General features: G+C 34.3%; 3 protein-coding genes, 1 long non-coding RNA gene and 1 pseudogene across 4 annotated transcripts in view; 2 read left to right on the top strand and 3 right to left on the bottom strand.

Annotated features, from left to right (window-relative positions):
• The window catches only part of LOC137001669 (uncharacterized), a 7752-nt gene extending 7557 nt beyond the window's left edge, over positions 1–195 (top strand). The window contains exon 7 of the mRNA XM_067360774.1: positions 1–195. This exon is cut by the window's left edge and continues 107 nt beyond it. Within this exon, the coding sequence (XP_067216875.1) occupies positions 1–195 (195 nt within the window).
• A 15606-nt stretch (positions 196–15801) lies between these two features.
• LOC137001668 (uncharacterized) lies at positions 15802–16833 on the bottom strand. Its single transcript, XM_067360773.1, has one exon. It carries the CDS (start codon positions 16831–16833, stop codon positions 15802–15804), a length of 1032 nt encoding a protein of 343 aa, XP_067216874.1.
• A 24688-nt stretch (positions 16834–41521) lies between these two features.
• LOC137001452 (uncharacterized) lies at positions 41522–42767 on the bottom strand. The gene has a single exon (XM_067360330.1). It carries the CDS (start codon positions 42694–42696, stop codon positions 41659–41661), a length of 1038 nt encoding a protein of 345 aa, XP_067216431.1. The 5' UTR covers positions 42697–42767; the 3' UTR covers positions 41522–41658.
• A 212-nt stretch (positions 42768–42979) lies between these two features.
• On the bottom strand, positions 42980–52268 carry LOC105668052 (uncharacterized; annotated as a pseudogene).
• Positions 52269–55622: 3354 nt separating this feature from the next.
• On the top strand, positions 55623–63996 carry LOC137001460 (uncharacterized). Its single transcript, XR_010891469.1, has 2 exons — positions 55623–63678; positions 63762–63996. It is a non-coding gene; the product is annotated as an uncharacterized lncRNA (long non-coding RNA).
• The last annotated feature ends 8093 nt before the right edge of the window (positions 63997–72089 follow it).

The following is a 72089-nucleotide window of genomic DNA, read 5'->3' as shown; positions in this document are numbered from 1 at the left end:
AATGAAATTAATGAAGATTCAGGATCAGAAGAAAGATCCGAAGAAGAGATAAGCGATGAAAGTTATGAAACATCTGACGATGCTATGCCAGAGATATGGCAAAGACGAGTATCACAACGGACAAATAAAGGAGTGCCACCACCTAGATTGACATACAAAGTGCAAACGAATTCAGTTCAGGAGCCAGAATCGTGACATAAGATGTTAGAACTACCGTTACAGGAACGAGAACGGTGGATCAAGGCCGCTAAAGAAGAGATGAAATCACTGAATGATCATCAAGTATGGGAGCTGACTGACCTTCCACCAGGGAAGAAGGTAACCACCTGTAAGTGGGTTTTTAAAGTCAAATTGGACGGTGAAGGTCGAGTTTACGCATACAAGGCTTGACTAGTGGCTATAGGATTTTCTCAAGCATACGGAGAAGACTACGATGAAACATTCGCACCTGTAGTTAAACACGAAACTATCCGTATCTTGCTGTGTATAGCAGCTCAAAGGAGATTACACGTGCGTCATTTAGACGTGAAAAGCGCGTATTTAAATAGAGAGCTTGAAAAGATTTTTTTAGAGCAGCCACTAGGTTTTCGAAAGAGTGGACAAGAATCTAAAGTCCTGAGACTGCGAAAGAGCCTTTATGGTCTAAAGCAATCAGCACGAGCTTGGAACAAAAGGGCTACGGAAGCACTAGCGCAGATCGGTTTCAAACCAGGAAAGGCAGAACATTGCTTGTATACCAGAAAAGAAGAAGACGGAAATACGACTTACTTACTGCTTTATGTTGATAATCTACTGGTAGCCGGTACATCTACGAAGGTGACTGAAAAAGTAAGCAGAGATCTTCAAGGGTACTTCGATATCAAGGATTTAGGAGACGCTAATCATTATCTTGGAGTGCAGATAAAACGCAATGCGGATGGATCGTTCTTATTGAACCAGAAGGGGAAGATCGCCAAAATATTGAAAGAATATGGCCTATTGGAGCCAAAACCCGTGGCCACGCCGATGGAAACTGGATTCCTAAACTCTGGATTGGATGAAAGCACGAAATTGCCGAATAATAATAAATACAGAAAAGCCATCGGATCATTATTGTATATTGCCACGGTGTCCAGACCGGACATTGCCGCGGCTGTGAATATTCTATGTCGCCAAGTGGAGAAACCTACGAAACGAGACTGGGAAGCCGTCAAACGAGTGATGCGATATCTAGCATCCACAATAAATAAAAATTTACAGTTGTCTTCAACAGGTACGACGAAACTGGAATGTTTCGTGGACGCCGATTGGGCCGGAGACAAAACTGACCGGAAGTCGACTAGCGGGTACGTTTTTCGTCTAGGAGAAGGAACGGTGGCTTGGTCAAGCCGTAAACAAACATCGGTAGCTATTTCGTCAACGGAAGCCGAATATGTCGCGGCATCATACGCAAGTAAGGAATTACTGTGGTTTAGACAATTATTGAAAGACATGAATGTTCCAGAAAAAGATCCTACAAAAATCAATGAAGACAACCAGGGATATATCCGTTCTCGGGATATATCCGTCAACTCGGATCAATGTGGGGCACGGACCAAACATATAGATATTTGTCACCACCAAATCCGAGAATTGAGGGAGCAGAAGATCATAGATGTATGCTACTGTCCAACGGAAGCAATGATCGCTGATATACTAACGAAGCCGTTAGCAAAGGAACGCTTCCAGGAACTAGCTGATCAATTGGGGATCAGATAATTTCGAACTGTCAACGCGAGAAGGGGTGTTGGGATAGATGGCGCTTAAGTCAGTTCTTCATTCTTATGATTGGGTGCTATTCGCTATTGGATGGAATTTTCTCGATCGCTTACTGAACTCATTATTATTAGACACCGACTATTGTAGCGCTCGTTTTTATAAATATTGTCTCTTGCATTTTATTGTGGCAAATTCTGTGATTTTCTATTCCACCTCCACATATCCCATCAAATATCTAGGCATAATTATTGATGATAGATTGCAATTTAAAGATCATTGTGATTATGTGTTAAAGAAGATAGGAAAAAAGACAAGTTTTTTAAATAGAATAGGTAATCATATATTGATATATGCTAGATGCATAATATATAAAACAATAGTGGCGCCTCACTTTGAATATTGTGCGACGCTATTAATTGATATGGGAGGCATACAGCTCAGTAAAATGCAGAAAGCGCAAAATCGGGCCATGAGAGTCATATTACAATGTGACAGATATACCAAAGTCGAACGTATGCTGCAAGCGTTGCAATTTCTGTCCATAAGGCAGAGGCTATATTATAATATATGTATATTTATTTTTAAGATTTTAAAAAATATGCTACCGGAACAATTAAGAAATGAATTAGAAATAATAGGAAATAGGAATGAAAGACAAACACGACAGGCAGGGAATATTACAATAAAATTCCGTAGAACAAAAAATGCATAAAAGAGTATGTTTTACGATGGAGCAAAAATGTATAACGCCCTACCAGCTGAAATTAAACAATGTGTAGGAATGATAACGTTTAAGAGAATGTTAAAAGAATACATTATAAGTAATGTAAATTAAACTTGTATTATACAAATCGTATGTATTATTATCAAATAGCTGAGAAAGTTAATAAAGATCAATCAATCAATCAATCAATCCCTCTCCCTCTCCCTCTCCCTCTCTCTCTCTCTCTCTCTCTCTCTCTCTTTATGCATATGTATGTTAGGTATATGTAATAATATGGTTTAAAAAAATGCAAATGTATACATGCAAAGATATCTATTTGCGTTAAGTTAAAAATTAAAAAATTAAGTTCATGAAAATTGAATTTGCAATATTAAATAGTTTGAGTTAATTTGAGTTAATTTCTTTCTAAGATTTCTTTTTAGATTTTATTATGTACGTATTATTTATTATATACGTATATCAGTAGTATTAATATAGTTTCAATAGCGTTATGTTAATTTGATATTAAAACAAGTATATTAAACAAATATATAAGTAATATATATAGTATACATATAATACAAAAATATATGTATTGTTGTGGGTCCAAAGAACCACAACCAATTATTAATAATAAAATATATATATATTAATAAAATATAAGAAGATATCTATTACATATCAGATTAAGATATCTAATATTCAGTTTTCGGCTCATGCGAGACACCGGATGAATCGCGCAGCGAAAACTAAAACCTAATTCACTTTTACGCGAAAATGCTGACGAACGATCGAATTTCGTCAGCAAGTTAGATCGTTAAAACTGCAATCAAGTGCAGTTTCGCGCATATAAAATCGCCGTCGCGAGATCACGACGGCGGGTCGAAAACTATCAGTCACAAGAAACGGACGTATGTCCGTTGGGACCACAAATCTAGAAGAACGCGAATTATAACAATTCGCTAAAAGCGAATAAGAGTAACTTGGGGCTCCGTGATACTACACTAAGGCAAGGATTCCTGACGGAACCTAGATTACCGAGAAGTAAGAGAATTTGTAATAAAACAAGAAACCAATAAATATATGGGAGATTGTTTTTATTAAGAAAAACGAAAAGAAGGATTATTTCCGGATTCCCGGCCTAACTCCTTGGCAGATCCCGAACCGTGCCCTATTACCAAGGGCACAACAAAATTCTGGTGGCAGCGGTGGGATCTGCCTCTCCTTCGGGACCAGGAACCCGGAACGTCTAGAGCCTGAAACAAAAAAAAAAAATTTAAGTGAGTGAAAATTAGTCGGCGGACAAGTTTCAATACGGAGATTATTGAAACGAGAAGACCCCGACCAACGCAGCAGTAAGCAGCCGAAAATTGAGTGCAAAATAGTCGGCGGACAAGTTTCAATACGGAGATTATTGAAACGAGAAGACCCCGACCAACGCAACGGTAAGCAGAGTAGCAGCGCAACAGCAGACTATCCAGAGCCAAGCAGTGCCGAGCGGAGTCAGCGAAATAGGAGCCAGCCGCAGAAAGCAGCCGAGTGACCTACACCTACAGCCTACGATCTACAGCCGGACAGCAAACCGCAACTAAGGACGAGGCAACATGCGAGCGATCATACTACTACTACTGTAAGTCCGAACCATTATATAAAATATAAAAAACGCGTGAATGTACAAAAGCGAAAGCGACCCCGGTCCCATACGAAATAGGTCGTGGCTATTAAGCAACCAAGCGCGACACGCAATCCGCACAGCGTTAAACCCGATACGCATTATCGAAGACGCAACTCGCGACATAAGCGATAACGTACGCCGTACATTACAATACACAAACTCGGACGGTGATACCGACGACGAATTAGATGCAAACGTAGAAACTAAACGAGATTACACTTTCGAAGATATCGATTCGAGTTTAATTCCCGCTCTTAACGATACCGTGATAGAAGTAAAAACTAAAAAGACTAGACCTTACATTAGTAAAACACCAAACCGCGTGTCAGATTACAGCGAGTTTGAGCTAACATCATACGATAGTAGCATATTTGATCCGGACGAAATCCGTGAAAGAAGAAACGAAAAAATGTCTCAAAGAAGGAAAAGTGAGGCAGACATAGAAATAGAAAACGAAATATCCGCGTTAATGGAGCAAAATACAAGAGAAAACGAAGCCAGCGGACTTCGAACGGGAACACGCCCAAAAAATAAAAATCAGATTTCAGCACTAGAAGAAACAGTGCACGAAATGCGCGAACAGATCGCGACAATATTTGAGTATCTTCATGCGCATCATCACGAATGAAATCCGCGACAAGAACGCGAAACCGACATTTCGTACGGTCGAACTACTGAAGACATACGAAACAGACAATCCACTGACGCACAACGCTACATGACATCAAAAAACGCGATAAATTTAATACCTATTTTTGACGGTACGTCACGAACGAACTTAAAATCATTTCTAAGCGCTTGTACATGTGCAATGAAGTATGTAAAGCCCGAGTTCGAAGACGAGCTACTCGACGTCATAATGTCGACTAAACTGCAAGGCAGAGCGTTAATGAATTTTGAGATCAAAGATATCAGATCGTTTGAACAGTTAAAAAACGAACTGGAAAGCTTTTACTACCCTAAGAAAAATCCTGCATCGATTCAAATTGAATTTAATCATTTGAAACAACGACCCGGAGAAAGTGCAGTAGAATATGGGGCTCGAGCAGACCATTTAGCGATGCAGCTATACGAATCTCTAACAGACAGTCCAGGAAAGACACCGCAAGATAAACGCACTATATTAGATACAGTTAAACAGCAAGCGCTACAAAACTTTGTGTACGGACTGCGCGAGGATATACGAATGATAATACGCGCGCAACAATATGCAACCCTGCAAGAAGCCATCGAAGGAGCCAAAGCAGAGGAAAAATTAAAGAGACCACGTGATTCCGCGTACAACGCGAATAAAAGTTTTAATAATCCTAAGGCAATTCAATGCCATAAATGCGGCAAGCAAGGACATTACGGTCGCGATTGCCGAACAAGCCGCTACGGTAATCAATTCACTTTGCCTGAACCGAGCGGATCAAGATTTAATACGCTGGATAAACATTGTAATTATTGCAAGAAATCCGGACATAACCGTACCGAATGTTGGATATTAAACGGAAAACCGGAATATACTAAAAATAAGAAAATAAATGAAGAATCAAACATGCAAAATCTCATAAATAAAACTAATAAACATCGCGAGACTGAGAACGACGATGCAGAAAGGAAAACAATTAAAGCAACAGCTAAGACAGTACGAGAGCATAAGGTACTAACAGCTGATAAATCATGCACACACTGAGCTCGATCTGATTTCACTACCCATGAATGAAGTGATAGACGATAAAATAAATATGTTGATCGACACAGGAGCTACCATGAGTCTAATAAAATTGAATAAATTGAAAGATGAAACCATAATATACGATAAAAAGATAACAATCATTGGCGCAACAGGGCACAAAGCGGATACTATAGGCGTAATGCAAGCAACTATTCCGTTAAAAACAAGAGATGTTAAACATGAACTAACCGTGATAAAAGACGACTTTCCTATCGAATATGACAGAATTCTCGGAGCCGACTTCCTACAAAAATATCAAGCATCTTGGGACTATACTATTAAAAAACTACGCATCGATAAAAATTTATTTACGCTTTTTCCATGCAAAAAATTTACTTTAGAAGCTAGAAGCGAAACTATTATAACAGCCATAACTAAAAAAAACACAGCAGGAATAATCCAAGCAGTGGAAACTAGACCAGGAATATTTATCGGAAATTGCCTAGTCGAGCCAAAAAATAATAGTTGCCCGATTAGCATAATAAATACTACCGAAACTAAAATAGAAATGCAAGCTCCAGTAGTAGAAATTGAAGAAGTAAAGACAGAAGAAAATGCCGAGATATTAATAACTCAGACTTATATACCGAAGGAAATTCCCTTGTCACGCATGCATCGAATTAAAGAGGCGCTTCGTTTCGATCACTTAAATAACGAAGAACAAAAAACCCTACTTAAAATCTGCGAAGATTTCGATGATGTATTCCATTTGGACGGAGAACCCCTGACCAGCACCGAGGCACTGCAACACGAGATCGTAACTCGAGCTGGTACGGCACCCGCGAATACGCGACCGTATAGATTACCGGAGAAGCATAAGGCCGAAGTGAATAGACAGGTACAGGAAATGTTAAGAAACGATATCGTACGTCCAAGCTCGAGTCAATGGAACGCACCACTTTTGGTGGTACCGAAGAAAACAGACGTTTCGGGAAAACCTAAAATGCGAGTCGTGGTCGATTTCCGAAAATTAAACGACCTAACAGTCGGAGACTCTTTTCCACTGCCAAATATAACAGATATTTTGGACCAACTAGGGAATTCGAAATATTTTACAACGTTAGATCTGGCATCGGGCTATCATCAAATACCCATGGCAGACAGAGATAAGCAAAAAACGGCTTTTTCAACGCCCTACGGGCATTATGAATTTAATCGGATGCCGTTCAGGCTAAAGAATGCCCCGGCAACGTTTCAAAGATTAATGAATACTATTCTGGCGGGCATACAAGAAATACGGTGTCTGGTCTATTTAGACGACATCGTGATATACGGCGCTAGTTTAGAAGACCACAACCGGCGACTATTAGAAGTATTACAAAAAATACGCAACAATAATCTGAAATTACAGCCGGACAAGTGTGAATTTCTTAGAAAAGAAGTGGCATATTTAGGACACATAATTACCGAACACGGAATTATGCCTGACCCTGGAAAAATCCAGGCAGTAAAGAATTTCCCTACGCCAAAACGAGTCAAGGATGTGCAATCATTCATAGGACTGGCGGGCTATTATAGACGGTTTATCGAAAATTTTTCGAAAATAGTCAAACCACTCACAAAATTAGTTAAAAAGGGAATAAAATTCGAGTGGACACAAGAGCAGCAAGGAGATTTTGACAATCTAAAAGAGAAACTAATTACCGCTCCCGTCTTGCAGTACCCAAATTTCAACGATGAATTTATACTGACTACCGACGCATCGGATTTCGCGATAGGAGGTATCTTGTCACAAGGAATGATAGGACAAGACCGACCAATAGCTTATGCTAGCAGAATTCTTTCTCGTGCAGAACAAAATTATAACATGACGGAAAAAGAATTACTCGCGATTGTGTGGGCGGTCAAATATTTTCGACCGTACCTATACGGGACCAAATTTAAAATTGTCACCGACCATAAACCGCTAATTTGGTTGTTTAACGTGACCAATCCAAGATCTCGTCTAATTAGATGAAGACTGAAATTGGAAGAGTACGACTATGAAATCGTACACAAAGCCGGAAAATACAATACAAATGCTGACGCACTAAGTCGCAACGTCGCTCACGCTATACATATAATCGACAAGGAGAAAAAGAGTGACGAAGAGAAAGAAGAGAGAGATAGCGAAAAAGAGATAAAAAGGTACACAGAGGAAAAGAAACAACAAATATTATATGAGTATCACGATGCACCTATAGGAGGGCATCAAGGAAAAGAAAGAACAATCAATCGCATACGCTTAAAACATAATTGGAAGGGACTAACCAAAGATGTCGAAAATTACATAGTCAAATGTGGCCTATGCCAGAAAAATAAATTATCACGACGAACAAAGGCACCGTTAATAATCGCTGATACGCCAAAGAAACCTTTTGAAAAATGCGCTCTTGATATAGTAGGACCACTAACGATTACTGATAACGGAAATAAATACATCTTAACTTTTCAAGATAATCTGACTAAATTTAGTAAAGCTATACCAATTATTAATCAAGAAGCTAACACAATAGCTAAAGAATTCGTGACGAAGATAATATTGGAATACGGAATACGAAAAAATTTTAACAGATCAAGGTACCAACTTTGTAAGCGAAATATTCAAAAACGTGTGCAAATTGCTAAAAATAGAAAAAATACAAACAACTGCATACCATCCGGAAAGTAACGGAGCACTCGAACGATCACATAGAACGTTAGCAGAATATTTACGACATTATATTAACTCCGATCAAACAGATTGGGATGAATGGATACCTTACGCGATGTTCACGTATAATACAACACCGCACACCGCGACAGCCTATACTCCGTACGAATTAATATACGGACATCAAGCAACGCTTTCAACAGCATTAACCTATCCACCGAAAACTAGCTATACGTACGATAATTACGCCGCGGAACTAAGAGAAAAATTAAGAGCCGCACACCAAGTGGCAAAAGAAAATTTAAAGGTGAAAAAGATTATAGCTAAAGACTATTATGATAAAAAGACTCAAGTAAGCACATTTAAAGCAGGTGATAAAATATTATTATACGATAAAACACTAAGACAAGGACGCTCGAAAAAACTTGACGCGTTATGGACAGGACCTTACATAGTAATTGAGAAAAAATCAAGCGTTAACTACATCATAAAAAAGGGGCGAAAAACAATGCTTCTGCATGCAAACCGCATTAAACATTTTATTGAAAATTAAATCACACTTACCACATTATGGAGAATCAGGATAATCCTCATTCTCGCTGGTCTCCTCCTGGAGCCAAAAAATCCTGTTCAGGGTGCAAGTCGCCTCGAGTATGGCCAACATTGCACGTCGCCACTCTAAACACCCCACACGACGACGACAATGCCCATCAAATCGTCGAAACTGCCTCGACACCGCACTACGCAACCTTCCGATAAGTTCAAAGGTAAGGGCCGATCTTTCGCAGCGAATATGATATCGCTTCACCAAACCCTGAACGTAAGCAGGAACTACGTCCTCCAATAACTCCGCCGTGGTTAGCTCACGCACAATTACTACTCGCCGGCCGGTCGTAGGCCGCACAACAATAATCAAATTTTTAAAAGAAGGATACATCATTAGACACGATCTAACAAGAACTGACGCTCAGTAGCACTCGCGCAAATCACAAGACCCTTTCAAAGGATGAAATGCAGAACACGCACATATAAAAAATTATCTTAACACCCTACACTACTGATATAATATAACACGTAGCATAAAACTTCCAGGTACGCTATACTGGAGGATAAACTAATCAAGGTGAGAACTGAAACGATATCCCCAGTCAAGATAGAATACTTCTCACAAGAACCAGGGCTATATTACAAACAAATAGGAGAACTGAATCTCATTGAAACAAAATGGAAACTAGTAATAAAATTAGATATTACGGCAATAAATATAAGATTTAAACGTATTAAGGAAAAAATACAAGATACGGATGAAATTTGTAATGAAATTAATAATAAATCCACAGAACAACCAAGCCGAAACATGAAGTTAATAATCAAAAAGAACATTAATCAATTGACGGAATCGATAAAACAAATAAATACCATTTATAAAAAACCTTATTGACACACCAACAAACGACGCGGATTAATTAACGGGATAGGTAGTATCGCTAAAACTCTATTTGGAACCATGGACGCAGATGACGAGAAAAATATTAATGAACAATTACATTTGATAAAGAATAACGAATAAATAACACAACACGCCGCGAAAACGCAAATAAAAATATTAAACACAACGCTTACACACATAAATAAGCTAGAAGATACACTAGAACATAATAACGAATTATTAAAAAACGCTACAAAAAATATTTACAATCGAATCTCAGATGAAATTAAACGAGAAGATATATTAGAATACTTTCTAATAATAAATGCAATTCTAACTGATCTACAACGAGATATTCAAGATATTATTGACTTTCTGACACAAATACAAAACGGAATATTAAATCCAAAAATAACACCAATAGAAAAAATAATTTCTGAATTAAAAGAAGCGACGCCTCATTTGCCTCAAGGAACACAATTTCCCTTTGGACTTAAAATAGAAGAATGGAATACCATCAAAAAATTAATTACCACAAGCGCATACTATGACAATACAAATATTTATACTATACTACAATTCCCTTTGATAACGTTTCCTAAATACAAAATAATAAAAATAATTCCTTTACCTATACATGACCATGACAATATTTTCGTTTTCACTGAAAAAAATCAACATATAATCGCGATAAGTACAGACGGACCGACATACATGACTATAACAAAAGAAAACTTAAATAAATGTATCAATGTACACAATACATATTTATGCAAACCCTATAGTCCTATTTATATTGTAAACACAAATTCTCTTTGCGAAATACAAACGTACTCACACATAACAAAAAATACGGATAATTGCGATAAGCGTTATATTAAGAGTAATCAAACTTTATGGATAGCATTAAGAACACCAAATACATGGTTGTACTCTACACTTAAGGAACAACAAATATATATACATTGTAAAAATAATAAAGAAACTGTTGTAGTAATTAAGCGAACAGGAAAAATAACGTTAAAAGAAAACTGTAAGGTAATTGCAATAGATATGACAATAAAAACAAAAAACGTTGAGCAAATCGCGAATATACAAACTTATTTACCAAATTTTAATTTAACATTTAGCAAAGATCAGAATACACAAAATAAGAAAAGTTCATTGCAAGGACTAAAATTCAAAAAATTATACAAGATCCGAAAGAATTAATGGACCTCAGTAATAAACTTGAGGAAATAAATAAAGATGTTAACGACAATCTAAAAAATCCATTCGCAGAACAAGCATTTGTCTATCCTATGACAACAAGTAGCATAGCTGTTGTAATTGCCATAATACTTGCGATTATATTAGGAATAAAACTATGGAAAGAGCGAAGACCATTTTAGAATAAATAAATGGAGCCTTAAGGTTACGAAAACTCGTATCTTCTCGTTTTCTTTTCTCAACGGTGGGGGGGGGGAGGGTGTTGTAGGTCCAAAGAACCACAACCAATTATTAATAATAAAATATATATATATTAATAAAATATAAGAAGATATCTATTACATATCAGATTAAGATATCTAATATTCAGTTTCCGGCTCGTGCGAGACACCGGATGAATCGCGCAGCAAAAACTAAAACCTAATTCACTTTTACGCGAAAATGCTGACGAACGATCGAATTTCGTCAGCAAGTTAGATCGTTAAAACTGCAATCAAGTGCAATCACGACGGCGGGTCGAAAACTATCAGTCACAAGAAACGGACGTATGTCCGTTGGGACCACAAATCTAGAAGAACGCGAATTATAACAATTCGCTAAAAGCGAATAAGAGTAACTTGGGGCTCCGTGATACTACACTAAGGCAAGGATTCCTGACGGAACCTAGATTACCGAGAAGTAAGAGAATTTGTAATAAAACAAGAAACCAATAAATATATGGGAGATTGTTTTTATTAAGAAAAACGAAAAGAAGGATTATTTCCGGATTCCCGGCCTCCTTGGCAGATCCCGAACCGTGCCCTATCACCAAGGGCACAACAGTATCATGTGCCAGTTATAACAATAATTATAATATTATTAACATTGTATAAAATTATTAATGGTGCATACGTATGTAATAATTAAAAATAAATAATTAAAAAAAATAAATTTATTTTTTACTTCTTATTTTGAGAAGGGTTCAACTGCCTACATTCCCATTTGCCAACAGCTTCGTTTGCCCACAACATTTTGCCGACAGCTTCAATTGCCGACATTCCCAATTGCCTACAAGCATTATTGCGCACATTTAAAAATTAAAAATACAAACGTACGTTTGCACACAAAACATTATTGCACACATTCACATTGCATACATGACATTATTGCGCACATACACATTGTACACATGACATTATTGCGCACATACACATTGCACACATAATATTATTGTGCACATTTAAAAATAAAAAATACAAACGTATGTTTACACACAAGACATTATTGCACACATACACATTGCGCACATGACATTATTGCGCTTTGTGTAGAAACTCGTAAACCCATGTTGAACCTCGTTTTGTTTGAAATTTCACGCGTAGGCGGCGGAGGACTTCGCCCCTACGGGGCGAAGCCTCTCCTCCGCGTAAAACAAATAACAATCCTACTCACTTGTTAGGTTAGGTTATACCTAACAAAGTAAACCTAACAAGGTTAACCAAGGTTCACAAACAAAGGTGTAAACCCATGTTGAACCTCGTTTTGCATGGAAAGAATATGCGCAATTGTACGAGAGCCTTCGTTCTCCCGTAGCAGAAAGAAAATATTTATTTGTTCTGGTTCATTATTGCTTATTCGCGGCTACGCGGTTCGCGCTAGGAAATGATTAATTCGCCTTGTGGGTTTCACAACTCTTTATTGAAATTCACTCTCGGCGATCAGTCTTTACATCGAATTCATTCGCGCTCGCGTTACAAGTTCTTTTTCGCGTTACACTCGCATTGCACGTCCGTGCTCGCCGCTCTCTCATCTCGGACTCTGGCTGTGCATGCAGCTACCGGCACGTAGTCGACGCTAGCCGCCGAAAAGCTGCCTATCAGCGATCGATACCGCGAGCTTGGTAACAAGCTGCCAATCGCATTAGGCGTTAGAAAAATACGACAACTTGTTTTTCGGCGATTTCTTATACGGACGCGAACTAACCGCTTGAAGGCCGCTTCGCTCGGAATAAACAAACAGCGGCGAAATAAAGGCCAACGATTCTCGAAGCTTCGAACGAACGAATTCTCGCTTTCTTATTAGTAATCCTAAACATACCGCCCGCCTCGCATGCAGAACGGATGCAAAATTTTCTCAACTTAATGAGAGCAGAAAACGTGCCAATACTTGATCGATACGGCGATATTTAGAATTAACTTAGAGTGATACTTAGAACTAACAATGACTTATAACTACGAAACAGCCGAATCACTCCTCGTGCTTTACAGGCAGCCGACAGAGTTGAGTGATCAGTCGCTTAAAGGTCGAACGCGCTGTCCGAATCGTAACAACTCGCACGAATCCGTCAGCTCTAGGATGAGTCTGTTGGATTCTAGTGAACTCCCATTTGCTCGGAAGGAGCAATGGGCTCTTGATGAGCACAAATTCACCGATCTGAACATTAGGCGTAGATTTCGTCCACTTGCCTTTCTGTTGAAGAGAGTGCAAATAATCTTGCGACCACGCACGCCAGATTTGCTCTTGCATGGCACGTACGAGTTGCCATCTTGATAATCTACTCGAATCTAGCGCAAGTACTGATTCCTCCGGAATCGCAACGAGCGGTCGGCTTATCAAAAAATGGCCCGGCGTAAGCGCGGACAAGTCGCTCGAGTCATCGCTTAGAGCCGCGATTGGACGCGAGTTTAAGCACGCTTCGATCAGACAGAGAAGCGTCGCGAATTCAGTCTGGGAGAGAGTACGTGCTCCCGCGATTCTACGTAGATGCGTTTTGAAGCTTTTAACGCCAGCTTCCCAAAGACCGCAGATGAGACGCGGCGGCTGATATGAAATGCCAGTCAACTCCGTCCTTGATGAGGACATCTCGGAGTGCAGGCTCCTTGACAAGAGCGTCGAAATGGCGCTTTAACTCATGATCAGCTCCACGAAAGTTTGTTCCATTGTCGCTATACAGCCTCTTCGGCAATCTCCTTCTGCTGCAGAACCTTTTAAAGGCGACAAGAAAACCAGCCATGGAATAATCCTCAACAAGCTCAAGGTGAATGGCTTTGGTAACTAGACAGATGAACAACGCGATGTATGACTTGCGCGCCTTGTGTCCTCGACCGACGAAGGGAGTAACGAGAAAGGGACCTGCATAGTCCACTCCGGTATGCGAGAAAGGAGGAGATGGATTGACCTGAGAGGAGGAAAGGTTCTCCATGAGCTGAGATGAGAGTCGTGCCGAGTGACGAGCACAGAGTACGCATTGGCGTATGTGGCTCTTTACGGCGCTACGGCCACCCAGTAGCCAATAACATTGGCGCAGCATGCGAAGCACCAGTTGTACGCCCCCATGAAGCGTATCCTTATGAATTCTGTCAATGAGCAATGCGGAGACTGGACCTCGCGGCAGAATGATTGGATGCTGTTCATCGTAACCAAGCGCTGAATTCTTTAACCGCCCGCCAAAACGGAGTAAAAAATCTTCCCCAATGAATGGGCTTAGTGCTTTCAACGGGCTTGATTGAGATACTGAAGAACCCTTTTTCAGTGACTTCAGTTCAGAAGCGAATGATCTTTGCTGAACGTATTGAAGCCAGAATAGTTCGGCTTTAAGAAACTCGTCGGAGTTTAACATTACAAAGAGGAAGGACCGAGCTTCTTCCTTTTGTCTCGAACGCACGACGAATCTGTGTACGTACGCAGTAACACGAATTAATTTGTTCCAACTGGAACATCTATGGTAAATCCCACTCGTCATTGCCTTCCACGTGAAGGGCGACTAACTTGTGGGTCTCTGCTAGTACAATTTGCGCAACGTCAGGTCCAACTGAACTGGAAACATCATGGATCGGCCATGATGTTAAAGGTTGACGAAGCCACGAGGGCCCCGTCCACCACAACGGATGAGAAAGTAACTCGGAGGCCGATAACCCATGCGAAGCGCAATCTGGATTGTCTTTCGACGGTACGTGATTCCAGCGCCCCGCAGGCAAGTTACTTTGAATCTCAGACACTCGATTGGCCACGTAGGTGGTCCAGTTTGAGGCATGTTGGCGCACCCACACCAAAGTGATTGAGGAATCTGTCCAGCCGTAGACAGGCGTTGACGGTATTCGCAGGGAACCAAGAGTCCACTTGATGAGTCGACTTAGAAGTACGACGGCGTTGAGTTCTAGTCGCGGAATGCTAACCGTCTTGACGGGAGTAACTTTGGTTTTTGCAACGAGTAAAGCTGATTTGAAAGCTTGACATTGAGTGAAAAACTCGAAGATATACAACAGCGGCGTAAGCGCGACTAGAAGCGTCCGCAAACCCGTGTATTTCGTAGGCCAGATCAGATGGATGTTGACCAGTCCATCGCGGTATCCGGATCTCATTCAAGCTTTCTAGTTCCGCGACGTAGTCGCTCCAGCGCTGGAGTAACGTGTCGGGAAGAGGTGCATCCCAATCGCAACGGAGAAGCCACAGTTCCTGCAGCAATATTTTTGCAACAATGACGACAGGCGCGGCCCAACCAAGTGGGTCGTACAGTCTAGCAACAAACGACAGGATTGAACGTTTTGAGGGCGTGTCCGGAGCAGCAAAATTAACAATGAATCTGAAGGCGTCTTCGAGAGGAAGTCACGAAAGACCGAGAACTTTAAGAGACTCGTCTTTTAGTATGAGATGGTCGGTCACCTCGGGTTGGTCAGCCGAGAGATCTCGAAGAAGATCGCTTGAATTAGACGCCCACTTACGAAGCTGAAATCCCCCTTTTTTTCATAAGCTCGACGAGCTGAGAACGAGCATTGGCGAGGGATCTGACGTCGTCAGCCCCAAACAACGCGTCATCCACGTAAATGGAATCTTGAAGAATTGAAACTGCAGACGGGTCTGCATTACCTTCGTCAAAAGCAAGCTGCTTCAAAACGCGCATTGCTAGGTACGGAGCCGGCGCGAGACCGTACGTAACGGTAAGAAGTCGAAAGTGTAGGGTTGACGAGTCATCCGACGGACGCCAAAGAATGCGCTGAAAGTCCGCATCGAGCGGATGTATTTGTATTTGACGGAACATCTTTGCGATGTCCGCCGTGTAAACGTAGCACCACTGGCGCCATCGTAACAGGACAGCAGGAAGATCCTGTTGTAATTTCGGTCCGATCAACAAATGATCGTTCAATGAAGAGCCGTTTCGTGTTTTGCACGATGCATTGAACACGACTCTTAATTTAGTAGTGCAGCTAGCTTCGTGTAAGACAGGATGATGCGGTATGTAAACCGGAATAAAATCGGTCCTGTCCGTGCTAGCAACAGATATGTGCCCGAGAGAGCGATATTCACCGAGAAAATCGCGATATTGAGAACGAATCTCGGCACGAGATTGCAGTCTTTTTTCAAGTTTATTGTAACACGAAAGAGCAATAGACAATGAGTCTCCGATATCGATCGGCGGAGTATATTTAAATGGTAATCTAACTACATATCGTCCATCTTGGGAGCGACTATGAGTGTCATCGAAATGATGTTCGCATCTCTCTTCCTCCTCGATGAGAGGGGGCGACAGAGAGATCTCCTCATCCTCCCAGAATCTCTGGAGCAACGAGTTAACATCTTGCGTAAGAACGCAATTTAATACAGAAGCTTCTTCAGAAGCTAATTCTCGATTCCCGGTAGGACCGGACAGGATCCAACCGAGAACGGTTGATTGTGCGGTCGGCGTACTGTGCGGACCTTGACGCACATCGTTCTTCAAGAGAGAACCATAAATGTCGGCACCGATCAACATATGAATGCGGTGATGACTAGAAGGATCAGGATCGGCAAGAGACAATCCTCGCAGATGAAGCCACGACTCGACAGACTGAATTCGCGATGCAGCGTAAGAAGTAATGCGTTGAAAGACGTAGGCTGTCACGGGAAACGCAGGTTTAGACAGCGCGCACGGCGTTAAAGTCAAGGGTACGCGTGATTTTGCCGAACCCGTAAACCGTTTACCGAAACACTTGATCTGTAGATCGGCTCGCTAACGCTTTGTACGCAGCGCTTGACAAAGGGACTCACAAAGACACGAAGCTGAATGTTGATCCCTGATCTAACATCGCACGAACTTTAAAGCATCGGCCTTCAGAAGTGTGAAGGTCGATCCACGCAGTAGCCAACAGAATATTAGGCATCGCCTTATATACAGGGTGTTTCATTTTAATCTAGCCAGGCAAATATTTCAAACGCTGTTGAGTTTAGAGAAAAATGTTTCAGACAACAGTTGTAGGGTTTAGAGGGGGACACAAGATGGTGGGCTTGAGTTTTTGATGACAGTAAAATTGAAGGTCATATAAAGGTCAACTTTGTGTTTTTAAATAAAATGTAGTATTTTTTATTAGATATTCTAAAAGAACATAAAATTTTGCATTAAAATTGTCTGACACGTTTTTCATAAAAATCCATAATTTTTGAGGACATTTAGCAATTAAAGAAAAAATGTTTGTTTTTCGTAAAGAGAATCATGCATCAATTTGTACATGTTCATGAACATTTCTCGTTCTTAGAGTTACCCGGAATCAACGGCGTGGACGTGACGAAAATCTGATTCTATCGGGGTGCTTGATTTACGTGAGTCCCCTTGCCTCTCACTTTCGGGGTTGCTAAATTTGCTAAATTTCCTCAAAAATTATGAATTTTCATAAAAAACGCGTCAGACAATTTTAATGCAGAATTTTATGTTCTTTCAGAATATGCAATGGAAAATACTACATTTCATTTAAAAAAACAAAGTTGACCTTCATATGACCTTCAATTTTACCTTCATCAAAAACTCAAGCCCACCATCTTGTGTGCCCCTCCAAACTCTACAACTTTTGTCTGAAACATTTTTCTCTAAACTCAACAGCGTTTGAAATATTCGCCTTGCTAGATTAAAATAAAACACCTTGTATACTATATAATAGTAATCAATGTTGATTAAATTTTTTCTTTATATCAATATATTTGCATAAATATTTAGAATACTAAAAATAATTTAGTAGAATATTCAGTGAATGTTCTTTACATGGTATTAAACATCTTCTCTGAATATTCCTGGAATACAATAAAGAATATTTTTTCAACCTATCTAGAATATTAAAATTGGTCTCATTAGAACGTTCTATGAAGATTTAAAGAACATCTTTTAATACATTAAAAGAATATTCTAATATTTGTAACAAATATTTATAGATTGTTTATAGAATGTGTTTGTGTTATTTGGGGTATGTCAGACTACATCTATAAATAATAGATGTATATATATTAGTAGTATTTAATAGTAAAATGTGGTATAATAGGGCTACAGGCGAAGGTCCACGTTAAAAAACCTAACGCGCTATTAGTGGCACCTCATAGGTAGTGTGGAAGACCACTTCCATAATTAATAATTATTTAACAAAATAAATGATAGACAGATTGATAGATAGATAGAAAATAGATAGAATTATTGTGAAAATATTTCACATTAAAGTATTAAAAAACTCATAATCAGTAAGAAAGTTTTGTGACGAAAGTAATCGAAAAATGCGTGAGACTTCATTTCCGAGAAACGAAAAAACGCTTTATTGTCAGCTTATTCGGCTAATTGCGCTGTTAACTGCATGTTGATCGCGACGCATGAGAATTTTTACCTTTTTTGACACATTTACAAATACTTCATAAAACGACATATAACATTAATATGAATTTAATACTTAAAGCTTATCTATAAAATGTAATTTTTGAGTTAATTTATAAAATAAAAATTAGTAAATTAATAATATACATTATATATATATAATGTTCTTTAATATTATAAAAGCTTATTTTTATCGCCATAACTCTTATTAATAATTTATACTCCTATTATTATACTCCTATATTAATAATTCAAATGTTGATTGTAACGAAATTTTATTTATATCAATATAATATTATTTTTACAAAGCTGTAAATGCAAGCTCGAAAAAACATTTCACGTTGCCATACGCAACAAGCGCGCAACGTTGCTTTTTAGCCGGCTTGGTCGAGCGCACACGGACGCGTGACGTCAGCGGTCTCACTTGTGTGGGTATCCCCTCCACTACGGTACCCATGGTACCAGCGAGCTCGAATTGGCATCACTGCTCTGCGATCTGTCTGTACATCGAACTCATTCGCGCTAGCGTTACAAGTCTTTTGTCGCGTTACATTCGCGTTGCACGTCCGTGCTCGCCGCTCTCTCGTCTCGGTCTCTGGCTGTGCATGCAGCTACTGGCACGTAGTCGACGCTAGCCGCCGAAAAGCTGCCTATCAGCGATCGATACCGCGAGCTTGGTAACAAGCTGCCAATCGCATTAGGCGTTAGAAAAATATGACAACTTGTTTTCCGGCGATTTCTTATACGGACGCGAACTGACCGCTTGAAGACCGCTTCGCTCGGAATAAACAAACAGCGACGAAATAAAGGCCAACGATTCTCGAAGCTTCGAACGAACGAATTCTCGCTTTGTTATTAGTAATCCTGAACAGATCTGAATAAGTGTTTTCTTGTTGGGTCTACAAAACTTCTTGTTATATTTACATAAATCGCAGCGCTCTGCAACAGTTTCGTCATCACTCACTAAACGGTTGATCAACTGTTCGCCGCATTTATTTGTTACACTGCTACTGCGCCCTCGCTACTCGCGGCGCGAATCGCGCGCATTAGATCTTTCGCGAAGCAATGGCGCTGAGCAGTCGGAACAGTCTCAACTGAGCTCGCTAAAGTTTTACGTCGCGTCGTGGATCCATTACGGAATATTAGTTAGGCTGATGGCAGAGAACGAGAAGTAAGCACTTATGTCTGTCGTAGACGTCTGTCGTGGACGTATGATAAGGCAGAAAAAAACGTAAGTCGTGAAAGGTTTTGTGTGGATACATGTGGATATGACTACGACATACATACATAAGTGCTTACGTCTCGGTCTCTGCCATCAACCTTATGGCTCAAATAGACCAGAGCGATGAAGCGGCGAGCGGCGAGCGACGTGCGACGCACGAATGAAAATTCATTTCCCGCTGTCTACACCAGAGCGGTGAGCTGCGAGTCTGCGAATAGCGGCGAGCGATGGCAAGCGACGAACGATGAGCATCGACGAACAAGGATAATAAAAATTAAATAATTGTTTATTAAAAAATTTTAAAATTGATAAAAAATACTTATTATTTTTATATTTGTGCTTCATTATGTTATCATAAATAACTATTGCGTAAGTAAAAATTTATTACAATTTATTTTAAAGTAAACTTAATTTATAAATTAGCTCCATATTATACATATTCTAAATTTTTTATTTCTAATTTTTTTTTCTAATTTTTTTATTTTTAAATTTTTATTTCTAAATTTTTTATAGCTCCAAAAATAGATTTAAACTATAATAATCATAAGCGTTTATTATTGTTAGCGCTATACTGTAAAAGACCAACATTTGATCACCGAAGAAAACTATTATTATAATTTATTACAATATTCTCATAATTTTGACTTAACATTTTTAGAAGATTGATTCACGTTTATGTTTTTGTTTTAAGGTTATGTGTGTCTCTTGCACACCAGAGCGAAGAAGCGGCGAGCGGAATCCAATTAGAATGTTACTTTTCCAGTCGCCGCTCTCCGCTAGCGATGTATCTTCAGACTTGATCAACTTTTTTTGCGATGCCGCTTCGAGAGAGCGGCGGAAGTGACGTCTGGAAAAGCGGCGTTCTGATTGGATACCGCTCGCCGCTCGCCGCTTCGCCGCTCTGGTCTGTTTGAGCCATTACATCCGAAAGGTTTTATGATCACGTGGTTTGTTTTTTTTTTAATGAAATATATGTATACCAGTGATGTGATGTTTCCTATCGGGCTCGGGAGCCCGGTAGGAAACATCACATCACTGAGTATACTTTAAACCAAAATATATTGTTAGTATTTTACAAAAATTACACCTATCCGAACTTGTTTTTTAACTACAACGTTGTGTTAACCTAACAAAACGATATAGTAAAGTTAACAAAAAATTCTAGTAGAGTTTTGTAAATCTAACAACACGATGTAGTAAGGTTTACAAGAAATTCTGGTAGAGTTTTGTAAATCTAACAACACGATGTAGTAAGATTTACAAGAAATTCTGATAGATTTAAACAAGATGAAATTTAACAGAATCTTCTGGTAATTCCAACAACAGATTTGTTTCGTAAAATTTTTGAACAAACATACTAGTAGAATCAACCAGAATTTCTTATAATACAACAAAACTTTTTTTCCAGTGCACTTTTACTCAAATCTACAAAAACGTTTATAAGAACGTCAAAATACAATATCGAACAATCCAGGAGAAAAACCGAGTAAAATAAAAGCCCTAGGCGGGATTCCAGTATAATTTCTAGGAAAAACCATGGAAACAAAGCCTGGGCCTAGGTACATTTTAAATAATGGATCCGTCCATGCCCGCCGTCCCCCATTACATATGGGTCCAAGCTAGATTTCCCGGACAGATCTAAGCTATACTCGGGGAAAAATATCCAGGGCCAGGCTTTCTCCTAGACTAGATTTCTACCTGGGATGTCACCTTTTTTTTCATTTAAAAAGATTGTAAAAATTATACTATTTTATTTTAAGAAATTTATTATTTTTATGTTAAGAAATTTCCGGAACCTACGACTGTTAAACGAGTGCAAAGCTTCTTGGGTCTCAGCGGATACTTTCGAAAATTTATACCACACTACTCACTTATAGCGCGACCATTGAGTAACCTCTTGAAAGCAAACACTAAATTTGAATTTAACGAGAAAGAAAGACATGCATTTCTACATTTAAAAGAAATCTTGTACACCAAACCTGTGTTAAAGCTATATAGAATTGACGCCGAGACAGAACTCCATACAGACGCGTCAATACACGGATTCGGTGCAATTTTATTGCAAAGAGACAAAGCTGATAATAAGTGGCATTCTATTTATTATAGTAGTCATAAGACGACACCAGCGGAACAGAGATATCCGAGCTACGAATTAGAAGTACTAGCTATAGTGAGGGCATTCAAAAAATTTAGGATTTATTTGTTAAGAATTCCGTTCACGATTGTAACTGATTGCCGTGCCTTTGCATTGCCTTTGTAGCCACAATGAACAAAAAAGACTTATGCGTGCGAATTGTTAGATGGGCATTGTTACTCGAAGAATTTCAATATCAAGTCGAGCACCGTGGTAGTCAAAGTATGAGGCATGTGGATGCTTTGAGTCGCTATCCGTTGCAATTTGATTGATAGAGAAGAGGACAGACTAACAGCGCGATTAAAGAAAGCACAACTAGAAGACAATGATATTAGAAGAATCTTTGACTTAGCGGAATCATCTAAGACGACTGAATATATTATCAGAGGTGGTCTACTTTTTCGTGAAAGTAACGGCACATTGCTAGTGGTAGTGCCAAAAAGTATGCAATCATAAGTTATCAGACGAGCGCATGAAAGAGGGCATTTTTCAGTGGCAAAGACCGAGGCAATTATACGTAACGACTATTGGATACCGAATGCCAAAGCAAAGATTGAAAAAATAATGCGAAATTGTATTACTTGCATTCTGGCCGAGAAAAAAAAATGGTAAACAAGAGGGATTTTTGAGTCCAATAGATAAGGGAGAGGTTCCTTTTGACACATATCACATTGACCATCTAGGGCCACTTCCATCTACAAAGAAAAGTTACAAGCATATCTTGGTTGTGATAGATGCATTTTCTAAATTTGTATGGCTTTATGCGACTAAGACTACGAGCACGAGTGAAGTTTTGAACAAACTTCGTAAGCAAGCGTTTATTTTTGGAAATCCACGTAAAATAATTTCTGATAGAGGTACAGCGTTTACTTCCAATGATTTTTCCAAATATTGTAAGAGCGAGAACATTGAGCATAGTTTGGTTACAACTGGCGTCCCAAGAGCGAATGGACAAGTTGAGCGTGTAAATCGTGCACTTATACCATTGTTAACAAAACTAGCGGATCCCAATTGTAATGAATGGTATCGGTATCTGGAACGAGCGCAGTTGTATATGAATGTTACTTTGCATCGAAGTATAGGTACGGATCCATTTCGTTTATTGTTTGGTACTAAAGCTCGTTTACAAGACGATCCTGATATTCGAGAATTCATTGAGAATGAGTGGATTACAACATTTCAAGAAGAACGCGATGCATTGAGAGACTTATTTATATCGTTGTTTAATATTTTATCTATTGAGTTCATTTGACTGGGTTTTGCTCCGCATATCGGACAAGTTGCACAAGAAGTTTCATTTGAAAGAGCTGTGCATACTTTTCCATCAATCATTGTTAATAACATTTCATAAATGTTACATTTTTGTATTGCATAGAATTTAAATTTTTTATTTTTTCTTCCATAGTATGATATTCATTTCTGGAGATGTCTGCAGTTTCATGAACAAATTCAAATTTTATTGGACGACAGTATCGTGTCGAAGATGGTGTTTCGTTACTCCATAAAATTCCAGATTCGCTAGTCAGTTGTATAGGAACGAAACTAATCATAAAAATACAACTGTCACATTGTGAATTGTCTGCAAATTTTTGCTTATATGTACTCTGATTGGAAGCTCCATCAAATCCCCATTTACAGATCAATTTAAGATTTGTATATGAAGTTAGCTCATCTTCGTAACGTGAAAGGAGTCTGGTAGCAGTTATGTCTAAAATTGCTTGCAGTTCAATTGAAGCCAAAGTTTCCGTTATTGTTATTTTGTCTTTCGGTGGGTAACATTCTGATTTTGCTTCCTGTATCTTATAGTACGATTGCCATTGGTTTGTTCCATTTTTGATACAATTTTCTATTAAATGAATTTATTGTGATTTTGATAGATTTAATGTCAGAAGCATAGCCAAACATTTTTCTTTAGAAAATAGAGGTGCCTGGATTTTCTTCTCGCATAAGTTTTTAATGCGTTCGGCTTCGGTTCAATTTTTAATCAAATAATCTATTATCATTGCGAAATCTGTAGATCCTTCACTTTGAAGTTTTTGCTTCGCTGTAAAAAGCAAAATGTCTGAATCATATTGTTCACGTAAATTTTCCGTAAGTCTACGCTTATGTCTGTCAGATACATCATTGAAATTTTTTTGTTTTGATGGTGCAATAACAGAAGACTTGTTGTCACTACTCGATAAGTCTGCTGTAGATGAAATTTTTGAAAAACATTTTTCAGGAATTTTAGATATTTCTTGCAACCATGCATTATACTTAACGGTGAATGTTCGAAGTACTCTACTACATTTTTGCCATCGTTTAGATATGTTCATGCAATATACACGTAAACACTCCTTGAGTCTTTCTTCACCATCTTCTGATAATTGAAGTTCACATTTTTCCACAACGAATTGAAACAGTCCTTCTTCGAAACGAAAAGCAAAACTCGAAGTTCTTAAGTAAGCAAACAAATCATTATTCGCTAGAGTCTTCATAATGATTCACAAATCGTTGCCGTTATTATTTTTTATAGAAAAGTTATATTTATATTCCAGATAAAGTCGAATATACTTCAGAAGCGCAAACACACGAATTGATATGTACTCACATCAAATGTATGCAAATGAATATTCATGGAATCGTCCAAGAAAAACTATAAGATACAGGAAGCAAAATCAGAATGTTACCCACCGAAAGACAAAATAACAATAACGGAAACTTTGGCTTCAATTGAACTGCAAGCAATTTTAGACATAACTGCTACCAGACTCCTTTCACGTTACGAAGATGAGCTAACTTCATATACAAATCTTAAATTGATCTGTAAATGGGGATTTGATGGAGCTTCCAATCAGAGTACATATAAGCAAAAATTTGCAGACAATTCACAATGTGACAGTTGTATTTTTATGATTAGTTTCGTTCCTATACAACTGACTAGCGAATCTGGAATTTTATGGAGTAACGAAACACCATCTTCGACACGATACTGTCGTCCAATAAAATTTGAATTTGTTCATGAAACTGCAGACATCTCCAGAAATGAATATCATACTATGGAAGAAAAAATAAAAAATTTAAATTCTATGCAATACAAAAATGTAACATTTATGAAATGTTATTAACAATGATTGATGGAAAAGTATGCACAGCTCTTTCAAATGAAACTTCTTGTGCAACTTGTCCGATATGCGGAGCAAAACCCAGTCAAATGAACTCAATAGATAAAATATTAAACAACGATATAAATAAGTCTCTCAATGCATCGCGTTCTTCTTGAAATGTTGTAATCCACTCATTCTCAATGAATTCTCGAATATCAGGATCGTCTTGTAAACGAGCTTTAGTACCAAACAATAAACGAAATGGATCCGTACCTATACTTCGATGCAAAGGGGGGGGGGGGGGGGGGGGGGGGGGGGTAACATTCATATACAACTGCGCTCGTTCCAGATACCGATACCATTCATTACAATTGGGATCCGCTAGTTTTGTTAACAATGGTATAAGTGCACGATTTACACGCTCAACTTGTCCATTCGCTCTTGGGACGCCAGTTGTAACCAAACTATGCTCAATGTTCTCGCTCTTACAATATTTGGAAAAATCATTGGAAGTAAACGCTGTACCTCTATCAGAAATTATTTTACGTGGATTTCCAAAAATAAACGCTTGCTTACGAAGTTTGTTCAAAACTTCACTCGTGCTCGTAGTCTTAGTCGCATAAAGCCATACAAATTTAGAAAATGCATCTATCACAACCAAGATATGCTTGTAACTTTTCTTTGTAGATGGAAGTGGCCCTAGATGGTCAATGTGATATGTGTCAAAAGGAACCTCTCCCTTATCTATTGGACTCAAAAATCCCTCTTGTTTACCATTTTTTTTCTCGGCCAGAATGCAAGTAATACAATTTCGCATTATTTTTTCAATCTTTGCTTTGGCATTCGGTATCCAATAGTCGTTACGTATAATTGCCTCGGTCTTTGCCACTGAAAAATGCCCTCTTTCATGCGCTCGTCTGATAACTTATGATTGCATACTTTTTGGCACTACCACTAGCAATGTGCCGTTACTTTCACGAAAAAGTAGACCACCTCTGATAATATATTCAGTCGTCTTAGATGATTCCGCTAAGTCAAAGATTCTTCTAATATCATTGTCTTCTAGTTGTGCTTTCTTTAATCGCGCTGTTAGTCTGTCCTCTTCTCTATCAATCAAATTGCAACGGATAGCGACTCAAAGCATCCACATGCCTCATACTTTGACTACCACGGTGCTCGACTTGATATTGAAATTCTTCGAGTAACAATGCCCATCTAACAATTCGCACGCATAAGTCTTTTTTGTTCATTGTGGCTACAAAGGCAATGCAAAGGCACGGCAATCAGTTACAATCGTGAACGGAATTCTTAACAAATAAATCCTAAATTTTTTGAATGCCCTCACTATAGCTAGTACTTCTAATTCGTAGCTCGGATATCTCTGTTCCGCTGGTGTCGTCTTATGACTACTATAATAAATAGGATGCCACTTATTATCAGCTTTGTCTCTTTGCAATAAAATTGCACCGAATCCGTGTATTGGCGCGTCTGTATGGAGTTCTGTCTCGGCGTCAATTCTATATAGCTTTAACACAGGTTTGGTGTACAAGATTTCTTTTAAATGTAGAAATGCATGTCTTTCTTTCTCGTTAAATTCAAATTTAGTGTTTGCTTTCAAGAGGTTACTCAATGGTCGCGCTATAAGTGAGTAGTGTGGTATAAATTTTCGAAAGTATCCGCTGAGACCCAAGAAGCTTTGCACTCGTTTAACAGTCGTAGGTTCCGGAAATTTCTTAACTGCTTCGATCTTGTGCTTAGATGGAGATACATATCCATTTTCTACAACATGTCCGAGAAATTCGACGCGTTCTTTTAAAAAATTACATTTTTGTCCGGTAATTATTAGTCCGGCTTCACTTGCGACTCGTAAAACTTTTTCTAAATTCTGTACTCCGCTCTCGTGATCGACTGATAGCACAATTAGATCATCTAAATACGTTAACATAATCTTTGCTGGAATAAGATCTTTAAATACCACATTAATAAATTTTTGGAAGATAGCTGGAGAATTGCATAGCCCAAACGGAACACGCAAAAATTCATAATGCCCTTCAGGCGTAACAAAAGCAGTATATTTACGACTCTGCTCATCAACCGCGACATGAAAGAAACCGTTCTTTAGATCAAGGGTACTGTAAAGTTTAGCTCCCTGCAATGCATCCAACTGATCCTCTATCAATGGCAATGGATATCTATTTTTTATTATTTTCTTATTTAATTGTCGGAAATTTACGCACACTCGCAGAGCCGTCTTTTTTTTTTAACTAACACGATTGGACTCGCATAGTCCGATAACAACGGTTGTATCACACCATCACGCATCCATTCATTCATCTGTGCATTCACTAATTCCTTTTCAGGTATCGCTAATCGCCTCGCCCGCTGATAAACAGGTTCGTTATCTTTCACAATTATCGACATCTTAAGATCTATTTCTCGCGTCTTATTCGGCTCATAATCTCGCACAAGTCTCTTTATTTTTTCTTTATATTTCGGTTCCGGAACGTGGGATACATCGATATCGTCTTTTTCAAAATCTAAATCAATTCGGAGGATCTCCGGTAAATTATCATCTACAGACATACATTCTGACAATGGACGGACTACAATTCTTCCGGCTTTTATCTCTAACTCAATTAAATTAAAAAAGTCAGTACCAACGAGCAGATCTTGATTTATAAGTGTATCCCGCACGACACGCACAAGAATGGGATATGAATGGTCGTCTATCGTTAATTCCGTATTAAATTCTCCTAACGTTGAAATGCCAGTTGCACCCACACCTCGGAATCGAATTTCTTTTAGCTCTAATTGCGGAGAACCCAACCGAATATACGCACTAGCTCGCATTAGACAAATGTCACTCCCTGTGTCTATCAGGGCAATCAATGCGCAATCGCCTATACTAACGCTTTTAATGTACTTATCGCATTTCTTATTCACGCTCGCATCAACGTTACTCACTACGCTCTGGTTTCTAACACAGCGCGCAGCAACATGTCCTCGCTCATTGCACTTAAAACACTTCGAGCCTTCTGCTTTCGTGGGACATTTCACAGCCACGTGATTTCGCTGACCGCAGTTGAAACAACGTCTCTCCGTCTCGCTGCCCGCCGCCTCCTTCCTCTCATTTTTGCCTTTCTCGTTCAGTCGTCGTCGCCAGTCCCCGTCGCTCCGCTGTCGCCGCTCCGCATTTCCGGTACCGCTAACTGAAGCTCTATCTCTCAATGTTACTTTCTCGAAAGCGCTCAGTAACGATGCCCTTGTCGTAATCTGTCCAATGCGCGCCTGATCCCGTAGCCTTGCTTCTGGTATTCCATCTATCAAATATTCCACCACCTCGTCTTCAGGGATCGGCACTTGGTTGGCTAGAATGACCTTATCATGGACGTATTGACTAAAGGTTTCGCTCGAATTCCACATGCGTTCCTCAAATCGTTTGCGTAATTTTATCTTGCTGGGACGATGATTGTACACGTAGCTCATCCAGTAGCTCAACGGATAATTCGATATGCTCGGCCTTCGACTGGAACCATTCAGCTGCCTTTCCTTTTAAACGCATGCCGATCAGAATTCTGACATAATCGTCGGACAACCGATACTTCGTCTTCAGCAGTTTAAGCTGTAACTCCCAGTTCTCAAAGTTACCGATGCTGCCATCAAAATAATTGAGTAAATCTGCTATGGTCGAGATGCTTGCCTTAGCGACATCGCGAGAAGCGTTCTCTCCTCCCGCTATTTGTCCTTGATTCGTCGCATATAGCTGCCGCATTTCTCTTAACAGCTCGATCTCTCTCCTCATCATTTGTATTTCCCGTTCTGCTAACTCCTTTTCTCTGCGCTGTATCTCGCTTTCTCGTTCATGGATGGTTGATCCTTCCTCGCTATCGGATTCTATCTGATTTTCATGTATGATGGTACTAAGCCCTGCCGCCTCAGGGTCTTCTATCGCCCATCCACCGGCCGGATCTGCTTCACGTAGCCGCATCAACAGTTTGGCCTTATTCCCCACAGTTGACAATTTCAACTCTCGCAGCTTCTCCTTCAACTGGACCATTGTACATCTCACTGGGGTTCGCTGATTCATTTTAGCGCACACGGTTACTAATTACTTATGGCAATCGTTACACGCACGACTTCGCAGTCTATCTCCACCGACTGTCTTTCTTCCTCTCGACTCACGCGATCGGTTCTCTTCGCGCTCGGCAAACAGATCGACTCGCGTGCTGTACTCACGCGATTGGTCGGACGGATCGACTTGCACGCTGTACTCGCGCGATTAGTCGGACGGATCGACTCGCACGTTGCACTCACGTTCGCAACGGTTTTCACAATAACTTGTGTCGCACACAATCTTTTTCCTCGCGCACGATCCTATCCCGTCGCGTATTGTCTTATCACACACGATCCTACCTCCCTGTGCACGATCTAATCTCGATCTCAATCCTGTCGCACACGATCTAATCCCGTCTCGCACGATCTCAATCCCGTCTCGCACGATCTCAATCCCATCTCGCACGATCTCAATCCTGTCCCGCATGATCTCAATCCCGGCTGAGCCTCCAAAGTTTGTAGGATGTATCGTGGAATCTATAAACTCTTTTATTAATACTTAATACAACGCGTAAATAGTACTCGCCGTCTTAAAGTCTCGTAAATTCGGTTCGCACACACTGACTCACAGACTCTTATCTCTGACTCACACACTCTTTCTCTCTGTGTGTCCTCTCTGCAGGACTCGTCATACCGAACTCTATCCTAATTGCGCCGCACTTTGGCCGCTCGCGGAATCTATTCACTAGCCTTATATACGCACGCGCTCGCGTACGCGCGCTTCTTAACACTTAATTCTAACACCCTACAATACACACACACACACACACACACACACACACACGCGCGCGCGCGCGCGAGCCTCTCCCCCCGCCTATTACATAGCTAGTGTCTATTATAGAAGTTGAAAATAACTTTCAAACACAATATGCTCTCTACCTTGCGTAGGGGTCTTGCTAATCTTTTCAGTATCAAATATTTTTAGTATATTGTAGACTCATCATATCTTTAGTAAGGCGAAGATTTAATTCATATAAACTTTCTGCGCGCACACACCTTGCGTTGGGGTCTTGCTAATCTTTCCTGTATTTAAAATTTTTAGTATATAGTAGACTCATCATACTTTTAGTAAGGCAAAGATTTAATTCATATAAACTTTCTGCGCGCACACACCTTGCGTTGGGATCTTGCTAATCTTTTCAGTATCTAGTATTTTTAGTATATTGTAGACTCATTAGATTTTTAGCAAGGCAAATATTTAATAAATATACATAAATTGTATACGCACACACACCGCTACATTCTTGAACGGTATGCGCATGCAAGCTAAGGCCTACCTGTTTACCAAAGTTTTTAATCTTTAACGTCAATTTTCTCGAAAATTATCAGTTTTACACAAAAAATGCATAGAACATAAATAATGTATTTTTACAAGAACTACAACTTTTATTTGAGACATTTTTTTGTTACATCAATATTTCTCGAAATAATCTCAAAAAAGTGATATTTTTTTACTTTTTTTGGAGTTTTGACCTTGAAAATGACCTTGTCGGCGATTTTCATTATCATATTCGTAATCAGCGCGCCAAAATACATAAAATAGTGCAGTTTCAAAAAAATCGGGCGTTTCACCTATTCGGAACTTTATCCATATTTTCATTACAAAAATATTCAGAAATATTGTGTATTTATTACTTGAACCCGAGATATATGTTCGCAATCTGTTGTTATTATTGTTCTAAAAATCTAGAGATATATATTATTCCGCTTACAAAATTTTACATATATTTTGCAAAGTTGCACCTAGCAGCAATTCATTCTTCTTTGAGCTAGTAGTGCAATGATTACTGTACATGGTTCAATTAATAAAAATGCTATCAATCTTAAACATTTTTTTAAAACTCAATGACAAATGAAGCAACATATACTTTTCTCGTTAATCAGATATCGTTCCGAAAAATATTCGAGAAAACCTATGAAAGTATTTTTAAGATTATTTTTATATACTTAAACTTGTGCTATAACATAAGAAAAACCTTTATTATATAATGAAATTCATATGGAGATAAGGCGATATGAAAACTTGGCGCGGAAATATCAAAAAAGTAATGTATATCAGGTAATCTTATATTATGATATATTTGTACATATATTATGAAAATATTACAAGTAATTGAAGTTTTTACAATAATCTACAAATAATTTACTATCAGAATTTGCTATCAAAAGTAGTAATGTCGACAAGTCAGTTTTTTTGTCTATGTCCGCTATTTCTCAAGCGTCGATCCACTGTGCGTCGCCAAGGTCAGAACAAGGTCACCTTGAATTTTTTAAATAAAAACCCTAATTTTTTATTTTATATTCTTATAGCTGACTTCAAGACTTTTTCAAAACACTATAGTAAAGTATTTCTTTATTAAGTACTTTTCGAGTTATAAGGCTTAAATGTTACAGTATTTTGACATAAAATGCAAAATATTTTGTAAAACATTCAGTTTTCGGTAATCTTATCTTAATGCTTTTATGAACAGAATAATGAGACGAATCAATTTGTGTAAAGAAAACAAATGGTTGCTTTTCAGAAAAAGTATGTAATTTGCAATATGTAGCTGCATACTTTTTTTTAAAGCAACTATATATTTTCTTTACACCAATTGATTTGTCTCATTGTTCTGTGCATAAAAAGTATAAAGGTAAAATTACCGAAAACTGAATGTTTTACAAGATATTTTGTATTTTATGTCAAAATACTGTAACATTCAAGCCTTATAACTCGCAAAGTACTTAATAAATAATACTTTATTAGAAAATTTTGAAAAGGTTAAAGTCAGCTATAAAAATTTGAAATAAAAAATGGGGTTTTTCTTTTAAAAAATTCAATATAACCTTGTCTTGACCTTGGCGACGCCATCCAAAATCAAACTGATAAGATCAGTAAATAGATCATTTTAAACCCTACACCTTTTATTTGAAATATTTTTTATCAAAACGCCATTTCGAGTTATTGATTCACTGTGTGACAGTTGAAGTACATTGTGTAGAATAAAATATAAACAATTTTTAAATATAATTTTGTCAAATATATAGACACTTGATCACCGATATAATTATATGTGAATGTGTATTTCGCTCTTCATTAATCACATTTCATTAAATTTAAATTGAGACAAATAAAAAGACTATACTATGTATTTTAAGAAAAAAATTGATGGACCTGAAAACTGCTTTTTTTATATAATTAACCGAATGACAGTTTTCAAATCACATTATTCTTAACCGTTTATTATAATCATATATGATAGAAGTAAAGTATATATTGCTGTTATAATACTATATAATAATACTATATAATGTTACATATCGTCCCCCTTATGCCAAAATCATGATTGTGCAGATTTTCTTCCTCGTTTTTCTTTGTAAAATTTATTTTGTGCTACTTGATTTTATATTTAGAGTTTCAGAGTTTAGGATATTACGAAAGAATTTAATAACTAAAGTATTTTAAACTTTGAAGCTCTATAAATACAAAATCAAGTAGCACAAAATAAATTTCACAAAGAAAAACGAGGTTGAACAAAATTTATGCATTCATGTTTTTGGCATAAAGGGGACGATATATAATACTACATAAAATACTACATAAAAAAATATTACACATAAAATATACTATAGAAAAATAAAAGTTATTTCTCTTCGATTAGTACATGTTTCAAAATAAATTGCACAAATTTTTGCACTGTAATTTATAAGAAAATAAACGCAAAATATTATTTTTTTAGTTGCAATAATTTCTCTCTCTCTCTCTCTCTCTCTCTCTCTCTCTTTCATTCATTCTTTTTCTTAAACATTAATTTTATTATAATTGAATAATTAAACGAACTTACCGTGAAGTTCAATTATAATTATGCTGTCTCGTCCGGATGGATACTTGTAGTAGCGCTCCGCTGCGCTATCCTCAACAGGTTTTAAACTTCTAAAAATTCAAATTCGGCGCCGCTCTCCTGCCCCGAGGCGCGCCTATCTGCACTTATGGTTGTCATTCATTTAAAGCACACAAATCTGTTCCAGGGTTGTGGGTGGGTGGGATTCTCCATCCGGACGAGACAGCATAATTATAATTGAACTTCACGGTAAGTTCGTTTAATTATTCAATTATGCAATGTTTCGTCCGGATGGATACTTGTAGATGTTTAACGTCCAGATTTGTGATGAGACTAAGATAAAAAATGTTGAACATATTTTATTTTATAACTGTCTCTTATTCGTGGCGTTTATATATTCTTCTATATACACCTTCTTTCCATACATCCTGTTACAAGGAACTAAATAAAATTAAAGAAAAACAAATAAAATCTCTGACTGGCTTGCATGCCTAAACTTAAATAGCTAACAATGGCCTAAATATTCTTATAGTAAATAATAGAATCTAAGTTTAGTAAAAAAAACTTTGGAATGTATCCTAACAAATATCGCCAGTTAAATAACTTTAATTATTAATTCTGCAGAAGTGCAGACTGAAAAGTCGAGTGATTAATAATAGGACGATTATAAAAACGTGCAAAGACGTCCGAGGATGTACTCCAGCCAGCGGTACGTCTGATCTCATCCACACTAATGCCCTTAGCTGCTGCAAAGGATGTAGAAGCGTGGCGGGTGGAATGTGCCGAAAAGATTTTAATATCTATTCCTGCTGCATTTAGCTCCGCCTTCACCCACCGATCTAGTGTCTGGGGGGAAGCGGCATTGTGTGGAGAGCGAGAAGAAATAAATAAGGAATCACACGTCTTCTTCCGAAGATCGCGTGTTATTTGGAGATAAAAAGTAATTAAAGAGAAAACGCAGAGCTCCGGTCTCTCAAGGAATGGTTTGAAAGAGAGTAAAGGTTGCGATCTCCCGATCCTTGACGTCTTAAGTCTGGCAGGTATTTTTATAATAAGAGAATCTGATATAATAATATTCGATAGCTGAATGGCCGCTAAAGTTTGCATCCTTTGGGCTGTTGTCAACGCAAGAAGCGTTACTAGTTTCTTAGACACTATATCTAGAGCAAGACTATCGTGCGGATATAGGGTAGCTAAATGGTCCACCACTGGCATAGGATCCCAGACGAAATCATATCGAGGGCGTTGTGGTTTCAAGACCGCAACACCTTTGAAAAATCTGTTAACTAGAGGGTGAGAGCCCACTTCGTTTGAAGAGATAAGTGAGACGGCCGAGCGGTATGTGTTTAAGGTGGCGTAAGATCCAACACTCAGAAGGAAGGAGGATAAAAATTCCAAAAATGTCGAAATTGGTGGAGTATAACAGTTGATGCGATTTCTTTGGCAAAAGGCCCACCATAATCTCAAAGGTTTTGCATACTGTGCTAAAGTGGCTTCTGATATTGATGCCAACGTTGGTCCTATTGCTGCAGGCGGTGTCCCCTTGAGCAAGAAGGCTTGCCGGATAATCTCGCGGCTGCCAGGGAAATCCTGTTCCAAGTCGGGTGAATCTCTCTGAAAGGAGATGATAGCATATTAGCGTCTGGATTAAAGCGAATCGGTTGTTCGATTGCTAGCTTATTAAATAGGGGGAACCATGGCTGGGCCGGCCACCAAGGGACCACCACCACTCCTACCGCCTTATCCGTAATGATCTTCCGTAAGACCCTTAAGATCAAAATAAAAGGAGGGAAGGCGTAAAAATATAATCCACTCCAGTCCAAAGAGAAGGCGTCCACCGCTTGTGCTAGTGGGTCTGGATGCCAGGATACAAAGCGTTGGCACTTATTATTGATAGATGACGCAAAGAGATCGACATCAAAACTGCCGAAATGAGAGTTGATTCTGTCGAAGTACGACTGTTCAAGACTCCATTCTGTCTCTTCCGACACAACACGTGATTCCGCATCTGCCTCGGTATTTTGAGCTGAGGGGATGTACGAAGCGTAAATAAAAATATTCCTCTCTGCGCACCAGTTCCAAATCTCTCGAGCAAGATTAGATAACACGGGGAATTTAATAGATCCCATACGGTTAATATAAGATAAAGCTGTGGAGTTATCAACCCGTAGAAGTATATAGGCCCCTTCTGCCTGAGAAGCGAAACATCTTAAAGCGTGAAAAACAGCTAAGAGTTCCAGATAATTAATATGGTGTTGTTTTTCCATCGATGACCAAAATCCGTGAGTGTTAGTTTTGCCATATACAGCTCCCCATCCCGTTAAAGACGCATCGGAGAAGATCTCAAGGTCGAAACGCCCTGATCTAATGTAATTGCGTTGTGACTTATTTAAAAAGGTGGTTTTCCACCATAAAAGATCTTCCTTGATTGAATCCGGCAAAGTCATTTGAGCTTCAAAGTCATTATCTGAAGACACGAGAACTAGAAACTTTTCCCTCTCTAGAGTCTTAGTGTGTAGAATACCGTACTGTACTGCTGGACAGACTGATATTAAAGACCCGATGAAACTAGCAAAAAGACGAATCTTGCAGCGTTTCTTTCCGAGCAGAGTCAGTGTCATCTGGAGGAGCTTCTCTCTCTTGTCGGGTGGAATGGACATCGCAAAGTGCTCTGTATCAAAAATAAAACCCAAATATCTGCATGATTTTGCTGGTTTAAGTACGCTCTTACGTACGTTGATGGTGAAGCCTAATGAAGATAAGAGGTTCATGGTTTTGTTAACGTTCTTTACACATTGCTCATACGAATCTGCAATCAAAAGAAAATCGTCTAAGTATGCTACCGAGAAGAGACCCTTCTCTCTAAGGGAGCACAAAACCGGTTTTAAAATCTTGGTGAAAATGTAGGGGGCCGATGCTAGACCAAAGGGCAGGACTCGGAATTGAAAAAGGCAGCCTTGAAACCGAAAACGTAAGAACTTCCTATCCTCCTTATGAATAGATATGAGGAAATATGCATCCTCTAAGTCAATTGAAGCTAGAAAGTCTTTCGGAGAGAGGAGGCGGATAACCGTCTTCCAGTTTTCTAATTTAAAATGGGGGGCGAAAATAAATTGGTTAAGACTCTTAAGGTTGAGAATAAATCTCCACCCTCCTGACGATTTCTTAATCACAAAGTATGGTGATAAGAATTGTCCTTCGCAGTCCACTACCCTCTCGATCGCCCCTTTATTAAGCAGTCTGCAAACCTCCTGAGCACAAATTCGACCTTCAAGATCTGAAAAGACACTCGAGGGTTCGCTGCTTTGAGAAGGTGGCTGCTGCGTGAAAGGCAGCCTATAGGCCGCAATGGTTTGCAAGATCAAGGGGTCCGACGTAATCTCTCTCCATCTAGGGAGGAAGAAGAGCAATCTACCTGCTATATTTACCTCTTCCCCCTCTAACGTCTCCTCGATCGAGATCTGGGACGGAATGATCGGCGACTGTTGTTTGCTGCCCCTGTCCTCCTGGTCGTCGCTCTCGACTGTCTGGCAGGGGCGCGGGCGTTTCCCGATCTGGCCGGCGCTAGTGCCGGTGGTTTGATAGGCTGCTGGATCTTCTTCGGGATTGACAGAGTCGCCTTGACTATGTCCCTTGAAGATTTCTCCATGGAAGCGGCCTTCTTCATCTGCTCCCCGAATGAGGAGCCAAAAAGGAGATCATCAACCGGGATAGTGTCTGCCATGTTCTTTGCCATCAAATTAAGAGCTGGGGTGATTTGTGCTCTCCTGGACAGCGAGAGGTGATAAAACAAATCGGCTAGAATTTTCGCTCCCTCGTTAACCTTCGTGATAGCGAGACGAGCCTCTGGGTTCAGACAGTTTTGTGTCTCTGGGCGGAGGAGATCTGAGACTGCCTCGCCCAGGGCGCACAAAGCTACGCCCATCTGATCTTGATTTCTAGCCGCAAAATCGTCTCTCTTGACGATGGCGTTATTCTTAAGGGCCACCCTACACTCCTGATTCAGTGTAGGGGCCTTAAGGAAAGATACTGCCTCGGGAGGGGAGTATCTTTTAAGTAAAGCTTCCCGCTGATCTGCTGGAAGACCCTTGCGAGATAGTACGCGCCATCTCTCTGTTACTATCTCATTCCAAGGTAAAACCTCGTCTCCCTCGAGGTCGGAACCAAATAATTGACTGGTGAGATCCCCTACGGTATCTCCCGATGGGGCGGAGGTCCCGGGCAAGGAGTTTTCCTGCAGCGAGACGTGCTTGGACGACCTGGGTGACCCTTCGCCTTCGTCGAGAATTTGGACTGTCTCTGCAATAAGCGAGTCGGAGTTCCGATTAACCGGACAACAGGTTGTGCCGTCATGCCGCCTGTATTTCGCAAATACAGATCCAGCAATATCATACACACCTTGCTGAGCGTCCGCAGGCCCTACTTGGCTCACGATGGATGCCAAGAGATTATCCTCCAACTCAGATCTCGTCTGAGTGGGGGTATCTGGCTCTGCACCCGACCCCTGGGCCTCCTGGTAATCCGCCACGGAGGCCAGTGACACTGACGAGGAGGGGCGATTGGGCGCTCTAACCTCACTCTGTGTCAAAATCTCGATTAAGTGAGACATTTTATTTTCTAGGCTCGCCAGTCGGTCCCTGGATGGTGATCGCGATCTTTTCCTCTTCCTCGACCTGTGCGATAACTTACCCATTTCTGAAAAAGCCCTGGAAATCGCTAACTAAAAATATATAATGTAATCGTTGTGTTGAGGAATCGCACAACAGGAAAACAATGACAACCATAAGTGCAGATAGGCGCGCCTCGGGGCAGGAGAGCAGCGCCGAATTTGAATTTTTAGAAGTTTAAAACCTGTTGAGGATAGCGCAGCGGAGCGCTACTACAAGTATCCATCCGGACGAGACATTGCATAATTTGTATTGTAATTTATATAAAAATAAAAGTTATTTTTCTCTAATTAATGCATGTTTAAAAATAAAAGTTATTTTTCTCTAATTAATCATGTTTAAAAATAAAAGTTATTTTTCTCTAATCAATGCATGTTTAAAAATAAAAGTTATTGTAGCGCAAAACTGCCGTTTGAATGGTATTACGGACGAGTTCGCGGATACAGGATAATTTTCGATAGTATCGAGAACTAATAATCGAACACTCACACTTGCAGAGAACATAAGAGTTATTTATTATAAAATGGTTTCACGGCTTGTGACTCGCTGAGACGAGACTTTGACCGCACGTACATATTGCGAAAAGAACACCTACTTGGATCACGGTTGATCTTGATCTAACATTCGCACGCTCGCCGGTATCGCCGCTCGGGCTTATCGCTACAAGCGCCGCGGTGGCTAGATATTAAAATCTTTACAGAACGCGCCAGGACCGTCCTAATTACGGGCCCTACATTATTTTTCTCTGATCAATGCATGTTTAAAAATAAATCGCATAACAAATCCTTGCACTGTAATAGATAAGAAAATAAAATATAAAACTTTAGATAAGAAAAAAATGTAAAACCTTATTTTTTTAGTTAAAATAATTTTCTTCTCTCTCTTCTCTTTTTCTCTCTTCCTTAAGTATTAATTGTATCGCAAATCTTTCTACTATAATTTATAACAGAATATAAGAAAAACAGAGATAAGAAAAACTGAATCTTTCTTTTATAGTACTTTTACATATGTATCATAAACATTTATGCTTAACGAGAAATGATTTAAATATATGAAAGAAATTTATGATTAAAAAAAGAATGGTAACTTATTATAAATAAATTATGCATAATTATAAAGCTTCAAGCTGCAACATTTTATTCGCTGTACGTTGTTGCAGAAGTTTGTTAAGTTGTTTGTAGAAGTTATTAGACTTTCCAAGTATTCCAAAAAATAAATACGTGCAGATAAACATTATTCTCTCCTACTGTTAGGATTTAAACAAGAAATAACGTCGTTCCGTTATTTCTTGTTTAAATGCTGTAAGTATTGTATTACATTCTTCTTGTGTCTATCTTACGCGTTTTGTGGTACCATACGGTGATGCTGTATAAAATTAAAATCTATATTGTATTATAAGAACTATTGCATATTAAAAATGTAAAAAAATTATTTTTTCATATACTTACTACTGCGTCTTTTTCTACTATTTACTACATCACAAATTAAATTTGTATCTGAATTATCACTGTTTATATCACTATTTTTATCATTATTTATTTCAAATATTTTATTTGTTATAGAATTATTTTCATCTATGTTAATCATTTGCGAGTTATCTTGTTCAATATCATCTTGTTCAAAATTATAATCTTCGCCTTGTGCTATTTTAAGTAATCGAGACATTTTGACTATTTCAATTTGTGGAATAGATTGACGATAATGTTGCATGTGAATACTTTTGTCATGGCCTAAATAATTGACTAATTCTGTTACATCGGGATCTGACAGATTCAATGTAATGCATCTTGTTGCAATATGTTTGCGAAGCTTTGTACCTCGTAATCTAAGTGGCATACTTGCTCCACATTCTAAAGAATATGCACGTAATAAATCGCATGCTCTTATATATCTGAATCGTTTTTTATCATAACCTGGTAAAGCAAAAATATACGGATTTCCTTCAGGTATGTTTGCTTCCTTTCGATACTGTAAGAGTAAATCTATACAACTTTTCATTTCACAATCCAAAAGAACAGATACAGATCTTCCCAATTTTCTTCTAGTGAGAAATCTTACGTAATTTTTAGCAATCTGAAAGAAACAAATATTTATTTTATAGCTTTCATGTAAATACTTGTAAAAAATTATTTGTGTATCATTGTTATATACCTAATCTTAATTACATAAATATTGTTAAAATGTTATAAATTAACAATTTATTAATTATAATATTTAAACCCCTTTTTTTAAATTAATATCATTGAACTTTATATCTTTCTCTATATATAAGTTAACTGTATAAGATAAAATAACTGCAACAGATGCAATTGATAGAGTGCATAGATTAGAAAGAAATATCTCTATATGTAGAATTTTTTATATAAGAATTTGTCTTTTAAAGAAAAATTTTCTTTTTTTCTTAGAAAAATCCAACTTATAAGTTACATTTTTATATTTCATAGATTTAAAATAATTTAATTATAAAATTGGAATTTTTGTCCAGATTGTCCAGATGATGTCCAGATATTATTTACTGCTTTTGGTCGACAAAAAAATAAAACAAAAAAATTAAATTTCAGCAAAACGAAAATTTATAGCTTACTTATGGGTATGCGTTATTTCAGCTCTTATTAAATTAATATTAATTATCAATTGATATATTTTATTATTTTTGTCATATAATTGCCTAAATAAATTGATTTTTTTTTAACATAATCTGTAACTGATATAGATTGAACAATTTTTATATTAGTATTTAAATTAATTTCTTTTAAACGATTTGCAACTTGACTTAAAGGATTATTTGGTGTACGAACTAATTTTTTTAAAGTCATCAAAAAATTTTCAAATGGAAATGCCGAAAATGATGTCAATGAACATCCCATATGAGTTACATCATCTGCTATATGAATTAAATTATGAAAATTAATACTTTGAATATGAGAACCATAAAATTTAGGCAACAAACGAAAAAATAATATTAATAATTTTTTTGCATTTTCTGCGTTTAATATTGCCAAATCATCACTACATAATAATCGACATGCTACATATAAAAGAGAAAAGTGCTTATATTTATCAGTTGGAAGAACATGACGAAGTACTAATATACCACTGTATAACAGAAAGAAACGAAATTGTGTCGCTTTCCAATTTTTTAAGTTACCAATATCAAAAGTTTTTCTTTGGAATTCTGAGGGAATTTGACCAGATAAACCATGGAGTAAATTGCTTAATAATAATCGATTTTGTGGCCCAATACCACTATTCTTGGGACCACCGAATACAATATTGTTTAATAAAGTTTTTGTAATACCAAGAAATAAAAGGTGCATTGAATCTAGAACAACTGATTTTACTGGATCAAATCCTGGAATTTTTAATAAAGGAGAGATTTCGTTATCAAGATGATGCTGAGGCTGCCTACGTTCTTTGAATGATTGTTCATTGCGTTCTTCACAAGTAGTTCTCGAATATATGCGTTTATTTTTACCAACTGTTTTGCCTTTTACACCGAAAAAATTGTATTCTCATCTTAAGAATGTCCCACTTATCTTTAGAATATCTGCCACTAAAATAGGCGCCAAGAGGATCCTCTTAATATAAGAGGAAAATCTTCTTAATGTGTATTCTTAAGATAATATACTAAATGAAATATTCTTAAAATTATATACTAAATGAGAACCTAACCTAATCTTATCATTATATTAATTAATATTAATAATAAAAAGATCCTTAATAATAAAAATAAACAATTTTACAAATTTTAAGAAAAGTATATTTCTTTACAAAAGTTTTTACATGTTTTTTTACAAAAGTTTTCTTTACAAAAGTTTTTACATGTTTTTTTACATGTTTTTACATGTTTGTTTTACTGAGAACCTATAGAATATCGCATACAAATATATAGTTTGTGGAACATATTTTTTAATCGCTATATATACATTTATAAAATATGTTTAAAAGATACATATAAATTTCCATCAGCTCCTATTCTACATGAAGCTGGATAAAATGAAATAAGATCTTCGTAGTTTAAAAAAAGCAGCTCCATAGTTGGTGTTACTTCATAACAATGAAGATGACTATTAAACCCAACAGTTTCAAAAATTGATAGAATAAAACCTACTCTATTATTATTATTTGGTAATTTTACAGTCCAATGTAATAATCCAAAAAGAGGCAAATTATTTTTATAGTTTATCGCAAGCACCATATTTTTCTTATATTTAGTATTACAAATAGTTGCTTCTTCAACTACCACAGAGTTCTCAAGACCAGGAGGTAAAATATATTGAAAATCATCATAGTTATAACAGTTAATCATAATTTTTTCTTTGAAATGAAGAATTACATCTCGTTGGAAGCCCTGCTTGGATAAAAAGCGAGCTGAGAGACTTAATAAATATTTCTTAGCCACAGTTAGAGGCAGATTTTTGCGACAAGTTGTAGCTTTAGCTACTTGCTTTATCACTGGTCGATGCTTTCCTTCCATACGCATTGACCATACATGAATAAGAGGACCAATAGATCTCATAATTCTGGGATAATGTACCATGTTGTGGTGTTTTGGTTTCAATGTCTTGGAAAATAATTTGCAATATAATTCATGATGTTCAGCAATCAAAGTTGCAAGATACATGGTTAAATCTGTATCTACAAATGGAGCAGTAACAATATCTAATATTTGAACCAAACGAATGTACAACTGCCAAATTTCCTCTACCTCAGGCACCAAATCTCCAATTATGAGACCAAAATGTCTAGCAAAAAACAACATTTCTGATGCAGACATTCTCAATTTTTCTCCTCGAATATGATCAAATGTTATAATCGACGATTTATTACCTATATCAAAACCATAATCAAAATTTTGTATTCGATCATTGAGAGTTTGAAGAGTAAAATATCTTTTGACAGAAATTAAGTTTTCTAAAATCATACACAAATCATAATGACAAACGCCTTCCAAAAGATCGTGCATTAAGTCTACAACAAGATTAGTAATTACATGATAGGTGTGAAGTTCATTCCAAACACATCGATCCTTAATACCTGTTAATGATATATTATTGATAAGAATATCAGCTTCATATAATTTTCTCTATTACATAAGAGCAACAAATTTTCTCTAACTTGTCTTCTCATAACTAGTTTATGTTCTTTACAAAAACGGCAGTAATAGTTAGCATTAAAAGATTCAGTAAATCCAGTAATAGAATGAAATCCTAAATTGTCAGCAAGAAGCAAGCATAAACAAAAGTAAACTTTCTGATTGCCAGTTGTTGTTCGCACTATTATGCCATTGTTTTCTAGATCTTTGAGTTCATTTATAACAGGCCGGAAAGCGTTTCCATTATTTATATGTCTGTCATTTGATAAAAATATAGAAGATACAAAGATATTCTCAAGAGTGGACATATGATGCTGAGGAATACATGGAATTTGATAATATAATGCTCCAAGACTATGATCACCGGCATGTGAACCTGTGTGATTATCAGGTTCCACATCATCAAAATATATAAATAATGGCAATACAAAACGATCTTTGAAATAGATATTTTTAATATTTTTCCACAGAGGACTTTGAATTATATTAGTAAACTTATCAGAATTATTGAGATTTTCAATATTGACCAAAATAGCATCAAAAACATCAGGTAATTCTAGAAAGTTCTTCAAAACATATTTTATTGGAATGTATTGACCTGTCAATTCTATTGGCCTTAAAACAGTAGTATTTCCAACTTTTATCATTTTCTCTGAAACTCCAATTTTATAAGTTTGAGGACATATATAACATTGAGTTGCTTTAAATGCATTAATTCTCTGTGTCTCTGTCTCTAAGCCTTGAAATGCATTCTCTATTGTATTAAACATCTCAGTCAAATGATACATATCAATATTTTGTCTTTGTTCAACATCAAATATAGACATAGTTTTGGATCGAAGTATAGTAATAAAACCACTCAAAAAAAATTCAGAAAAAAGTTCCATTACCTCCTGCACGTGAGCTCTGTTTAAAGTATTATTAGTATATAATTTAGCAACTAAAGCTCTTGATGATTCAAATATAACATTCTTGAAATCAAGAGCAGTAATAGCATCATTATGCATATCTCTAATCTGGTCATTTTGATTACCAATTTGTTCAACGGCATTTCTTATATTTAATTCTACATTTTCATTAAGGGGTTACACTACCCAAGCGCGTCGAAAAAAATAAGCTTTTTCGTGAATTTTTTTCTTGAATTCTAGGTGGTGGATCAAAACAAAAATTTAGGGCTTTATTACACATATATTAAAGTTCTCAAAAATATTTTTTATTTATATATGTATAACAAAATGGCGTCGTGGCAGTATAAAAAACAAAAAAAATTTTTTTTGTAAGAGAAAAACGGTGTGCACCGTTGCAGTCCTGGTGTGCAATCTGGAACAAAAAAAAAAATTTTTTCTTAATTTACAATAGTTTTTCCATAGAAGTACCGAGGATTTTTAATTTTGTTTAAAAATTCACAAATTTGTATGAGTTGAAATTTTTTTTTCATTTTTTAGCAAAAAAATCGACCTTAAATTGTTAACTGCAAACGTAATAATTTATCAATCATAAAAATCGTGTGTACTTCCACGGAAAATCTATTGTAAATTAAGAAAAAATTTTTTTTTTTTGTTCCAGATGGCACACCAAGACTGCAACGGTGCACACCGTTTTTCTCTTACAAAAAAAATTTTTTTTGTTTTTTATACTGCCACGACGCCATTTTGTTATACATATATAAATAAAAAATATTTTTGAGAACTTTAATATATGTGTAATAAAGCTCTAAATTTTTGTTTTGATCCACCACCTAGAATTCAAGAAAAAAATTCACGAAAAAGCTTATTTTTTTCGACGCGCTTGGGTAGTGTAACCCCTTAATTTCCAAATGCTCCTGATGAAAAACCTGCAATGGTACTGCACCAAGCATACGAGCAGAATGTTTATCTCTCAAATGTTTTCTAAAAGCTTTTATTGAGTTATACTCTCGAGAGCAACCATTCTGAGCGCATTTATACACACTAAAAACATTATATGAATGAATTATCTGTAAATGACAGCATAATGCTTTTATGGAAGGCAATTGAAAGTAACAATCGTTACAAGTATACATTTTTGTAAATAATAAAAGCTATGCTACATAAAACAAAAATATAGAATAGTATTAGTAGAAGAATAGCATTAGCAGAAGAACAGCATTAGCAGAAGAACAACATTAGCAGAAGAACAACATTAGCAGAAGAACAACATTAGCAGAAGAACAACATAAGCAGAAACTAGATTTCTTTTAAAATCAATCCCTTCAAGGAACTAAGTATACTTTTTACTCGCGGAATGTTACTATCTTCTTTGAGATATAAATCATAAAAATACTTTTGAATAAAAAGCCAAATTGCTTGGCACTCTTCTTGGTATGCAGCATCTAACGCATGAAACGCCTTGAAACATGTATCTAGTGCTTTTAACGGAGTGCGGAGTTCGTACCTTACATTATCTATTTGGACGTAACTGGCAGTAATATTCGTTAAAGTAGGTCCAACAAATATTAATGTCGGCTGCAAGTTCTGACCACGATTTGCTAACCACTCAGTATGTATCTTGATTTGACGATTCAAATCTCCTGGGATCTATAAACATATTTTTGAAAATAATGAATGAGAATGTAAATCATTATTATAAAATAAAAATATTTATAACGATTGATAATTACATAGATATGGAGGAGAAAAGTCTGCTTGGCTTCTGCAACAGATGGTATGCCCACTCTTGCACCTCTTGTCCTTTTACAACAGAGTGATGGCAATAAATGAAATAAAATTACATCATTTTTATCTGAAAAACATTAACAAATAGTTTAAATAAAGTAATAAAAATTATATATTAATAATAAAAGAAATTTTACTGCAAATACAATTTTTTTATAAATACCTGCATCTGTAACAGTCAAATCTGTAAGTAACTTTCTACCATATTCATCTGATTTTGAAATTTCAGCATGAAGGAGGTTAATCAAGGCTTCTTTGGTTGAATCCCACTTTGATATTAAGCCATCTTCTCTGCCAGGATATAACTCTTTAAAATCTTGTTGAATCTGCAAATTAATTAACTCAATGTATTTGAAAGGAAAAAAATCGAAAAGAGAGGAAGAGCATTACATTTAAAATATGTACATTCAATTTTCTTACCAGTAGATATCCGTTTGGTAGTGAAAGCACAGGCCAATTTTTGAAATAATCATTTACTAAAGCAGACTGCAATTGAGCAGAAGACGGTCTGTCTATCTTCTGTAGCTGCGATATCGGTCTAGTTTCCCTAAGATACTGAAAGCGTAAAGGATGTGTAACTGACCAACTACGCAAAACTTCAGGCCAAGACTCAATACTATCGTATTTTAAATGAGCAATTGCAGTTTTAATTGCAGAGTCATTTGGATCACAACTTCCTGAAAAAATCAAAAAAGCGATAACAACTTTATGTATAAAATGTTATTGAGATTAAGTAATTAAGAAAAATTATAAATTTATCCACTTCTTAATCGTTACCCTATACATTTGTAAACCTGATTTACACAAAATCATATCTCTGTATTGGATATTTGCCTAATAAATATTATTTCCTTATTGTTATAAAAAAAAAATACTATACATTTTAACAAACTACAAATATTTTTCTTTTTGGAAATTTTGAATAAAATCTCTCAAGATTAATAGATACAATTGTTACCTGCAAACTTTGCACAATGAGTAATTCTATCTTCACTGGGAATAGAAGAAGATTCAGATATGGCCCAAGAACCAGCAGCTTTTTTCTTGACTTGGTATTTTATATTTTTTATTTTATCAGGAAGTTTACCTGACGCATTTCTATGTTTGCCTGCTGGCGGACAATAATACGACTCCTACATTTCAGATAAAAAAAAGACATCCATTGAACATAAAAAAAAAAAATAAATAAATGTAATTTTCTAATTCTAATGTAATTGAATAAAAGAAATTTTTTTTATTATAAATTTTACCTTAGTTTCACACGGAAACAATTCACATATTTTACTTGCTGCAATATTGTATTCTGCAGATGTCGGCCTATTAAAAAAAAAAAAAACAAAAAAGAAGACAAAGTTCAAATTGTTTTAAAATATTATTAAAGAGTTCACAAAACAAATATTTACAAGTGATTCAGCTGAAGGATGACATTAGCTACTGTTTCAGTTATGGCGGATCTATCTAAATCAGTGAGCATTCCCTTTTTCTTAAAATTATGAAGAGCAGAATAACTTTTTAAGGAATGATTTTCCAAAAGTTTCTCAAAGTTCTAAAAATATTAAAGATACAAGAAATAAAAAAGTATTAAATATGAATATCACTGAATATTAATAATAAGTCAAAATGAGATTTACGAACCAAAGCTGATAATTTTTCTGATGATTTAAAAGATAAGATGTGTCGACTCTCTGTTGGCATTTAGGATTTTCTTTTTTTGTCTCTATAGATACACTTTCTTTTCTTCCTTTAAATCTTTTTTTCTTAATTTCTTGAGTTGAATCAATATTGGAAACAGAAGGTAAAAATAGCGTTTCTTTTAAATCAAAATTAGTGTGCTTAATAGAGTGGTTCTGGAAAAAATAAAAATAAATTTCAATTACGGAAGAATTTTCCACTTGAATCAAAAAAGTTTCATTTTGATGTCAAATTTTTAAATAAAAAATCTTAAATAGAAAAATATATCATCTGAAGCAATAACTCTTCACAATTACATTTATTTATACAGAATTAATTTATTAATTTATTATCTAAAAAAAAATAGCAAATTGGAACATCATTTAACTATATGATCTTTTGAAGTTGTACATGAAGTAATGAGTTTGACATTTTTGAAAGTATAAATTTAAAAGAATCTGCTATATAAATCCAATTAATGAAAATGTATTAATTAGAAATTTTTTAAATTTAATTTTAGATATATTGTATATACATATAATCTTACGATAGTAGGTTTCTCAAATACTTCTTCAGGTTCTTCAGGTTCTTCAGGTTCTTCAGGTAATTCTGAAACTTCAGATATTTCAGATATTGTAGTTATTACTATTGGTGTGTCGTTTGAAATAATTAATGTTTCTTTAGAGGCCTGCAAATAAAAATCATAAACATTTATTTAATATAAGCATTATATTAACGTATAGAAAAATGTTATTAAGAAAGAGTGAAATGTATTAAAGATTGAAAGTTGAAGTATGTACATGCTTCGATATAGCAAATCTTAAACAATAGGCACACTTACTACTAGCTGCTTTCAACTACTAAGAAAACCTGCTCGCAATCCTATCTGAGGAATTAATTCTTTTATTAATTCTTCATTTAGAGCGAGTAATCTTTTCATGCTACTTATTTTTTGACCTAGGAAAAAGCACAAGAAATAAAGCACAATAGCTTGCAGCATATTCAATGAAAAGTGCAAATGTAATTCTATTTTGAAATTACATTAAAGAAAGGATTAATGGAAAGAAAATAAAACAAGAATTTGAAACGACAACATATTATGTTAAATATATGTATATATTAGATTGCAAAGTACATACAATGCATATGCAATAAGTTTAAGGTTAGATAGATAAGGTTAGATAAATAGCTAGACTGGACATTTGTGAATAAAGGTTAAGCTAATTACAAATAATTATAATAAAAATATTTGAAAAAAGAAAGAAATTTTGTGTAATCTAGAATCGGAAGTTGAGATTTTTTACACGCATGCACGTACACATAAATACAGAGTAACACAACTCAGTCTTTATCAATATTTCATACTCACTTTCAAATACTTCCATTAAATCGCTTAGATCTTCTTCTTCCAACCATTTAATCACTTCTTTATCCATTTTTTATAAATCACACAGAATCACTGAATAACAGAACCAAGAACCAAGAACCAAGAACACACGCAGTAAATGACATATGCACGTTGTCGCACGTTGCGCATAATTGCGCATGCGGAAGTATTAAGAATATATATTCTTAATTTAAGAAGATATTCTAAAAACCATCACGTTAAGAGGAAAATATCCTTATTTGTTAAGAATATCTCTATTAAGTATATATTTGAGAATATAATTTTTTCGGTGTACGGTACAACGTTCGCATGCATAAAATGCTACGTGAGATTTTACACATTTAATAAATGACCTAGCCGGTGTATCCCATATAAAACCTAACACTTTAATATTATATATTTTATCTGACAATTTAATTTTATTGGTCATTAAACTTAATAGTTCTTCTATAAATTCATTTAAAAACTCCGTTGGCGATTTTGGTTTAGATTCACCGTGATATATAGCAACAACTTGCGGTTTGACAATGTATTTCTTATCATGTAACATAATCAATATAGGCCAAAATTGTTGTTTTAAATTTTTATAAATTTGTACATCGTCGATGTTAACAAAAATTTCAATTACATCTTTTACATATACTTTAGGATTTATCATCAATTTAAGAGCTTTTTCTAAACCAAAATAAATGTAAGTACCAAACGATCCATTAGCACTTAACATAAATTTAACAACATTTCTGGAATTTTTAGTTTGCAGAAATGTTGCAGCTGTTTTTGGAAATTCGTCATGTTCAGTTTTCAAAATACATAATAACTCAGATAACATTTTGTTATTGAGACATGCAACATTTTTTAACAGACCAATCAAGTATCTTTTGTTTAAAAGAAATGTTTGGATCTAATTTTTCTAATTGTTCTTCGACTTCGTTGTCCTGACATAATTCTTCACTTGATGAAGATGATGTAATTTCATTATCAAAGATGCTAAAGAATTGAAGATTTTACTTATTTAATTAGAAAAATATATTTAATATTCAAAAAGATTATTTATTATTATTATTATTTGTTTATTTATTTATTATTTATTATTCATTTATTTATTTTTTTAATAATAAATCCAAAAATTTCATCAAAATTAATCATTACGTTGTTAAAAAGTATAAATTGTATTAACAGATAATTTCAATATCATCATCAAATAATGATGAACAGATAATTTTATCATCAAATATGTAAAATATTTTTAATTCTAAATATGTGTGCAATTACTTGGTATTTCTATTATCATGAGATAACGCTGAAGAAGAAGGCAAAATTTGTGCACGTTGTTTTTCAACTTCACTTTCGGTTACCCAAATATTGTCAGATTGTAACTGATTTTTTTGATTCTCGTTTTCATATATTTCATTATCATGATAACGATGATGATGATATAGTCTTTAGCTTCTTTAAATCTCGATATTTTTTGGTATAAAAGTACTTCCTTTTCAGCATTTTTTATTAAATTTTTACCACTGGATATAGCTGTAACTATGAGTTATAAAATTGATATAATTGCAATTAAAAAATTATTTTCTATAATACAAAAAAAAGAGAGAATTTGACAACTAGTAAAAATGATAAATAACAGAGTTATCACTCACAATAACTGTTATTACTCCGTTTCTCGGCCAATTATTCAAGGTTCTCTTTTTTTGTAAAGAAATATAATTCTTTTTTACTAAGTTTATCCGTTTTATAAAAAGAATTTTTTAATTAGGCTCAGTTTTTCAATTAAAACTTTAAAATGGTGATACACGCTTATTTATTGAGCCTTAGCTTGTCTAGGTGCTATTTATTAATATATTTTACATGTGTTTGTCGTATATCTTACATCTAATTGTCGAACGTTTCGGCACCTTTTTTTGGGCCTTCTTCAGCGAATCTAATTTTTGTTGCGTCTCTTAGTCAAAATTTAAACTGGTTGTTTTTTTGGTGTAGGTCTCTTTTGTCCATTTTTACGAACTTTTTGTCCACCCCTTGCTTTTTCCTCGTGTGTCAGACATGGCAACTTAATTCTTCTGACTGTCTGGATTGATTTTTATTGTGACTTGTTACTTTTGGTGTTGTTCGTTTCATGAAACGAACAACACTAATACACTGTACTAATACACGTACGTTTCATGAAACAAACAACACCAAAAGTAACAAGTCACAATAAAAATCAATCCAGACAGTCAGAAGAATTAAGTTGCCATGTCTGACACACGAGGAAAAAGCAAGGGGTGGACAAAAAGTTCGTAAAAATGGACAAAAGAGACCTACACCAAAAAAACAACCAGTTTAAATTTTGACTAAGAGACGCAACAAAAATTAGATTCGCTGAAGAAGGCCCAAAAAAAGGTGCCGAAACGTTCGACAATTAGATGTAAGATATACGACAAACACATGTAAAATATATTAATAAATAGCACCTAGAACAAGCTAAGGCTCAATAAATAAGCGTGTATCACCATTTTAAAGTTTTATCCGTTTTGTTAATAACGCAATGGACTAGAATATAGTTTCACTTTCTGTCACATTAAAATATACAACGGTTATACTCTTTGACACTGCCTCCTATGATGTATACTAAGTATTCGATGTTCTTCTTTTGCCAATTTTAGTGCTAAAAAATTTACCGGCATTGTACCATTTCGATACTGGCATTCAACGCTCATCTTTTACCAATTCCAGTACGGGCACGGTACCTTGAATTTACCGGCAGTATACCGTCTCGGTACTTGACATTTGACATTTTCTTTTACTAATTTTTGTACAAATACAGTACCGTAAATTTACCGGCAGTATACCATTTCAGTACCATTATTCAATACTGATTTAGATAATGGGTTAGTACTAAACCATTGTTATTTTAATACTGGTTTTGTACTATGCCAGTACCGAAACGTAAAACTCGTTTTTCGGTACTGGATCTGTATCTTGCCAGTATCTAATACTAGTCTGATGTATAAAATTCCCACATGGGTATACATGCTATATATAAAAAGAATGTATATAAAGTATATACATAAACTGTACTAATACACGTACATACATATGTATGTACTGGATATTCTATGTATGTTGTTCCGGTTACATTTGCACATACATTTCATATTCTATGTATCAACACGTATAAAAAAGTATATATAATATATATATATTATATGTATATATATATATATATATATATATATATATATATATATATATATAATGTTTTATGACTTATATCTAATGTATGTACACTTTGTATACACATGGTATATACAGGAAATGTATATACATTGTATGCACTAAGTATATCTTAATGTTTTATGGGTAATCTTAAATATTGTTACAGTATTAAAAATCAGTATTGATTTTTGATACTATAATAGTATTTGAAATCGGTACAGATATTTAATACTGTTACTGTATTGGGGATTGGTACTGATTTTTAGTACTGTTATGTTGAGAATCGGTACTGATTTAATACCGTAACAATAATGGAAATCGATACTGCAGCAATACTGGAATCCTGTACCAAAATAGTACTGTAATTCGAGTCTTGGCCCAATTTTATCATCCCAGTATTTCTCCAGTATCACATCAGTACTGGCATCTAGTAACGCGCCAATACTCAGTACCAAAAATCGGTACTGGGCCATTATCTCGCCGGTAGTCATTTCCCACATGGGATGTTAAATTTTATTCTTTTACAAAACACTTCAAAACGAAGATTTTGCCAAAATTACACAAGAAATAATCGAGTTATTTCCAAAAGAATGTAAGGAAACTTACTATATGCTACCTATACGAAAGCAGTATTCAAGAAATTATAAAGCTGGTATCTCAAGAGGAAAATTAGTCGACAATTTCGTAACGTATTAAAATTTATTCGTTCTGCTAAAAAACTAAAAAATAATATTCAAATTGAACAAAATGTTGCTATTGTAAGCCAAGGTATTCATATTAATTTTTAAGGTATTAATATTAATTTTGTATTAATTAAAATTAATGATGGAAGTTTTGTGTGTATATATACACAATATATATGTTCAATAAATGCTTACTTCTTTAATGCTTCTTAGTTAATGATGAACAAACCACAGAACAAAATAAAATGTGGTTAATCCATAATCAGAAGCCACAGAGCAAAGTTGATCAAAAATGGAATGCATCAAATATATTACGCGTTCAAGAATGCGCTAATAAAACATACAAAAATGTTAACGATATATTTATAAAGTGACCCATATTAAAATTGGATTCTTTTTATGCATTGGTATTTCTTGTTCCTTTTATATATATTGTTTTATAAAGAAAAATTATAAAAAGATTATTAAAAAAAATTATGAATAAATTTCAATATGTTAAGTAAAAATTGTAATAATTATATTTACAGCTTCTTAGATTCATATAACTATTTATATAATTATTTACTGAACAGAAAAGAAATTTGAAGTTTAATCATGCGATCGGATGATAGTTTTCCTGCGTAATCATAAGTGTTTTTTTGACACATAAAATATCATTACGCTCAAAAAAATAGTTTTTTAAATAGTAACATCGCATTAAAGATTGCTCTAATAAAATAAATTGTCGAATTTGTTTAAAAAAGATTTCCAGAGATACTGGAGCACATATAAAACATTTGAATATCGGATTTTTTTTAATCGGATATTTCCATCTTTTTTTTCATTACAAAAACACTTAAGTATATGTTCATTCCAAATACATCAATTACAAGATTCAACTGATGAGAAATCGCAAGATAATTCGTCATTACAGACGTCTGTAATATTTAAAATAGAAAACATACCAGAAATTAAGTATTATTAAATTTATATAATAATATAAATAATTTTGTAATTGATAAAAATATTGCATCTAACAATATTGAAAATTGTGTGCCAAAGTTCGTCGCTCAATTATATCAGAAACTCATTTCCCGATCGATAGTTCAGAAAATTATAAAAGAATTTTAAGATACAATTCAGAACGTTTTGAACATTTTCTTCAAAAATTAAAATCACAGTTACCTTTTGATTTACATAATTTTGATAATTGTTTTAAGATATCAATGTTGAAACATATTGATAGTAAGTACAAAAGATTCCAGTATCTGGATAGAACATAGGATTTGGATTGAATCTCACATTGTATAGAAATTCGTAAACCCATATGGAATCTCGCGTTTCGCGTAGAAAGTGTATGCGTGGAGACAGTGGGTTTTGCAAGTTTTTTGATAATAACGACTAAAATATTGGAGTTAGGTAAAATATGTATAGCACTTTATTTGTAGAGCTATTTATAAGCTTCATTTTTTGTCTCAAGTTTTTTCCGTATAATAAATACCTTCTGAAATAATTAACAAAAATGATTATACTTTTGAGGGAGGCCGGGGGGCGGAAGAGGCATTTGCGCCAAAAATCCATTTGGGAATATTATTTACTAGATAAAATAAGTAATTAGGCTGAAAATCAGCCAAATCGGAGATGATAGCTTTTCGGAAGTTTATCCAAAAGTTTTCTACCATTTTGCAATTTTCGCAATAATTAATGAGGAATTAATTAAACAATATCGGCCAATTCGCGCGAGTTTAAGAGCGCGGCGAGAAGCGACCCGTGGCGGTACAGCTCACTGTTATTTGGTTACTAGGCGCGCGACAAAGCGTTGGGAGGGGAGCGCTCTACAAATGACATCGGCAACATACGAGCAGTGCGTAACGTTAAATCCTTGCATCCTAGCGACCACGTAACAGTAGGGTCTCTTCTCGCCGCGCGCTTAGACTCACGCAAGTTGGCCAATCTTCTTTAATTAATTTCTCATTAATTATTGCGAAAATCGCAAAACGGTAGAGGACTTTTCTACTCGATTTAACCCGCTCTACCTGTACACAAGAGGTGATTCATCTTATGTGGGACAGCCTGTGTATATACAGAGTGTTTGATAATTGCTGAATTGATAAAAATAAATATTGAAATCACTTCTTTATACAGAGCGAATGACAGATGACCGCCTGGAAATTCGACAATCAACAGCGACGCAACATGAACTTGGCAATACTTGTCACGAGCATTTACTAAATTTTCAAATAAAAACGTCGCGTTCCATGCTCTCCTATTGGTCACTTTCAACCTTTAATTACTCCTACAATTTTATAGCCTAAACATTAATTTTTGTGTATAAATCTATTCTTCGTCAGGAATATGCCCCTTCCATTGTTGTGGGAGTTGTGGGACACCCTATATATACAGGGTGTCTGGCAATAATCGCCCCACCGGTCATATACAGGTAGAGGAGGTCAAATCGAGTAGAAAAGTCCTTTACCATTTTTTAATTTTCATAATAAGTACTGAGTAATTAACGAAAAAAGATCGGCGAATCCGCGCGAGTAAAGCGCGCGCGGTGAGAAGGACATCCCACTGCTATGCGATCACTAGGCGCGCGATGAAGCGTTGGGAGGAGCGCTCTACAAATGACAATGGCAACATACGAGCGGCGCGTAACGCTAGATCCTTGTGTCCTAGTGATCGCGTAGCAGTGGGACGTCCTTCTCACCGCGCGCGCTTTACTCGCGCGGATTCGCCGATCTTTTTTCGTTAATTACTCAGTACTTATTATGAAAATTAAAAAATGGTAAAGGACTTTTCTACTCGATTTGACCTCCTCTACCTGTATATGACCGGTGGGGCGATTATTGCCAGACACCCTGTATATATATATATACAGGGTGTCCCGCGTAACTTGTCCCACCGGAAACTGGGAGGTAGATGGGATTGAAATAAATATAAAAGTCCTTTACCGTTTTACGATATTCGCAATAATAAACAAGATATTAATTTTTACATTTAGACTAATGAGAGCGCGTTGAGAGAAGCGCTCCAGCCGCTCGAGGTCTAGCCCGGCTCGGCGCGGTGCGGCGAGACGTGAGCCGGGCGCCGAGCCACGGCGCGTTTCCCCTCTTGCCTCTCAAACGCGCCTCCAGCAGTCAATGTATGATAGACTAGGCCGGGCTAGACCTCGAGCGGCTTGAGCGCTTCTCTCGACACGCTCTCATTAGTCCAAATGTAAAAATTAATATCTCGTTTATTATTGCGAATATCGTAAAACGGTAAAGGACTTTTATATTTATTTCAATCCCATCTACCTCCCAGTTCCCGGTGGGACAAGTTACGTGAGACACCCTGTATATATATATATATATATATATATATATGTATATATAAATTATAATATACAAGTAAAATATAAATTGGATTTGAAAACTATTAATAATCAATTAATTAATTAATTTCCTTGTCCCAAACTACAATTAAGTGTGCAAAATGAAGATTATTGGAGATAAGTTATAACTGGAGCGAGACGGAAAAAGAAACCATCGAATATTCTACTACCATAATTGTCAGATAAGGGAACAATATACTATTCATTTTTATTTATTATTTACTATTTAAATTATATTATTATTATTGTTATTATATTCAATAATTAATGCGTGAAGGATTAAAAATTAAGAATTTAATTATTATAAAATATTAAGCTAAAATTTTATTCTGTCTTATAAGTGAGATTGTTTATACTGGTGCTCCGCTGTCGGCCGCCGTATCTTATCTCTGCGCGCCGGACTCTAGTAACACTGACATCATCTTCATTCTTCGCTCCGCTCAAGCGAGTCATATAGTGAAGAGCAAATTATTATTCATGCATGGAGAATAATTTGCTGGCACAGCATATTTTATGTTGTCTTAGCAAATTTCATCAGTTATTATACGGATAGCAATGAGATTTGTTAAGAATACTAATTTTATTAGTTGAAAAATAATTTTGGTTAATTGACAAATTATTTAGCTATAAAAACAAAATGATTTCTGTTCTACCATTAAAGCACTTTTGTTATATTACCAACATAATTTTGATATATGAACAAAACAAGATTTACTAGATCAGAAAAATACTTTTAAGGAATTAACAATTTATTCTGATTGTAAGAGCAAAATAAATTTGTTATACTAGCAAAAACATTTATTGATTTAACAATGCAGTTTAACTATATGAGCGAAGTAACTTTGCTATATTAATAAAATATTTTTGCTGCATTAACAATACATGTTATTTGCGAAGCATATTTGCTATCTTAAGAAAGCAACCTTGTTTCGTTAGCAAAGTACCTTGTCTGTATTACTTATTCAGATTTGCTAAAAAATAAAAACATAAATCAGTAATACAATATAAATATATCGAAGAATCGCGAGAAATGGAAAAATATTTATTTTTCATTTATATATATATATATTTTATATATATTTTATCAGATATATCTGATATCTTAATCTGATATGTAATAGATATTCTTATATAATTATATTTTATTAATATATATATATTTTAATATAATTAATAATTGGTTGTGGTTCTCTGAACCCACAACATATCCTAGAAAATTAATAATAATTTTTTGACATTCCAAACTTTAGACTTTTATATGTTTATTTATAATAGAACACGTAGAGTGAAAACAAGCATGCTTTTATTATATATTTTGGGTATGCATTATCGATTGAGGCTATTATCAACTCGATCGGCCCAGGCATTATTGAGTTCCGATAATCTCGGCTCTCTGGGCTCATTGGGCTCGCGTAAAGATACACGTTCGGTCTCGCGCTGCACGTGAACTAGGCGCGAGACACTACCGTGTCTCTTGATGTTTCTAAATATATTAAATAAAATAAAAGAAAGCAATTAATTTGTATTGTATCATAGATAGTTCGACTATTATAATGAAAGATTTCTCAGCTATAAATAAGTATATATAAGTAATGTATCAAATATTGTTAATTAATATGTTATCCAATACCATTTATTTTTTATCAACTCAGCACATTTGTTGTCCAATCTTGATTAGTCCAATATGTGCTCAATCAAAAGCAAAATTCTTTTAACACAAATATTGACTTTTTATGAGCATTTCTTTTTTCAATTGAAACTCTTTCAATCGTTTTGTAATATTTTTAACATTGTTTTGTATTGGCGTTTATTTTAACTTGTCGGTTACAGAATAAAAATCATTTCTTATTTATTTTTATTTTATGAATTCATGAATAATAGTATGTTAAGAAGAGAAAGTGCACGCATGAAAGAAACAATATTGTATTTATTATATGTATAGTATAATATTGTATTTACAAGCATACAGTTTTATTTAATCTGATTAAAGTTCTTTTAGTTTAAAATTCCAATATGCTGTATCGAATTAAATTCAACATAAACATAAAAATATTTTGAATTTATGTCAATAAAACTCCAAAAAGGAAAAATAAATGAATATGTTCACATCCCATGTGGGACGACTACCGGCGAGATAATGGCCCAGTACCGATTCCTGATACTGAGTATTGGCGCATTACTAGATGCCAGTACTGATGTGGTACTGGAAAAATACTGGGATCATAGAATTGGGCTAAAACTCGAATTATAGTACTACTTTGGTACAGAATTCCAGTATTGCTGCAGTACCGATTTTTTTAAAAAGAGAACCTTGAATAATTGGCCGAGAAACGGAGTAATAACAGTTATTGTGAGTGATAATTCTGTTATTTATCATTTTTACTAGTTGTCAAATTCTCTCTTTTTTTTGTATTATGGAAAATAATTTTTTAATTGCAATTATATCAATTTCATAACTCATAATTACAGCTATATCCAGTGGTAAACATTGAATAGAAAATGCTGAAAAAGAAGTACTTTTACACCAAAAAATATCAAGATTTAAAGAAACTAAAGACTATATCATCACCATCGTTATTATCAAGATGAAATGAATCCAGTTTCTGCTTTAAAACAGATTATTGAACTTACATTACCGATATCTATATTAGATGATTTTAATATTTTGGATGCTTCAATGGACGTTGAGGTCTTGGTAATTAATTTTTTTAGATTGTTTTAATATTTTATTTAATAAATAAAATATTTTATATTAATTATTAATTGATATATTTTATAATGTAATTAATTTATTTTATATGTGTATAATAAATAATTCTAATAATAATACTGTAATTTAATTTGATTATCGCACACAAAATTGATACTATAGTATTAGATATATAGTATTAGACTAGTATTATTATATTTATTATTATTATTATTATTATTATTAGACTAGTATTATTATATTATATAGTATTATATATATAGTATTAGACTAGTATTAGATACTGGCGAGATACAGATCCAGTACCGAAAAACGGGTTTTACATTTCGGTACTGGAATAGTACAAAACCAGTATTAAAATAACAATGGTTTAGTACTAACCCATTATCTAAATCGGTATTGAATAATGGTACTGAAATGGTATACTGCCGGTAAATTTACGGTACTGTATCTGTACAAAAATTAATAAAAGAAAATGTCAAATGTCAAGTACCGAGACGGTATACTGCCGGTAAATTCAAGGTACTGTGCCCGTACTGAAATTGGCAAAAAGAGAGCGTTGAATGCCAGTACCGAAATGGTACATTGCCGGTGGTTTTTTTTTGTACTATACCTGTACAAAAATTAGTAAAAGAAATGTCAAATTACAGTACCGAAACGGTATACTGCCGGTAAATTCAAGGTACTGTGCCCGTACTGGAATTGGCAAAAGAAGAGCGTTAAATGCCAGTACCGAAATGGTATATTGCCGGTGGATTTTTTTGTACTATACCTGTACAAAAATTAGTAAAAGAAATGTCAAATTACAGTACCGAAACGGTATACTGCCGGTAAATTCAAGGTACTGTGCCCGTACTGGAATTGGCAAAAGAAGAGCGTTAAATGCCAGTACCGAAATGGTACAATACCGGTAAATTTTTTAGCACTAAAATTGGCAAAAGATGAACATCGAATACTTAGTATACATCATAGGAGGCAGTGTTAAAAAGTATAACCGTTGTATATTTTAATGTGACAGAAAGTAAAACTATATTCTAGTCCATTGCGTTATTAACAAAACGGATAAACTTAGATAAACTTAATAATTGGCCGAGAAACGGAGTAATAACAGTTATTGTGAGTGATAACTCTATTATTTATCATTTTTACTAGTTGTCAAATTCTCTCTTTTTTTTTATATTATGGAAAATAATTTTTTAATTGCAATTTTATCAATTTTATAACTCATAGTTACAGCTATATCCAGTGGTAAAAATTTAGTAGAAAATGCTGAAAAGGAAGTACTTTTATACCAAAAAATATCGAGATTTAAAGAAACTAAAGACTATATCATCATCATCGATATCGTCATCATCGGATGATAATGAAATATATGAAAACGAGAATCAAAAAAATCAGTTACAATCTGACAATGTTTGGGTGACCGAAAGTGAAGTTGAAAAACAACGTGCACAAATTTTGCCTTCTTCTTCAGCATTATCTCATGATAATAGAAATACCAAGTAATTGCACACATATTTATAATTTAAAATATTTTACATATTTGATGATAAAATTATCTGTTCATCATTATTTGATGATGATATTGAAATTATCTGTTAATACAATTTATACTTTTTAACAACGTAATGATTAATTTTGATGAAATTTTTGGATTTATTATTAAAAAAATAAATAAATGAATAATAAATAATAAATAAATAAACAAATAATAATAATAAATAATCTTTTTGAATATTAAATATATTTTTCTATTTAAATAAGTATAATCTTCAATTCTTTAGCATCTTTGATAATGAAATTACATCATCTTCATCAAGTGAAGAATTATGTCACGACAACGAAGTCGAAGAACAATTAGAAAAATTAGATCAAAATATTTCTTTTAAACAAAAGATACTTGATTGGTCTGTTAAAAATGTTGCATGTCTCAATAACAAAATGTTATCTGAGTTATTATGTATTTTGAAAACTGAACATGACGAATTTCCAAAAACAGCTGCAACATTTCTGCAAACTAAAAATTCCAGAAATGTTGCTAAATTTATGTTAAGTGCTAATGGATCGTTTGGTACTTACATTTATTTTGGTTTAGAAAAAGCTCTTAAATTGATGATAAATCCTAAAGTATATGTAAAAGATGTAATTGAAATTTTTGTTAACATCGACGGTGTACAAATTTATAAAAATTCAAAACAACAATTTTGGCCTATATTGATTATGTTACATGATAAGAAATACATTGTCAAACCGCAAGTTGTTGCTATATATCACGGTGAATCTAAACCAAAATCACCAACGGAGTTTTTAAATGAATTTATAGAAGAACTATTAAGTTTAATGACCAATAAAATTAAATTGTCAGATAAAATATATAATATTAAAGTGTTAGGTTTTAAAGTTTTTAAAAAGTTTAAAAAAAATAAAATAATAATTAATAATTAATAATTTTATTTTTAAATTTTTTTTTTTTATTTTTTTTTTTTTTTTTTTTTTTAGTTTTTTTTAACAAAAACTTTATTAAACAATATTGTATTCGGTGGTCCCAAGAATAGTGGTATTGGGCCACGAAATCGATTATTATTAAGCAATTTACTCCATGGTTTATCTGGTCAAATTCCCTCAGAATTCCAAAGAAAAACTTTTGATATTGGTAACTTAAAAAATTGGAAAGCGACACAATTTCGTTTCTTTCTGTTATACAGTGGTATATTAGTACTTCGTCATGTTCTTCCAACTGATAAATATAAGCACTTTTCTCTTTTATATGTAGCATGTCGATTATTATGTAGTGATGATTTGGCAATATTAAACGCAGAAAATGCAAAAAAATTATTAATATTATTTTTTCGTTTGTTGCCTAAATTTTATGGTTCTCATATTCAAAGTATTAATTTTCATAATTTAATTCATATAGCAGATGATGTAACTCATATAGGATGTTCATTGACATCATTTTCGGCATTTCCATTTGAAAATTTTTTGATGACTTTAAAAAAATTAGTTCGTACACCAAATAATCCTTTAAGTCAAGTTGCAAATCGTTTAAAAGAAATTAATTTAAATACTAATATAAAGATTGTTCAATCTATATCAGTTACAGATTATGTTAAAAAAAATCAATTTATTTAGGCAATCATATGACAAAAATAATATTTAAAAGTATAACATGGAATGAAATGATTATCACAAATACATCTCCTAATAACGTTGTACAACTAAAAAATGGCAATATCATACAAATTGATAAAATTTATTCGTTAAAAAATGATGTTTTAAATCAAGAAAAGTTATCACTAAAAGGATCGTTATATTATGATACAAGAGATGTTTTTAACTATCCTTATAAATCATCTAATGTCGGTTTATGGCAAGTTAATTTAAGCAAATACCGTTGCGTTTTTCATGTTAAAGAAATTAAACATAAATGCGTACTTTTAAACATTAAGAATATTACGTATTGTACAAAATTATTACACGCTTAAATTTTTTTAGTTTGTAAATGTTTGTAAATATTTTAATAAATGTACATAAATGTAATCAATATGTACATTTAATTTTTTATTACCGTATAAATAAATATTTCAATACATTTCGATTTCGCTATCGATAGTTTCTGTATATGCATTTGTTTGTTGACTGCGGAACCTCATTCTGGCATCATTGCTGTTATGTGTCAAAGCGTATAACTGTATATTTTTCTTGTATATTTTAATTTACGTGACAAAAAGTAAAACTATATTTTAGTCCAGTGTATTATTAAGTCTAGTGCAGTGCAGTGCTATAATTCGCATCAACCATGAATGATTTTTCATATTTGTGAGTACACGTATTTTTTCAATTTATTGGTAATTATGTTATTGTTAATTTTCAAAATAAAATACGTAATATTATTGACTTAAAAGCTTTTTTTACCAATAAAGAAAAATAATCGTAATTTATTATTTATGTAATTTATATAGAACTGAACTAAGTGATAATGTTACGCACGTAGTCGTCTGCTTTACTAGTATTCGGCGTCAAGATAAAAAATTATGTATAGATCTTGTACCAAAAGAATGGTTATTAAAACTTAAACGCACATGGTTTTGCAAATATCCGCCAAAATTAGAGTACGATAAAGTACAAGAATGGAGTAAAGAAAATAAAACTCCAGAATTAACATGGAAGAAATATCCTGTTAAATTAATGAAAAATGCTAGTAAGTACAAGTTAAAAAAAGTAAAATAAAAAATGCATTGAATTATTTACGTTATATTATAGATAATTTCGATCAGGGACTACGTCGTATGACACGCATTACAGAAGACACTGTTGTACTTTCAAGTGAAGTATCTGATATAGATGCTGAAGAATTGTCAGATACAGCATCAGATAAATCAAGTAATATCAGTGATTTAGAATTTCAATCGTTTTCAAGTCAAAAAATTGTAAAAGAAAAAATTACGGAAATAGAAGAAGGTATTTATTGTTTGTAAACATGTTTGAAATTCGTAAATTTATACATTTATAATTGATATTTTTATTTCGTAGATAATGACGTTCCAAGCAGTTCATCAGAATCAGTTACTTTTAAAAATAACAAAAGTAAAAAAAGTAACAAGCGTAAAGCGACTCTCTCTCTCTCTGACAAAGCCGAAAATTTAAATCCTGTGCAAAGAACAAAATTACACAATAATTGTATAGAAAATAATGGTGTAGTATTATTTAACAATTAAGATTACTTAAAAAAATTTTACAATAATATAACTTAGATTTTCTTATAATAAATAACTAAATAAATAAATAAATAAATAAATAAATAAATAAATAAATAAATAAGTTAATAAATAAATAAATTAATAAATTAAGAATAAATACTTATTTGTTTTTCTATTTTAGAATGCACTCAAGTCATTGCTAATGCTTGCTATGAACAAGTAAAAGTACTTATACAAAAAAAGATGGATAACATAAAAAAAAGTATTTTATACGATATACGGAAAGGATTTGAAGAATTACAAAACAATTTATTATTAAATTTATCACACAAAGATGAAATGAATCCAGTTTCTGCTTTAAAACAAATTATTGGTTTTACATTACCGATATCTATATTAGATGATTTTGATACTTTGGATGCCTCAATGGACGTTGACGAAAAAAAAAATGCCTTGGTAATTAATTTTTTTAGATTATTTTAATATTTTATTTAATATATATATAAATAAAATATTTTATAGGTTTATATTTTTTACAGCGTACGTTATTTGAAAAATATGTTGATGTAGCTTCAACACACAGAAAAGCTATACATAATGCTTTATCAGCTGTAATGACTAAAGATGTCCAGATATTATTTACTGCTTTTGGTCGACAAAAAAATGAAACAAAAAAATTAAACTTCAGCAAAACGAAAATTTATAGCTTACTTATGGGTATGCGTTATTTCAGCTTCTATTAAATTAATATTAATTATCAATTGATATATTTTATAATGTAAGAATAAAAAATTATTTGATAGATATTCTCGTAAGTAAATTTGGAACTAAGGAAGAAAGAGAAATAAATTCTTCCATGAGTCGATGGTTTTCGGGAGCAGTAGATCGGTGCGGAGGTCGCAAAGAAAGAGAAAATGTTGGAAAAAATGTGAATTAATTAATTAATTATGTTATATTATAGATAAGAGAAAATTATTTTTAATATGAAAAATAATACTCATCTGTTTGATTAGGTCAATTTAATAATGTTTTATTAATGTCAATTAATTGATTTTATATGTGTATAATAAATAATTCTAATAATAATACTGTAATTTAATTTGATTATCGCGCACAAAATTGATAATAATTATTGGAAATTGATACTGATCTTAAATATTGTTACAGTATTAAGAATCAGTATTGATTTTTGATACTATAATAGTATTTGAAATCGGTACAGATATTTAATACTGTTACTGTATTGGGGATTGGTACTGATTTTTAGTACTGTTATGTTGAAAATCGGTACTGATTTAATACCGTAACAATAATGGAAATCGATACTGCAGCACTACTGGAAATCGATACTGCAGCAATACTGGAATCCTGTACCAAAGTAGTACTGTAATTCGAGTCTTGGCCCAATTCTATCATCCCAGTATTTCTCCAGCACCACATCAGTACTGGCATCTAGTAACGCGCCAATACTCAGTACCAGAAATCGGTACTGGGCCATTATCTCGCCGGTAGTCATTTCCCACATGGGTAATTAAATATATGAATAATTGTAGTTAAAACATAATTAACTAATTCACATTTTTTCAACATTTTCTCTTTCTTTGCGACCTCCGCACCAATCTACTGCTCCCGAAAACCATCAACTCATGATAGAATTTATTTCTCTTTCTTCCTTAGTTCCAAATTTACTTACAAGAATATCTATCAAATAATTTTTTATTCTTACATTATAAAATATGTCAATTAATAATTAATATTAATTTAATAGAAACTGAAATAACGCATACCCATAAGTAAGCTATAAATTTTCGTTTTGCTGAAGTTTAATTTTTTTGTTTCATTTTTTTGTCGACCAAAAGCAGTAAATAATATCTGGACATCTTTAGTCATTACAGCTGATAAAGCATTATGTATAGCCTTTCTGTGTGTTGAAGCTACATTAACATATTTCTCAAATAACGTACGCTGTAAAAAATATAAACCTATAAAATATTTTATTTATATATATATATTAAATAAAATAATAAAATAATCTAAAAAAGTAATTACCAAGGCATTTTTTTTTCGTCAACGTCTATTGAGGCATCCAAAGTATTAAAATCATCTAATATAGATATCGGTAATGTAAGACCAATAATTGATTTTAAAGCAGAAACTGGATTTATTTCATCTTTGTGTGATAAATTTAATAATAAATTGTTTTGTAATTCTTCAAATCCTTTCCGTATATCGTATAAAATACTTTTTTTTATGTTATTCATCTTTTTTTGTATAAGTACTTTTACTTGTTCATAGCAAGTATTAGCAATGACTTGAGTGCATTCTAAAATAAATATTTATTCTTAATTTATTAATTTATTTATTTATTAACTTATTTATTTATTTATTTATTTATTTATTTATTTATTTATTTATTTATTTATTTATTTATTTATTTATTTATTTATTTATTTATTTAGTTATTTATTATAAGAAAATCTAAGTTATATTATTGTAAAAGTTTTTTAAGTAATCTTAATTGTTAAATAATACTACACCATTATTTTCTATACAATTATTGTGTAATTTTGTTCTTTGCAATGGATTTAAATTATCGGCTTTGTCAGAGAGAGAGAGAGTCGCTTTACGCTTGTTACTTTTTTTACTTTTGTTATTTTTAAAAGTAACTGATTCTGATGAACTGCTTGGAACGTCATTATCTACGAAATAAAAATATCAATTATAAATGTATAAATTTACGAATTTCAAACATGTTTACAAACAATAAATACCTTCTTCTATTTCCGTAATTTTTTCTTTTACAATTTTTTTACTTGAGAACGATTGAAATTCAAAATCACTGATTTTACTTGATTTATCTGATGCTGTATCTGACAATTCTTCAGCATCTATATCAGATACTTCACTTGAAAGTACAACAGTGTCTTCTGAAATGCGTGTCATACGACGTAGTCCCTGATCGAAATTATCTATAACAGTGCTCGGAATTAGTCTGAACATTTCAGCCGATTTCCGTGGTATACGCCTCCTTTCCTCTCCTTACCGCGCGCGCCGCAGCCGCTAGGGCCAGTGCCGCCGAGCGTTAGGAGCGGCACTATCTGATTAGGTTCTATGAGTAGGTTCTTCTCCCTATTTATTAAAATTTAAAAAAATTTATTAAAATTTATTAAAAATAAATTTTTTTTTAAATTTATTAAGTGGAAATATTTCAATAGATTTCTATGTCACCCATGAGGTACTAATACTGACACGTTTTTCAAAAAGTGGTTTTTATCTACATTATTGCATCAATTGTTCATTCTCATAAAAAGCTAAGAAAATCTAATTAAGAAAATCTCTTTTACATATATATTTTTTTTTAAATTAAGAATTTATTTTTATCTTTAGTGGAATAGGTCTACGGGGGAAACCATTTAAAAAAAAACGCGTCAGCATTAGTATCTCATGGGTGACGTGGAAATCTATTGAAATATTTCCACTTAATAAATTTAAAAATAAAAAATTTATTTTTAATAAATTTTAATACATTTTTAAAAATTTTAATAAATAGGGAAAAGAACCCACTCATAATCAGATAGTGTCGCTCCTAACGCTCGGCGGCGCTGGCCCTAGCGGCTGCGGCGCGCGCGGTAAGGAGAGGAAAGGAGGCGTATACCACGGAAATCGGCTGAAATGTTCAGACTAATTCCGAGCACTGATCTATAATATAACGTAAATAATTCAATGCATTTTTTATTTTACTTTTTTTAACTTGTACTTACATTTTACACAGCATTTTTCATTAATTTAACAGGATATTTCTTCCATGTTAATTCTGGAGTTTTATTTTCTTTACTCCATTCTTGTACTTTGTCGTACTCAAATTTTGGCGGATATTTGCAAAACCATGTGCGTTTAAGTTTTAACTAGAACACAACATTTCGTGCGCTACGCGCGCGCTATTTATATTTTTATAATACAGATACAATTTTTATTAAAAAAAGTTTCAGGCCTCAGTAAATAAAACACATTGTTTATATTTTTAATATTTATTACGTATGATCTTCAAAATAGTCCCCTTCCTGTGCAATGCACTTATATGCCAACGCTTTTTCTAGTTTTAAACACATTTTTCATAGACTGATTTCGGAACGGCCTCCAATTTTCGCAGCTTTCTTTAATACTATTTATGTTGTCAAATCGGCGGATTTTCAATGACTTTCTTAACTGGAGGGACAGGAAAAAGTCCGCTGGTAATAAATGGGATAAATATGGAAACTGTACGATTACAGGGTACAGATATGCATAACCAAAAACTATGATACAAATAATGATCTGTGGGCCGATGCATTATCGTGATGCAGTATCTATCATTTCATGCCGTTTCTTGCGAATTGCTTAATGCAAACAACACAATTTTGAACTAAAAATGCTGATTGTCACTATTTGGGAGAAACTTATGATGTACCACATCTTTTCAATTGAAGAAAACATTGGTATCCCGTGAGAATTCTTATTATTTTCTTATTCTTATTATTGACCCAGATAGCACAGGTAGGATAAACTAACTTAGTAGTTAACAATATCGAGATAATATATATTTAATTGCAAGCTTTATTTAGATTTACTATTAATGAAAACAATATGTTTCATATTTTCCGACTATCTAGTAGACTTAGCAATAAGCTATTATTGGTTATTTTGTAGTATTCTATCTTTAGTGATAGGTAGAAAAAATTATAAGTATATTATGCTTCACTGATATCTTACGTATTCTTACGTGAAATGGTAGACATTAAATAATTGAAGAGTATAATACATTACAATAGAAGAAAACTTACATTACATTGGTAGCTATATAAGTAGTGACAACCATAAACATGCTTAAAACGTGCTAATATAACTGATATGTAAGATGTATTAGAAGAGTCTATCATAATAACACAATCAATCAAATACTTTTGGGAAAATGTATAGACAATGAAAGTAGACTTTTAGAATGTTGCAGTAGAATATAATTTGCCCGGTAAAGTATATTATAAAAAAGTAAAGATGGTATACTGATATTCAACAGTATTTCTTAAATAAAATTAGTAGCATATTATAATCGATTAATACAATAATGCTTCAAACCAATTACATTTGGGGAAAGATAGAAGCAATGTAATGAGATTTACAGTATATTGTTATAGCAGAAAAGAATCTGCATAGGTAAGATAATAAATTAATTAAAATATTATACATGCATTTAACAGTATACGGTAGATCTTTGAAAATTTTAATATATATGACAGGTTTTTTTGAAAGGTTTAATATATACAATTTTTTTGAAAAGTAAAACAATACTGTTTTGTTTTAGTTGTGACAAGAACGTGTACTTGGCGCCTTTTTTTTAACTTTTTTTAAAAAAGGTAATTTTTTGATAGATATTATTTCTTTTTTTTTAATAATATATATACGACAGTTTTTTTTATTTAATATATACAACAATTTTTTTGAAAGGTAAAACACTGTTTTGTTTTGATTGTAATAAAATTGACTGGAAATTATAAATATTGTTGGAACTAACTTAGTATACATAGAACAGAAATATTAAACTTTGAGTTATTTAATTTTATTTATTTTAGACAAATCATACACTAAAGTCTCTAAACAATTGTCACATAAGGCATAGTGATAATTAGTATGATTGTATAAATTTTAATTTTATCATACTTTCTGTCAAAAAAGCACATGATTCGAGACTTTAGTGTATGATTTGTCCAAAATAAATAAAATTAACCCTTAATCCCGACTCATGGGTCGTTTTCGACCCAAGCGAAATTTCAAAGTGCTGTAAGGTACCTCCATTTCTTAATAACAAACTATATAAAAAAATAATTTTTATCAAAATATTATAATTGGGACTTCAAGTTGAAGGTTGAAAGAAGCTCCATGAATTTTTTCAGATTTTTTAAAGCGTTTTTACTGATCCAAATAACGCAAAGACGCAAAGCGACCCATGAGTCGGGATTAAAGGTGCCGAAAAGAATCGTCGGGATTAAGGGTTAAATATCAAAGTTTAATATTTCTTTTCTATGTATACTAAATTAGTTCTAACAATATTTATCATTTCCAGTCAATTTCATACTGTTCTGTCTATCCACTAACCACAGAATACTGAGAGTGTTGTCAACATGTCTTGCTACACTTCTGCACTTTAAGATCAAAAAAAATTTTTTTCATAAATAATACTATTATTTTGATATACACTATCTTTATTCGTCTCCACAACACGTTATATATACATTTTACGACCGATATTAATTATATCAACGTTAATTAATATCATCAAAGCTGCGATCTGACAGGTCTGAGCGCCGCCATATTAGAAATCTGAGTTGAGTGCGTTCTGATTGGTTGCGTGCTGACGACGCTGACCAATAAGACATGCGTTACATTTTAGCGTGACATCCGAGAAAAATGATGATTTTTTAGATTTCTCGACTTTGGATGCATATATCTTGATTTATAAAGCACACAAAGCAAAAACAAGCATATTTTTCTTATGTAATTTGGGTATGCGCTTTCGATTGAGCCTATTACCAACTTAATTGGCCCAGCCGTTATTGAGATCCGATAATCTCGGCTCATCTGAACCTTCCGTCTCGCGTAAAGATACACGGTCGGTCTTGCGCTGCGCGTGAACTTGGCGCGAGACACTACCGTGTCTCTTGATATGAAGAGCGTACCACGAGAGTCCTATATAATTGTCATATAAGTAATATATTTTCGGAAAATTTTAAGAAATTATCAAAGTAAATGCGCAGTTGTTTCAGTCTGGTTTACGCAAAGCTGAGAGTAAGACGTGTCTTTGCAAATGAAAAAGTGAATCGGTGAAACAGTGAATAATGAATAAGAAAGTGTTTGTCTACAAAAGAAAAAAAGCAGATGATTTGTCTGAACGACAAAAACGTCGACGTCATCAAATGCAAATCAAGACTGCTAAAATGAATATTATTACTAACAGTAATTCCAATAATGACCATTTATCGCAAGATCGTATAAATCATGAACATGCAGTTGTGATTTCTAAAAACAATAAAAGCAAAACAATAACCAATATCGCGGTAGATGAATACTTATTTGAAGCTAATGAATCGATGAATACAGTTGACGATAATGATGAACATTCTTACAATCACAGTTATTATACTTCATCATCATCTGATTCAAATATGACTGACACCGATAATTACAGTGATAGTAACAGCGACAGAAATAATTCTTCCATTGAGAAAAAAAATATTATTGCTAGGCCAGAAAAAGAATTGACTTTTACTGAAAAATTAGCAGATTCATGTTCTCGTACCAACATGAACCATGTGCAAATTAATTCAATTCTATCTGTTTTGCGCCAACATAAATGCCTCGCCAGAGTGCCTAAGGATGCCAGAAGTTTATTGAAAACTCCACGACATCGTATAGTACCTCGAACCGTAAATCCCGGGGAGTATATTCATATTGGAATTAAGCCTAATATTTTGAATATGCTTTTAAAAACTGCAGATACAAATATACCATCAACAATCTTGTTTGACTTCAGTACTGATGGAGCTAATATATACAAAAATGTTCAGTACGATATTTATCCTATATAATTTAGAATTTCTAATATTCCCGATAGAAGTCCTATGATTGCGGGATTATACGCAGGAAAAAAGAAACCTGCTGATTTTGCAGATTTTTTTAAAGATTTCAATGAAGAATTATTAGATATTATTAGGCAAGGAATATGTTATAAAAACAAAAAAATCAAGATAAAAATAAGGTGTTTCATAGCTGACACACCCGCAAGGGCTGATTACTTAAATATTGTTGGACATACGGGTTTCAACAGTTGTAATAAATGCAAAATATCTTGCGAAAGACACAAAACTGATTCATCAGTCATTTTCAAAGGAGAAAATTATCCAGCAAGAAGTGACAACGATTTTCGACAACTTAAAAATCCCGAGCACCATCGCGGTAAATCTGCATTGGATAGTTTACCCTTAGGACCAGTAAGTCAAACACCCCACGATTACATGCACTTGGTGTGTTTGGGAGTTGTAAAAAAGATATTTGAAGCATTAATAGAACAGAAATTTCAGCCTAAAAAATTATCGCCCCATGTAATATCACGAATTTCAGGTCGTCTGATCATTCTTGCTGAGCACTGTCCAAAAGAGTTTTCTCGCAAGCCAAGAAGTTTAGATTATTTACATCGTTTTAAGGCAATAGAATATCGGCAATTTTTACTCTATACAGGACCAACTATTATGCTTGATTTATTTGGAGAGGATAAGCGAATGAAGCATTTTTTGAAATTGCACTACGCTATACGAATTTTGGTTGGTTTTAATGAGAGATCGATGAGTGAAATTGATATGGCCGAAGATATATTACGAAAGTTTGTATTCGAAAGCGCTGATATATACGGCAGAAAGTTTTTATCATATAATACGCATGGTCTTCTGCATTTGGCAAACGATGCTCGTAATTTTGGACCTTTAAATCATTTTTCATGTTTTCCATTTGAAAATAATATGACTTTTTTCCGGAAAATGGTACGAAAACCTTCTCAAGAATTGCAACAAATATATAAAAGGTTTGAAGAAAAGAAATGTAGACACTCACAACTATCATTGCAAATTTTTTCTACAAAAGTCGCACATGTATTTAACGCAAAAAGGAATGACCCTCTCGTACAGTCATCCGATCACAGAGTTACCAAACAATTTTCGAGTGTTAAATTTCGAGGATTTACGTATGATTTAAATAAACGTAACAATTGTTGCATTTCAATTGATGGTAATGTGTACATATTGAGAAATATATTTTATGTAAACGACACAAATAATTACCAT

The sequence above is a fragment of the Linepithema humile genome, chromosome 8 (assembly GCF_040581485.1).
Source record: "Linepithema humile isolate Giens D197 chromosome 8, Lhum_UNIL_v1.0, whole genome shotgun sequence".
Taxonomy (NCBI): domain Eukaryota; kingdom Metazoa; phylum Arthropoda; class Insecta; order Hymenoptera; family Formicidae; genus Linepithema; species Linepithema humile.
Note: the sequence above shows the minus strand (reverse complement) of the source record. Positions and strands in the feature narration are given on the sequence as shown.

Bases quoted from the DNA above. Each gene is read 5' to 3' on its own strand.
- LOC137001668 (XM_067360773.1), bottom strand. From the start codon at position 16,833: ATGTTGATCGGTGCCGACATTTATGGTTCTCTCTTGAAGAACGATGTG.
- LOC137001452 (XM_067360330.1), bottom strand. From the start codon at position 42,696: ATGCACGATCTTTTGGAAGGCGTTTGTCATTATGATTTGTGTATGATT.